The sequence below is a fragment of the Pristiophorus japonicus genome, chromosome 8, assembly GCF_044704955.1.
Source record: "Pristiophorus japonicus isolate sPriJap1 chromosome 8, sPriJap1.hap1, whole genome shotgun sequence".
NCBI classification, from domain to species: domain Eukaryota; kingdom Metazoa; phylum Chordata; class Chondrichthyes; family Pristiophoridae; genus Pristiophorus; species Pristiophorus japonicus.
This window is the reverse complement of record NC_091984.1, coordinates 208280846-208352934: the sequence shown is the minus strand read 5'-3', so window position 1 is coordinate 208352934 and position 72089 is coordinate 208280846. Positions and strand designations below refer to the sequence as shown.

Here is a 72089-nt window from a genome sequence, read left to right as displayed (position 1 = left end):
CTCACAATTTGCTTTCCCACCCATTTTTGTATCATCAGCAAACTTGGCTACATTACACTCGGTCCCTTCATCCAAGTCATGTAAATAATTGAGGCCCTAGCACCGATCCCTGTGGCACCCCACTAGTTACTGTTTGTCAACTGGAAAATGACCGTTTATCCCGACTCTCTGTTTTCTGTTAGTTAGCCAATCCTCTATCCATGCTAATATAGGAGCCCCAATCCCATGAACTTTTATCTTGTGCAGTAACCTTTTATGTGGCACCTTATCGAATGCCTTCTGGAAATCCAAGTACACCACATCCACTAGTTCCCCCTTATTCTTTAGTACGACTCCTGCACCTATTTTCTATGTTTCTATCAAGGGGTATGGCGAGAAAGCAGGAATGGGGTACTGAAGTTGCATGTTCAGCCATGAACTCATTGAATGGCGGTGCAGGCTAGAAGGGCCGAATGGCCTACTCCTGCACCTATTTTCTATGTTTCTATGTTTCTATTTACCAAAAGCAGGTAGGGGCAAAGCAAAATTCAATAATGAACTTTTTCTTTCTTGTGTTACTGCATTGCCAATGTTCCTAACCTTTTATGTGTAGTGTGCACAGAAAGTGCATGAGAAGGAACATGGAATGATACAGCACAGAAGGAGGCCATTCGACCCATCATGCCTGCCCCATAATGCTTCCTTTTACTTTTCTTTACTGTTCAAGTTTTGAACTTTTAATCAAAATTTACTTTAATCTGTTAACTGCTACTTTTGCTTTTAAAAATGTATCTGTTTCATAGTTTAACAAATAGTTTGAAAATGCACACATAACCTTCCTTGCAGAGAAACACTAATAAAAGGTACAGTTTACTTCATGTACAGTCCTATTAGAGTGAGGAATTGAGCAGGTGCCTTGATTCCCTACAGGTGTCAGGGAGAAAAAGATGGCAAGGCACCCACAGACAGTCAGTTAGCGAGCAGCTCTGGGAGCAGCATGCCTGATCAGTCAGAAGTAATGTGTAATTAAGAAGAAGGGAGATGATTGAGACTGGAACTTGTCAAGTGAAAGACCGCAGCATGTCGCAGCATGTTGGAGCACCGTTGTGTTGTGTTACTGCATTGTCAGCATTCCTAACTTTTAATTTACAGAATGTTCAGAAAGTACATGAGAAGGAACTTTCACACTTTATTAAAAGGATCATATAGACCGTGGGCCGAAGCCTGTTTTCTTGCCTAGATTTTTAGTTCCGTAGTCTCCGTGATGGAAGTACCTAGAACCATGCTAAATATGTTAAACATATGTATCAGAAGCAAAAAACAAATGTTCCCAAGTCTGAAAATTGAGTGTTACCGAGAAATGGCCAAAAACAAAGAAAGACATAAAAATGGTTGCTATGGACTTTCTTTTCCCTAGCAACAGTGACATATCAATGCTACTGCTAAATTTTAAGCATGGATAATGTAAGAATTGGTAAAAAGAAGTATCAGTGAGGAAATCTGAGGTCTGGACGCATCATATGGTGCAGTTATACATAAATCGAAGTTTTGTTTTCACATCTGTTGCTAAGAGAGAAATCTACCATAGCAACCATTTATTTCATACACACATTGACATTTCAGATGGACACCCGCACTCATTTGTCAACCATATAATTATAATAATAATTATTATAATAATAAAAGTATTAATATTGATTTTCTTTTAAAGATTGGAGCACTGAAAAAACAAAATAGGTCTGACAAACGTTAGAGGCCGAAAAGGAAATGCATATCTATGAATCATCATCAGAATCAAGGTATCTGTTTCCTCAGCCCAAGAAGTCTCTGGCAAAGATGCAACATTCTCACAACCTACACATGAGCAGATGTCAGTGCAAGTTAGCTTGTTGAGAAGACAACTTCTTCTGTTGCAAGATCTTCTACAAAAATATGATCACTCTCATTACTGTATGATGATCAGGAAAGGATAAGATTTCTGCATTCTATGTTTAAGATTATAACATTTTATAAGAAGAATCATCGATACGCTCTTTCTCAAAAATGCATTTCTTATACAAACTGTTCAGCTTTGTCATTCTAAGAACTTTAGGGTTCTTTACAATCTTGCCCTCTATCACCGTATCACAGAAGTGCCCATAATCCTGTCTGGTAGAGGTTGCCTTCTGGAGGGTCTTCCTGTTCCTTTCTGGTGAGAATCTGGTGTAGCTCTGGTGGCAGCTAAGATGATACCTTGCTTCAAGGGCAACAAGATCTTGTCTATGGATATGCAGCAAGGTTGCCTCATCTTTGCGGGTTTCTGCTGCAAGGAGCAGCTTACCTGCAGTTCTAGTCTCACATTGTACCAGCCTCTTTGTCTCTTTCAGCTGTGTCACGCCACAATGTTCTTGTCCTTCTTGCAGAGAAGGCACTGCACTGGAAGAAGATGGGAAGCTCTCACAGGTATAACCTCGGGGTCTGTCGTCTTTGAGCAAAGCAGTCGAACCTTGATAGCGGCTTCAATCCTCTCTTCTTCTTTCTGTACTGGTTCTGCAATGGCTGCGAAGGAATGATAAAATGGATATTCTAATCAGCCACTGACAAATGGCCTTTGGTCAAAAAAACAGTTTTTTGCTGTGATTGTGCGTGTTGTGACCAGAGTGAGAAGTTTAGGGGCCGATTTTCATCAAGGCCTCCACCCGCCCAAGTGCCGGCCAAAGTGCAGCCGATAGTCGCCAAGGTACCGGACGGTACTTTGGGCAGGATATTCATCGCCAAGGTCCCTCGAAGGTCGACAGGCAGCAAATGGACAGCGTACGCCGCCAATCTGGGCGACAGCGTGCGGGACGTCTCATTCTCGGCGGCAGAGGCTGGAGGGTCAAAGCCCTGAAAAAAAAATCAACACTAAAAAATAAAAAAAACTATCCAAAGACCTTCAGGGGACCCCATCCAGGTAAGTCGCTGTTGAAATTGACCTTTTTTTCAGGTTCTTCCTACTTACTGTCGGGGAAAGACCAGCTCCTCGCAGCGGTCCACCCCCCTCCTGGCACCGACTCCCGCTGACTCCCGCCGACTCCCACCTGCAGGAATCTCGGCAGGCGGGAGGTCAGTTGCGTTACTTGGCTGCCCGCTGACATCAGCGGGCAGCTCCCGGCGGCTCTCCCCTCCCGCCCGCACCAGGCCACTTCCAAAGTGGCACTGGGCGGATCTTCAGCAGGAATGTCGGCAGCAGTGGGCGGCAGTTGGCAGCAGCGGGCAGTGAGGTGATGAATTTCGGCCCCTTTAGAGTCAGTCAGTCTACACAGAAATGAGTATATGGGGCTGAAGCAGGCCCACGAAATGGAACGTGTCAAATGGCATAACCATTGAACTAAGGAACGAAAGTTGGATATAAACATTTGTAGGCTGACACAGTTTCATAGGAAATACTGTAAAATCTGTAAAATCACATGTACATAGTTCTGATTTTCCCTTTCTTGCTTCTACTTGGCTCTATCAATCTTGGATTTTTAGTGAAACGCATGTAGCACTGCCGATGATATCCAATCGAATGTCATTCTGGTGCAATAACCAGCTCCAGGTCTAAACTTTCGATGGCATTCTCTGCAATTGTAGCTTCTTTAGTTCCAGTAAATTTCCACTGATGAACACGCGTGAAAAATGTTATCCAGCTAGAATCCGAAAATGAAATTGCGTTGCTTTTAGTTCCCACATGTTTTGGTGCATGCAGTCACTGACTCTAATCGATCTAGTACCGAGATCGTGATTGGCTGATTTTACGGTACTGACAAATACAGCAGTTGTGATTGGTCATTTAAGTAACTCGCAATTACATCATCAATCTGAGTTTTGACGAGATTTCTGCCTATTTTCTAATGAAAATTTCTGAAAAATGCTCACCTTTTGAAGATGGGAACATTGATTTTTGTGATAAGTGGTCCCTAAACTAATATTGGTGTGAATATGAAGTACTTCCACAGAGGGGTCGACAGAAAAGCATTTTTAGAGACGCAGCCCACGGTCTAATAACAATGCAAAAATCATCGATCGTGCCCTGCACAAAATTGTTCTGTTACATCGAACCAGCTGGCGAAACATCTTTACAATTTATGAGAACACGGGGGCATGTTTGAAAAACAATATAGAATCATGCAGCACAGAAAGAGGCCATTCAGCCCAACGTGCTTATGTTGGATCTTTGAAAGAGATACCCAATTAGTCCCATTCCCGTGCTCTTCCCAAATAGCCCTACAATGTTTTCCTTTTCAAATACATATCCCATTCTCTTTTTAAAGTTACTATTGAGCCTGCTTCCACCATACTTTCGGGTAGTGCATTCCAGATCACAACTCACTGCCAAAAAATAATTCTCCTCCTCTCCTCTCTGATTATTTAGCAAATTATCTTAAATCTGTGAGCTCTGGTTACTGACCCTCCTGCCAGTGGAAATATCTATTTTGTTGTGTTCCTTAAGTTCTATTTCCAAGCAGTAATAAAATGACTTCCACATACACACACAGATACATACACACAAATATACATGCATGCACTGAGTAAAAAAATACAATTTTAAAATCAACAACACCACTTTAAATTGCAGCTAGTTATAATTGCAAACTATGCAAAATCTAATTAGTTTCATATGTTTATCTTTTTGTATAACAATATGGTTTGCTACCAGTAATGCAAGTGATACTGTGAAACGATAATTCCAGAGTTTTCTCTAAATGAAAAAAAGACTTACATTTATGTAACATCTTTCATGACTTCAGGAAATCCCAAAGCGCTTTACAGCCAATGAAGTAGTTTTTGAAGTGCAGTCACTGTTGTGATGTAGGATGATTGCCAGCTGAGTTAAATTAAAACAACTGGAAACTCTCTTGAGGTAGTACTATCTCTGTCTTCTGATGGATTGTCCCAGTTATAACTAAGATGTGCAAAGACTGAATGGAAGACCCCTCCCAACCAAAGGCCAAAGCATGAATATGCGGCATAACTAAAACCGCCTTTTTCCACCTCCGTAACATTGCCCGCCTCCGCTCCTGCCTCAGCTCATCTGCTGCTGAAACCCTCATTCATGCTTTTGTTACCTCTAGACTTGACTACTCCAACTCACTCCTGGCTGGCCTCCCATATTCTACACTACGTAAACTTGAGGTCATCCAAAACCCAGCAGTCCGTGTCCTAACTCGCACCAAGAATAGATCACCCATCGCCATGTGCTTTCTGACCTACATTGGCCTCAATTTCAAAATTCTCATCCTTGTTATGAAACTGCTTTGGGATAGAAACATAGAAACATAGAAAATAGGTGCAGGAGCAGGCCATTCGGCCCTTCGAGCCTGCACCACCATTCAATATGATCATGGCTGATCATTCAACATCAGTATCCCAACCCAGCCTTCTCTCCATACCCCCAATCCCTTTAGCCATAAGGGCCACATCTAACTCCCTTTTGAATATGTCCAACAAATTGGACTCAACAACTTTCTGTGGCAGAGAATTCCACAGGTTCACAACTCTCTGGGAGAAAAAGTTTCTCCTCATCTCGGTCCTATATAGCTTACCCCTTATCCTTAGACTGTATCCCCTAGTTCTGGACTTACCCAACATCAGGAACATTCTTCCTGCATCTAACCTGTCCAGTCCCGTCAGAATTTTATATGTTTCTATGAGATCCCCTCTCATTCTTCTAAATTCCAGTGAGTATAAGCCTAGCCGATCCAGTCTTTCCTCATCTGTCAGTTCTGCCATCCCAGGAATCAATCTGGTGAACCTTTGCTGCACTCCCTCAATAGCAAGCACAGCCTTCCTCAGATTAGGAGACCAAAACTGCACACAATACTCAAAGTGTGGTCTCACCAAGACCCTGAACAACTGCAGCAAGACCTCCCTGCTCCTATACTCAAATCCCCTCGCTATGAAGGCCAGCATGCCATTTGCTTTCTTTACTGCCTGCTGTACCTGCATGCCTACCTTCAATGACTGATGTACCATGACACCCAGGTCTCGTTGCACCTCCCCTTTTACTAATCTGTCACCATTCAGATAATAATCTGCCTTCCTGTTTTTGCCACCAAAGTGGATAACCTCACATTTATCCACATTATACTGCATCTGCCATGCATTTGTCCATTTAACTAACCTGTCCAAGTCCCCCTGCAGCCTCTTAGCATCCTCCTCGCAGCTCGCACTGCCACCCAACTTAGTGTCATCTGCAAACTTGGAGATATTACATTCAATTCCTTCATCTAAATCATTGATGTATATTGTAAATAGTTGGGGTCCCAGCACTGAACCCTGCAGCATCCCACTAGTCACTGCCTGCCATTCTGAGAAGGACCCGTTTATTCCCACTCTTTGCTTCCTGTCTGCCAACCATTTTTCTATCCACGTCAATACATTACCCCCAATATCATGTACCTTAATTTTGCACACTAATCTCTTGTGTGGGACCTTGTCAAAAGTTTTTTGAAAGTCCAAATACACCACATCTACTGGTTCTCCCTTACACACTCTACTAGTTACATCCTCAAAAAAACTCTAGAAGATTTGTCAAGCATGATTTCCCTTTAATAAATCCATGCTGACTTGGACCGATCCTGTCACTGCTTTCCAAATGCGCTGCTATTACACCTTTAATAATTGACTCCAGCATTTTCCCCACCACCGATGTCAGGCTAACTGGTCTATAATTCCCTGTTTTCTCTCTCGGATGTCAACGGTTGGTATGTAAGGTTGCAGTAACAGGTATACTAGGTTTGGTATTATTACAGTAGCCATACAGTTTTAGACTGTAATAGCCCAATTATGTTAAAAGCTTTCCACTGATGATTTGTAAATGAGCAGGATGGTAATAGCACTGGAGAAACTGTTCATTTTGTTAATTGTAACTCATTAAAGACTATGACAGGCACATGGATGAATGAAGAATATAGCTGTCTGCACAAGTTAGTGCCTGTTAATTGGACTGGTTTTATTCCGCAGGTGTGGATTTACCTTCCTCCTTCAAAACGTAGTACTACCTACACACCAGTAAAGAAACAATATTGGCCAATTAATGAACAGCGTTGTTTCTTCAGTGTTAACATTTCTGAGATTAAGAGAACAAAAAGTCAGTGTTTTTTCACTGAATATAACAAAAAAGGAGTGCTGCATTTAATGTTTAATCTCAATGAGTATACTGTGTTCAGATTAGAGAAAAAAATCACTTCAATTATAGTGTGCACTCTTGTAAATGATTTTGACTCTGTGGCTACACATGTAACTAATTTATGTTTTCAACTCCAGTGATCACCCTGATTTGAGCGGATGCAATCCTCCAGAGTTTTTAGGGAGGGATTCACAGCTGAGTTCAATCACCAAGAGGTTTTATATTGTCTCTGCAACACATTGACGGCTTTTGATATTCAGTCCAAATCTGCAGATATGCATCTTTTTTAAAAATTTGTTCCGGAATGTGGACGTTGCTGGAAAGGCCGGTATTTATTGCCCATCCCTAATTGTCCTTGAGAAGGTGGTGGTGAGCTGCCTTCTTGAACCGTTGCAGTTCTTGTGGTGAAGGAACTCCCACAATGCTGATAGGGAGTTCTAGGATTTTGACCCAGCAGCAATGAAGGAACAAGTGCTTACACTAGGCTAGATTGATATAAACTCCCACTTTTTTTTAAAGAGTTCCAGACAAAGCTAATGGAAGGAGATTTTCCCTCTGAAATTCAGTTAAAGTAACTTCTTGCCAATTATACAGAACTAGTTGCTCTGATTGTGTTGCTTATTTTCAGATTAGGAGTCTAGATGTTTCAGGGTCGTAGATATAAAAAGAAAGAAAGACTTACATTTATATAGTGCCTTTCATGACCACCGGATGTCCCAAAGTGCCTTACAGCCAATGAAGTACATTTTTGAAGTGTAGTCACTATTATAATGTAGGAAACGCGGCAGCCAATTTGCATAGCAAGCTCCCATAAACAGCAATGTGATAATGACGAGATAATCTGTTTTAGATGTTGATTGAGGGATAAATATTGGTCAGGACACTGTGAATAACTCCCCTGCTCTTCTTCAAAATAGTGACATGGGCTCTTTTCAAACCACTTGAGAGAGCAAACAGGGCTTCGATTTAATGTCTTATCCGAAAGACAGCACCTCCGACAGTGCAGCACTCCCTCAGCACTGACTGGAGTGACTGCCTAGAATGTAGCTTCATTTATTGAATAATGGGAGGATGCCTATTTTGCTCTGTAATTAACAACGTACCAGAAAAATTACATTTTCACAATTCACATGGTTCAAAGCTGCACTTTCGGTAATGTTATTACCGCCCATTAATGATGGAGAAAAACTGGCATTCTCCTGTTTTCATTTTCAAAAAAGAAATTTTGAATGCAATTGGGAAGTTTTCGAGCTTGAATTAGTTGTGACCATGCTTATAGCTATTTGCTTTGTTTGCCTTAAATTCTTCAAATATATGATTATACTTAGGATTCAATAAATGATTGTATATAAATGCTTCAGCATTCAGCAGAGGCAACTTAATGAAGTCAGATGTAACATGAATTTGCCCATGGTGATTACTGAAAAAGAAAGACTTGCATTTATGTAGTGCCTTTCACGACCATAGATCATCTTAAAGCACTTTACAGTTAAGTACTTTTGAAGAGTAGTCACTGTTGTAATATAGGAAACATGCAAGCCAATTTGCACACAACAATGAGCTAAATGACCAGATCATATGATTTTAGTAATGCTGGTTTGGGACGTTTTACTACATTAAAGGGGTTATATAAATTTGAGGAGTTGTTGTTGTTGTTGCTGTTGGTTGACAGATAAAAATTGGCCAGGGCGCCAGGGCGTTCTCTCCTGGTCTTCTTCAAATAGTGCCATGGTCCGTTATGATTGTTTACATCTACCTGAGAGAGTAGATGGACCTCGTTTTAACTATTCATCCGAAAGGCGGTACTTGAGGTTGTGAAAGACACTATATAAAGTGAAAATCTTTCTTTTTCTTTCTTATTAGCAATTAGCTGTAAGAGGGTAGTAATGCTAACAGCACTGTGGGAATACCTTCACCACATGGACTGCAGCGGTTCAAGAAGGCGGCTCATCACCATCTTCTCGAGGGCAATAAATGCTGGCCTTGCCAGCGACACCCACATCCCAACAACACATTTTATAAATGCTAATTCGCAGATCCTGTCTGCTAACATGATAGAGTAACTTCCATATCAAAGAGCCATTATTGCGATTGTATGTGAAAGAGGAACATTTGGAACAAGTAGCATTCTCGCCCAAAAGGAGAGATAAAAATTAAGAGGCTCCAGAGCTGCCAAGTTCCCGTGTGATGGTTGGTGTACAACGGCCACCCCAAAAAAATCCATGCACAGGCATCTTCCACCCTTCATTGAAACACCTGTGAACTCATCCCTTCTTGGTGTGGAAGTGGGTCATCCTCGATACGAGGGACTGCCTAAGAAGAAGCAGGATAGATGGCTGACCAGCTACACCAATGTATGAGCTGAGCGAGAAGGTGTTAGGACAAGAAGAACAAGGCTTGAGCTGTTATACTGCAGGAAGAAGAACATCTGATTTGACACTTTCTGTGAATCAAAGAATGTGGGAGCAGAAAGGGATACAATTGATGAGAAAGGCTGACAGTCACATACCCATGGGAACAGTGATAAGGAACAGTATAAAAATAGAGTTTCCACCTAGAAGGTGAACTGCGAGGATCTGCATGGAATGACCTCAGCTGGCACATTTCCCTGGACAGAGAGTATATCGTTGTGATTGCTGTGCACTGCGCTAGGTAAGGTTGCCTTATAGCGAAAAGTAGTGAGATAATCTACTTACTGATACGAAATGTTGCTGCTTTGTTGAATTTGAAGTCTGTTGTAAATAAAGCTTTGGATTTTAATGTGTGCAAATATCCGTAATTGTGTCTATTTTGACAGGCCTGAACCTAATTATTTTTAGAGAAAAAACAATAGCCTATTTGGCTAATGAAAGGGGGTAACATTGGCTGTATCCGCCCCAGCCTCAGCTCATCTGCTGCTGAAACTCTCATCCATGTCTTTGTTACCTCCAGACTTGACTACTCTAACGCACTGCTAGCTGGTCACCCACTTTTTACCCTACGTATCCAAAACTTGGCAGCCCATGATCTAAATCGCACCAAGTCCCACTCACCCGTCACATCTGTGCTCGCTGACCTACATTGGCTCCCGGTTAAACAACGCCTTGATTTCAAAATTCTCATCCTTGTTTACAAATCCCTCCATGGTCTCGCCCCTCCCTATCTCTGTAATCTCCTCCAGCCCCACAACCCCCTGAGATATCTGCGCTCCTCAAATTCTGCCCTCTTGGGAATCCCTGATTATAACTGCTCAATCATCGGTGGCCGTGCCTTCAGCTGTCTGGGCCCTAAGCTCTGAAACTCCCTCCCTAAACCTTGCTGCCTCTCTACCTCTCTTTCCTCCTTGAAGATGTTTCTTAAAACCTACCTCTTTGATCAAGGCATTGGGGGCAGTATAAAATGGGTGATATTGGATCAGCCACCCATTATACTTCTTTCTCAATTTTCACCGCAATCGACTATAATGGGAATGAAAATCAGGAGAGGTGATCCAATATTGCCCGTTTTACACTATCACCCAAATCAAAATTACACCCAGATAGTTTTCTTGACAATCTCATGGGTAATGATACTAGCTAAATAAAAGGGGCTCAAAAGCTCAAGGTGAAAAAAACAGCAAGGTCAGCATTCATTTATCCAAGGATACTGCAAGAAATAACAGCGGTCTTGTATGATGTTCTGGTGAATATTTTTAATAAGCTCACTGAGAACTAGGGTAATGCCAGGTTACTGGAGAAAATCTTGTGGTGTGGTGCCCTTATTTTAAATTCGAATTCAGAAAGCTGCAGACCAGTGAATCTAACCTCTGTGTTGGGAAGGTTAATGGAAAACATTATTAGAGATGCTATTGATGTGGAGTATTACAAAGATACTCGACACAAGTCTGTTTTGGAGAAAAGAATATTTTATTAAGTACTCAATCAAGGGAAAGACAGCTTCTACATGAGTTCAGTAACTCGGTGACCCAAACCAGCTGTTCTCTCCGAACAATCGTCGGGTTACTGTTTTTATACAGTCAAAATACATACAAAATCCTGAAGTTCCACGTGGAGGCTTTCCATTTGTTGTTTCCCTGCCGCGTCACAAAGTTTCGCCTACCTATTATGATTAATTGGTTAATACAATTATATTGACAGCAAGCTTCGTTACCTCCCCGTGCACCTTTTATCTGATCAGTTACATGCTACATCATTACTTTTCTACGGTTAAGCAACTCCTGTGAAAGTATGTTTCTCAGACCTATTTGTCCTTGACTAAATCTTCTGTTAATAGATAGACAAAGCTGGGGTGTTTATCGTTATCTTGTGTAATTCTGTCTATGCTAGGACATCTGCCAAATACTCCCTTCCCACACTCAACTTAAACTTAGCCATAAACTTTTTAGAAATAGTAATGATTTTTAACACCTTCACTATAAATGTTTACTTTGAAGTGCCGGTCTGAAAGGGAACCCAACATGGCTTCAGAAAAGTGTGATCATGTTTGTCAAATCTGACCCAGTGAATCAAGGAGACATGGTAGACATCACCTACTTGGATTTCCAAAATAGCTTTTGATAAAATGTCTCATGAAGGGTTATGTGCAAATAATTGGTCCCATGATGTGAAGGGTGGAATGACAAATTGGATAGCAAATTGGCCAAGGGACTGTAAACAAAGGATGGTTTTAAATGAGCTAGCTACCCAGTGGAATCCAATCAATAGTGGGATGCCCAAGTGTTTGGGGATAGGCAGTGGGGGTCAGGAGTGTCATGACCCCCCCCCCACCCCCCCCCCCCACCCCAATTATTTGAAGGTCGGCCAAAGTGCATTTGGAGGACTGTCTCCGTTTCAATTAGTTTTAGGCTCTAGGTAAAGTACAGTTCACAGTTAGGTCCATTTCCTGCCAAGTTGGCCAAATCATGAGTTTGACCCCACCTCCCAGACAGCCATGGTTCTGTCACTGGTGATAGGTTCCTTTCTGTTTATTATATTCATTTGTTATCTGGAGGAGCACATACTCAGTACAGTAATTAAATTCACAGATGACACCCATAATTGAGTGGTATAGTATTGTAGTTCTAGAAAAAGTGTAGAGAAGGGGAAAAATAATGATTTTCAGCCTGAGATCATTGAACTATGAAGACAGACTTGATGCCTTGGGCTTATATTCACTGGAAATTAAGACTTAGAGGGGATTATGATTCGGGTATTTAAAATTATTAAAGGAATAGACAACATAAAAGTAGATGGTATGTTTGAGGTGATGGGTTTGAATAGACTGGTTGGTGTCATACGTAGCACAAAGGAAGACAGTTGTGGTTGTTGGAGGTCAACCATCTCAGCCTCAGGACATCGCTGTAGGAGTTCCTCAGGGCAGTATCCTAGGCTCAATCATCTTCACCTGCTTCATCAATGACCCACCCTCCATCATAAGGTCAGAAGTGGGGATGTTCGCTGATGACAGAACAGTGTTCAGTGCCATTCACAACTCCTCAGATAATGAAGCAGTCCATGCCCACCTGTAGCAAGACCTGGATGACATTCAAGTTTGGACTGATAAGTGACAAGTAACAGTCGCACCACACAAGTGCCAGGCAATGACTACCTCCAACAAGTGAGAGTCTAACCACTGCACCTTGACATTCAATGGCATTACTATTGCCGAATCCCCCATCTTCACATCCTGGGGGTCACCATTGACCAGACACTTAACTGGACCAGCCACATAAATATTGTGGCTACAAGAGCTGGGTATTCTGTGGCAAGTGTCTCAGCTCCTGACTCCCCAAAGCCTTTCCAACATCTACAAGGCACAAATCAGGAGTGCGATGGAATACTCTCCACTTGCCTGGATGAGTGCAGCTCCAACAACACTGAAGAAGTTTAACACCACCCAGGACAAAGCTGCCCATCCACCACCTTAAACATTCACTTCCTCGACCACTGGCGCACCGTGGCTGCAATGTGCACCTCTTAAACCCATGACCTCTACCACCGAGAAGCACAAGGACAACAGGCGCATGGGAACACCACCACCTCCACATTCCCCTCCAAGTTACACACCATCCTGACTTGGAAATATATCGCCGTTCCTTCATCGTCGTTGGGTCAAAATCCTGGAACTCCCTCCCTAACAGCACTGTGGGAGTACCTTCACCACACGGACTGCAGCGGTTCAAGAAGGCAGCTCACCACACCTTCTCAAGGGCAATTAGGGATGGGCAATAAATGCCGGCCTTGCCAGCGACACCCACATCCCAGGAACTAATTTTTTTTTAAACACCTATAGAAACTAAGAAAGCAGAGTGTGGGATTCGAAGTCTGGAAGTTTTACTTTTTTCAGAAAGTGATGAACCTGTGAAACGTGGTTCCAGAGATAGTCCTGAAGATCGTTGCTTTACAGAAGGTATTAAATGGATCTTTTGGAAACTGAGGTGATCATGACATATGGAAGGTAGGACTAATTATTCTAAAGAATAACTAAAGGGTTTGGGGCCACCTTGCCTGTGAGGGGTTGGAAATAACTGTTTGACAGAGGACTCCTGAACTAGCTATAGGTCTCTGCTTTTTGCCTCCGCCCAAGAGGTGAAAGACAGAGAGGGCTGGTACATGGGGATAAGATCAGACAAGAAATGTGGCAATTGTATTGGCCTAATGTCCTTTTACCATCCTGATTACATAACGTTACGGCCTGGAGTTTCCTCCTTGGCCACAACCCAGAAGTTAGACCAGTAAATGTAGCAAATGTCATTTTGCCGATGTCAATTTACACCCACCCTTACCACCAGTGTCCAATCTCATTAACATATTCCCAAACTTAAAATGGGCATAAGTGGGCATAAATCAGCGTAAACAAACAGGCAATGTCGAACCCATACCAGTATATTTCTTCTTTGCATGTTAAAGTTTCAACTCATTTAACTATCATTCATCCACATTAGCTGCAGTATGTTTAAGAACCTGCACTTGAACCTGCAATTTTTAACGTAATTTACACCTTGCCATAAAAATACATTAAAAGAAACAGAAAATACAAAGCAGTTCTCAGTGAGGATTTGTTTTTTAATGCTCAATAAATTGCAATTAAAATACCAGAGAAAATCATTCTCTTTCCAGCTGCGCCTGACAATCTGGTCGCAATGTTGAGACACCCCGGACAAGCCCAATTGTAAGATACTCGTATTTGAGAGTCGGGGGCGTGGCCACTTTAGTGGCAGAGATTCGTTCCAATGGAGGATTCGGTGGATGGACATAAAAAACCGTGGAGACTTGTGAGTATTGTAGTCACACGCGTAACTCGCCTTACACCCACATTTCCGTGATCTTTTAAACCATGTAATTTGTTTGTGATGGGAACTCTAGATCCGCATAATTAGCTACAGTATGGGAATGGAGCCCGGATTGATATGCAGAAGTCATTTACTATGTGTTTTATAGTCTCTGAAACCTTTTACCTCCACCAGTACAGTGTTTTTTAACTGATGATAAGGGCACTGTTGACCAGGCTTATTGAGAAGGTGGCGAGGGGCCTTTTCCTTGAGCCCTTGCACTATAACTGTTTACGGTAAAGCAACAGCTAAAACCATTACATGTAATTATGACCATTGATCAATTATTAACACGCCGTCTGTATATTTTAATCCCTGTGTTTAGTATCTTTAGCCTACTGTCAATTGATTATTATGTTTCCTACATTACAACAGTGACTGCATTCCAAAAGTACTTCATTGACTTCTAGACGTCCTGAGGTCGTGAAAGGCGCTATATAAATGCAAGTCTTTCTTCCTACCTGTGCCAATATTTATCTAGGAAGTTCCTATCTATATTCCGACTGTCTACAAAAAGCATTCCAATGCCATTCCTTCCCTCAGTTCAAACAATTGTCGAATTTATAACTCCGAGCGAACGAGGCAACAGAAATGGGTCATTTTAATTCCTGGAGACTAACATCGGGGTGTCAAACCGGCGTCCGACTCGATTTCGCCAATTTCCCGCCTGACCGGTTAGGTTAAAATGACGGTGAATTTCGTGCAGAATATTAGTTCTCTCAATTGCAAAGTCACAGCTACCCAAAGTAAGTTGTCAAAACGACCAAATGTTCGGCACAGATAAAGTGGTTTATCAACAGCAAAAGAGACCGTTGGTAATTGTCGTAACTTTGGTTCTACTGTGCGGCTTGTCACCAACCACAAAGTGAGTGCAGCTTGGGAGGATGTCCTCTCTCTGCCCTCCTCTCAGCTAGAATCGAGACTGCACAATGTACAATGGGAGCGAATGAGATCACATTACATTAAATAGATCACTCCTTGAAAACGTTATTTTGAATTAATTCAAGCACTACTCAAGCCACGTTTTTAAAATCGGACAGACCTATAAGGACAGCAATGCTAGACATTAAGGGGTTGCGTGTCCTTTATTCTACAGCTCTACATTATTCAGTAACAGTGACGCTATGCAGCTAGGCTAACATCCTATTGCACGCGTATCTGTCTCTCTCTCCCGTTCCATCTATCTGTTCAGTCTTGTTGATTGAAGCTAATTTGATCTTGAGTGACCAACACCGACTAGACCTTGGGTCCGGACTAGGTGGGTCTATGATGTCTATTGCCTTCACTGTATTTCTAAAAGTGCTCATGGGTCGGAGCTGAGGCTACGTGGACCTGTCATGATCTGTAGAATTTCATGCAGTTTCCCAAATGGCAAGCAGTCGGAAATCATCCCAAGCAACGCGCGAAAGAACAATTCGTGTACCAAGGGGGGCGGGCTGCCAGTGGTGGAATTTTAGAGTTTAAAGAATGAATGCAGCGGAGTGCGCGTCGCCTCGCTGCGAATGCTGTCTGCAGACACAGGAAAGAAAGCCTCATTGATTGATGTTAGTTGTGCCTGTCAATGAGTTAGTAAGTGACACAGGGGGAGGTCCCACTCCGCTCCCGAGCCGCTGAACAGATCTGGTGACATGTGGTACCAGTTTACACTGAACTTTGGATCGAGTTCGGCAACTGAATGCTTCCTGCGTTGCTCGACCCGCTCCAGTTTCAGGAGCGCGGCCGCATTGACTATTCGGAGCTGCAGTCATGCTTCTGGTCCAGGTAGCGGCTGCTGAGGACGGGCCAGCTCGCCAGTAAGGTGCTATCCAGCTCTGCCGGCAACAATCCTTGGGATTCAGCGGGAACTGGGAGGACACAGAGCATTGAGCCGGTGAAAACATTGACTACCTGAGCCGCAGGAGCCCACTGATAACACAAGGTAAACAATAAGGCACTGCCCGCCTTGACCGCTGTCTGAAGATAATAATTCATTCAGGACATGGATACACTGAAGTTACACTTCAGTGTTGTCGATGCATTTCTGACGGTCACGATGCTTTAGAACCCCTTTATTGATTTTTTAAAAACTTAAAGAACATAGATATTATCACTTCAAATCATCGTCTAGAAAGAATTGCAATTTAAATGTATTACAACTTTGTATGTTTCCCACATTACAACAGTGACTACACTTCACACATTACTTCATTGCCTGTAAAGGGCTTCTAGACGTCCTGAGATCGTGAAAGGCGCTGTATAAATTCAAGTCTTTCTTTAATGTCTGGACGTTGCCGGGAAGCATTCTTTGAAAGGTCAATGGGATGCTGGGTTATGTAACCAGAAGAGCGAAGCCCCCATCTCCAGGGCTCCTGGTGAGCTCTGCAATGCTGGTCCAGACCCCAGTCTGTGAGATGTTCCAGTCTGGGCACTGCCTCACCGAAACAAATATTGCAGAAGGGGCAGGGCTGATTCCAAGTGCAAAGGGGGAAAACGCGTTAAAAATATTAGGAAGGATTAGGCTCCACGGTCTGGAGAGAAGACAGTTGGGAAGGGTGGGTCCTTCATAGAGGCATATAGAATAAGAAATCGAATAACAACGCGGAATATTACTTAGCATTAGGCCAGGAAAGTGGAACCAGGTGTGTCATTTTAAATGTGGAAAGTGCCTTCAAAACGGATGTTAGTAAGAAACTGCACTCAGAATGAGAAATGTTTGGAATGGTCTGCAAGAAGGGCTGACATAGGCTAGGGGCTGCTTCAACTCTGACTCTGACTGGGTGCCTCGGGGATAGACTGCGAGAGTCTGAAAGGGCTCTTCTCCGTTTTTCTTATGTCTTTAAGTCAGAAAGGCCCCAGCATGTCATTTTAAACCTTGCAAAGATATCTCCCGCTTGTCACACTTTGAATATTTACATTGAATCTGCGATTTTCTGAAGTTTTCCATTTGGGGGAAATGGATCATTTTCGGTTCTGGTTTAACCGGGGTGGTGTGGTGCAGTTTGGCGATGTCCCTCCGTGCCCTGGGCTCATTCTCTCGCCTTGGCGAAATCACCATTTATATAGCGCCTTTCACGACCTCCGGACGCGCTTTACAGCCAATGAAGTACTTTTGAAATGTTGTAATGTAGGAAAGTTCTGACATTGAGCGTCAGGAGAATGGGCCGAGCCAGTGAATGGGATCTCATCGCTTGATTGTTCATACTTACACGGAAACATTCCCTCGGCCCTCTGTCAACAATGCCTTTGTCCTTTTGTCTCTGGGATCCACAGACTGGACATATTTCAAGTATGAGTTGCAACTAATTCGTGAACTGAGTTGGGTCTAAACACACGTCAAAATCAACGTGCAACAAACTCCCCGCAGATGCTGGAAATCTGAAGCAAAAGGAGAAACTGCTCAATGGGTCAGTCAGCCTCCGTGGAGAGAATGGACGCGTCAATGTTTCAAAGTGTTGCTGAGTTTGTCAGAATAGGGTTTGAGGAAAGCTCCCCGCCGAAACCTTAACTTGCCTGTTCTCTGCACAGATGCTCAAATATTGAAATCTAAACTGTTAAATATGGTGATACAAAATACGCCTGGTTTTAATTTCAATTCTTAATTCTAGGAGTTCCAGCACTTTCTGCGTTTTGTTTCTACACCTACAATTTACCTATCTCCCACTAGTAGCCTTTTTTAAGTATTAAAGTATTTAAGTATTAAGTATTAAAGAATCCTCCTTTTCTCCGCACCCCGTCCCACTCAACAAACTGACTGATTTCGATGTTATTTGCAAGGCATTGAGTGAGGCGGGGGGCGGATAGGTGAGTTTTCAGCCAGACTTGCTGGGGAAGGAAGGGAGACTTCACTCACTCTGGTACAAGGGTGCTCTCCTCGCACTCTTTCCCAGAGGCAGCAGCACAGAGTACTGAGACGATATATTTTATAGCGCGTCTTTGCTGGAAAACGTCCACTGCTATTTAAAATCTATCAGGCCAAAGACAAAAGACTCACAGCCGTATAACTTCCACACAGCTTCAGAAATTCGGCCTTGCCACCATCACATCGAGCTTAATCTCAATGATTAATGAACTTTTCCCAGTATTCATTCTACCTCCAGAGTGAAATACTTGGAAATACTTTCACTGTGGACCAAAAGACAGCCGCCAATTATTAGAAATAAGAATTGAACTTAAAACCAGGCGAATTTTGTTTCGTTTCAACATATTTAATAGTTTACATTCCAATATTTTCCTCCGTAATCATTATGCGCCTGTTATGCACTGAGCGCCCGCCAGTTTATGGGGTTCGCCCAGAGATGTAGCTATCAGGGACCATTGCAGGAGGCAGACAGTAGATAAAGGGATTGTGGTTAGGTATGTAGTCATTTCTGGTCATATAAATTAGGAGTTACGCCTTTGTGACGTGTTGCAGCCTTGTTTACGAGTGTCCATGACTTCAGTTTCTCTCACACTTTGGGCTTGTGTGTAATCCAAAAGGTTTCCACTTACACCGCTGCATGTATAGAACCATAGAACCATGGCTCTTCAGGAACGGCATCGTTGCAAGGACCTGCCTGGGTCACAGATAACTCTCTTGTTTCTTTTCAGTGACCAGGGTGGAATTGAACATCAGACCCGTGGACTCTGTGTGAGGGACATGTCTCCAAGTGCTCGGATATTCACGCTGTGATCACTATTCATGGTAAGAAAATCATTTCACTTTACACAGCCTTCGTGATTTCATTGCTTGGATCATATTTCAATCATTGTTTTATTTCTTATTAATTTACGAATTTTGAATCCTCTAACCGACTTTTAAATTACGAAATCATTTGGGAGAACGAATATGAAGGCATGTTTTACATTAATATTAAAGATTATTAAGGGAAAAAAATCATTGAACTTCCCCGCAAATCAATGATTTGTCAATATTTAAAACTACCTTTACTCATTAAGAGAATGCGAAACGTGTCTGTCAGTGGGCTGAGAGGAGTAAAACACGATTGATTCAAGATAATTTTTAAACTGACTGGTTTGATTACAGGTGGTTGTTATGTCTGGCAATCTGCAGAAGGTGTCGCCCCGGGCAATATTACTGCTAATCCAGTACATTTGGGACTTCCCGTTGTAACCATGAAACTGATTGTCTATACATGTATCCACTGGGTGATCCTCAAATATCCCTTTCTTCGTCCGTCTATATGAATTAGATGGCTCGCCCCAATCTCCTGCCCTGGCATTAATGTTTTGCAGTGATAATTGTTCTTATTCTGCTGATCTTGGGAGTAACACTTTTCTCAATTTTTTACAAAGTTCTCCCCTCCTCCTCCTCTGCTGAAAGGGCTATTGTTCCACGGCTGCTCTTTGTCCTTTGGTACCTCCTCCAATTGGCCATTTTTCACGCGTGGGACCAATGAGTGTTGGCAGATTATTCAATAATATATGGGGGGAGGTAACAGCCTTACCGGACATAGTTGAGGTCAATAACAAGGGGGCATACATTTAAAGTAATTGGTGGAAGGATTGGAGGGGAGCTGAGGAGAACTTTTTTCACCCAGAGGGTGGTGGGGGTCTGGAACTCACTGCCTGAAAGGATGGTAGAGGCAGAAACCCTCATCACATTTAAAAAGTACTTAGATATGCACTTGTCACCTACAGGAGTATAGACCAAGAGCAGGAAAGTGGGATTAGGCTGGATAGCTTTTTGGGTCGGCACGGACACGATGGGTTGAACGGCGTCCGTGTCAATTGCTGTGTTTCGTTGACATGTGGGTACCTACACACACTGGCATATCTCCAGGAGTCCTCGCTGAATAGTGATTAGGTTCATAAGTACATAAGAAATAGGAACAGGAGTAGGCCATATGGCCCCTCGAGCCAACTCCGCCATTCAATAAGATCATGGCTGATCTGATCATGGACTCAGCTCCACTTCCCCGCCCGCTCCCCATATCCCCTTATCATTTAAGAAAGTGTTTATTTCTGTCTTAAATTTATTCAATGTCCCAGCTTTCACAGCTCTCTGACCAGTGAATTCCACAGATTTGCAACCCTCTGAGGGAAGCCATTTCTGCTCATCTGTTTTAAATGGCAGCCCCTTATTCTAAGATCATGCCCTCTAGTTCTAGTCTCCCCCATCAGTGGAAACATCCTCTCTGCATCCACCTTGTCAAGACCCCTCATAATCTTATACGTTTCGATAAGATCACCTCTTATTCTTCTGAATTCCAATGAGTAGAGGCCCAACCTACTCAACCTTTCCTCATAAGTCAATCCCCTCATCCCCGGAATCAACCTAGTGAACCTTCTCTGAACTGCCTTCAATGCAACTATATCCTTCCTTAAATACGGAGACCAATACTGCTTGCAGTACTCGAGGTGTGGCCTCACCAATACCCTGTACAGTTGTACCAGGACTTCTCTGCTTTTATACTCCATCCCCCTTGCAATAAAGGCCAACATTCCATTTGCCTTCCTGATCATTTGCTGTACCTGCATATTATCCTTTTGTGCTTCATGCACAAGTACCCCTCGGTCCTGCTGTACTGCGGCACTTTGCAATCTTTCTCCATTTAAATAATAACTTGCTCTTTGATTTTTTTTCTGCCAAAGTGCATGACCTCACACTTTCCGACATTATACTCCATCTGCCAAATTTTTGCCCACTCACTTAGCCTGTCTATGCCCTTTTGCAGATTTTTTTGTCCCCCTCACACATTGCTTTTCCTCCCACCTTTGTATCATCAGCAAACTTGGCTATGTTACAATCAGTCCCTTCTTCCAAGTCGTTAATATAGATTGTAAATAGTTGGGGTCCCAGCACTGATCCCTGCGGCACCCCACTAGTTACCGGTTGCCAACCAGAGAATGAACCATTTATCCTGACTCTCTGTTTTCTGTTAGTTAGCCAATCCTCTATCTATGCTAATATATTACTCCCAACCCCGTGAACTTTTATCTTGTGCAGTAACCTTTTATGTGGCACCTTGTCAAATGCCTTCTGGAAGTTCAAATACACCACATCCACTGGTTCCCCTTTATCCACCCTGTTTGTTACATCCTCAAAGAATTCCAGCCAATTTGTCAAACATAAATCCATGCTGACTCTGCCTGACCGAATTTTTCTTTTCCAAATGTCCTGCTACTGCTTCTTTAATAATGGACTCCAACATTTTCCCAACTGCAGATGTTAGGCTAACTGGTCTGTAGTTTCCTGCTTTTTGTCTGCCTTCTTTTTTAAATAGAGGCGTTACATTTGCAGTTTTCCAATCTGCTGGGACTTCACCAGAATCCAGGGAATTTTGGTAAATTACAACTAATGCATCCACAATCCCTGCCGCTACTTCTCTTAAGACCCTAGGATGCAAGCCATTAGGTCCAAGGGATTTACTTGCCTTTAGCCCCATTATCTTACTGAGTACCACCTCCTTAGTGATTGTGATTGGATTAAGTTCCTCCCCCTCCATAGCCCTTTGACTATCCACTGTCGGAATATTGTTAGTGTCCTCTACCGTAAAGACTGAATGAGTTTCTGCCATCTCCATGTTCCCCATTACTAATTCCCCAGTCTCAACCTCTAAGGGACCAACATTTACTTTAGCCACTCTTTTCCTTTTTATATACCTATAAAAACTCTTGCAATCTGTTTTTATATTTTGTGCTAGTTTACTTTCATAGTCTATCTTCCCTTTCTTAATCGTTTTTTTAGTCGTTCTTTGCTGGCTTTTAAAAACTTCCCAGTCTTCTGTCCTCCCAGTAATTTTGGCCACTTTGTATGCCCTTGTTTTTAATTGGATACCGTCCTTTATTTCTTCATTTAACCACGGAGGGCTATCTTTTCTCTTACACCCTTTCCTCCTTACTGGAATATATTTTTCTTGATAGTTGTGAAATGCCTCCTTAAATGTACACCACTGTTCATCAACTGTCCTACACTTTAATTTATTTTCCCAGTCCACTTTACCCAACTCTGCCCTCATACCTTCATAGTCTCCTTCAGCTCAAGGATGACACGTAAATTCCTAGGTTGGTCGAATATCCCCTCCCTGATTGGGCGGAGGGGGAGAATGGTGCTGAAGCAAACTGTAGCATTCCAACTGCTCCCCTGGCTGATATCAGCCAACTGAGCAGAAACCAGAGATGGGACTTGGCACTTCCAGGCGGCTCAAATGGACCGAGCCCTCAGCGCGGCCACAATGAGCCTGATCACCGGCTCCAGCATTTGGCCATTTCTGTGCCAGCCGCTTCTGAGGCAAAAGTAATCATTCCCATTTGCTGAACGGGAACCCAGTACTGCAGCTTAGAACATGGAAACAAGTTTCAATTAAAGCAAATAGGGCGCAATTGTGTACATATGTATGTGGCAAATTGACACCGTGTCTGTTTAAAACAAGCTGCAGAAAATCTGTAGTATCGCTTGTTTCATTTTTGTAATTTTTCAAAACCTTAAAAAGCATCTGGAAAGCTTACCGTTTTCAGCCTGGGTTTAATGTCTCCTTTCCAACCATGTCTTTCGGGTGTAATATAGCCGTCAGAGAGGAGACTGGGATTTGTTGGGATTTTTCAGGCTCGGGGCAGGTGCAGCTTTCGAGATGTTGGGTTGAGTCTCCGGCTCACGTTACACAACAAGCGCCAATATATCATCAATCCACAATGATATACAAAGTGTTCAAAAAACTTTGCGCTCGGTGCAGGGCTTCCAGAGCAAATAGTCCGGGGAGTGAGAGAGAGCGAGAGGGTTACCGCCTGTTGGCTTGGAAGCACAGCTTCAATTAAAGCCAATTGTATAAGGGATCAAAACTTCGGAGGGAATCTTACTGTGTCAGAACATATTAAAATAAAAACAGATTTGCATTTATGTAGCGCCTTTCACGATCACCAGACGTCCCACATTACAACAGTGACTACACTCCAAAAGTACTTCATCGGCTGTTTTGGAGTGTAGTCACTGTTGTAATGTGGGAAACGCGGCAGCCAATTTGCGCACAGCAAGCTCCCACAAACAGCAATGTGATAAAATGACCAGATAATCTGTTTTTTTAGTGATGTTGATTGAGGGATAATTGTTGGCCCCAGCACACAAGGGGAAACTCCCCTGCTCTTCTTCAACATAGTGCCATGGGATCTTTTACCTCCACCTGAGAGGGCAGACGGGCCTCGGTTTAATATCTAATCCGAAAGACGGCACCTCTGACAGTGCAGCACTGGAGTGTCCGCCTCGATTTTTGTGCTCAAGTCCCTGGAGTGGGACTGGAACCCACAACTTCTAAGTGCGGCACCACGCCTCACTCACGCAGTCCCTGTGCAGTGCCCCGGGGGCGGTGGGACATGTGCCGAACGTTTTCATTCTGCTCTGCTATTGGAAACCTGCGATTTGGAATCGCTGGAGCGGAAACTATCAGGCGCCCAGATGTGGTTTGTGGTCTCCAGCGACACTAGCTCGCTTGTGCTGACTAGGGCAGCTCACTGGGAACACAAGAAGTGGAGGCGGCCACCTTCAGTGGGAACCCGGGCTGGTGAGCTGGGCGCGCTGTCAGCCACCCCTCGGCTTTGTGACTCCAGGGATCACTTCTGCTCTCCGGCGGAGGCGATTTCTAAGCGGGTAGAGGTCGCGATGGGACGCAGGCGGCTCAAGAGGCGAAATGCAGACTCGTCCATCTCCCTGCTCCGCTTCAGCTGCCTCGCGTCCAAGAAACTGACCTTTGGGCTGTCTTCTTTCCGCCAGTCAGGTAAAGGACGACTGCAGATCATGTTGAAGCAAGTGAAGCAATGGAAGTCGATGTGCAAGGGGCTTGTCCTGGGCACTCTGCTGACAACCTGCATGATCCTGCTGTACTCGTATGCGGCGCCTCCTCACCAGTTCAGCTTGCAGGAGTAAGTCATTCTGTTCAAATTTGTCTTAACTCGATGCAGAATGGTTATGATTGTAATTTAAGTTTAAAGTGTGCCGTATTAACACGTCAGTAGAGCGTTCGGTTGTTAAATTAAAGGATCATAACTTTCTGGGTGATGTACAGCTCCGGATCATTCAATCCCTCTTTGAACAGGTGGTGCAAAATGAGTGTGACCTCATTTGCACAATATATATCTCACTGCAACTTTTTCCATACGAGATTACTCCCCACTAGCACCGGCTGTCTTCCAAGTTGGTTCTGTCTCTCCAGGGATGATGTTAGTGCTGTTGGGGAGGAGTTAAACTAATGTGGCAGGGGGATGGGAACCAGTGCAGGGAGACAGAGGGAAACAAAAAGGAGACAAAAGCAAAAGACAGAAAGGAGATGAGTAAAAGTAGAGGGCAGAGAAACCCAAGGCAAAAAACAAAAAGGGCCACTGAATATAAAGGGGCTGCAGGAGGGGTCAAAACTAAAAATCATGGTTTAAAAACTAGTATTAAAACACTCTACCTAAACGCACGCAGCATTCGAAATAAAGCAAATGGGTATGATTTGGTGGCCATTACAGAAACGTGGTTGCAGGGTGGCCAAGACTGGGAATTAAACATACAGGGGTATCTGACGATTCAGAAAGATAGACAAAAAGGGAAAGGAGGTGGGGTAGCTCTGTTAATTAAGGATGATATCAGGGCAGTTGTGAGAGACGACATTGGCTCTAACGAACAAAATGTTGAATCATTGTGGGTGGAGATTAGAGATAGTAAGGGGAAAAAGTCACTGGTGGGTGTAGTTTATAGGCCCTCAAATAATAACTTCATGGTGGGGCGGGCAATAATCAAGGGACTAATGGAGGCATGTGAAAAAGGAACGGCAGTAATCATGGGGGATTTTAACCTACATATCGATTGGTCAAATCAAATCGCACGGGGTAGCCTGGAGGAGGAATTCATAGAATGCATACGGGATTGTTTCTTAGAACAGTATGTTACAGAACCTACAAGGGAGCAAGTTATCTTAGATCTGGTCCTGTGTAATGAGACACGAATAATAAACGATCTCCTAGTAAAAGATCCTCTCGGAATGAGTGATCACAGTATGGTTGAATTTGTAATACAGATTCAGGGTGAGGAAGTAGTGTCTCAAACGAGCATACTATGCTTAAACAAAGGAGACTACAGCGGGATGAGGGCAGAGTTGGCTAAAGTAGACCGGAAACACAGACTAAACGGTGGCACAATTGAGGAACAGTGGAGGACTTTTAAGGAGCTCTTTCATAGTGCGCAACAAAAATATATTCCAGTGAAAAAGAAGGGCGGTAAGAGAAAGGATAACCAGCCATGGATAACCAAGGAAATAAAGGAGAGTATCAAACCAAAGACCAATGTGTATAAGGTGGCCAAGGTTAGTGGGAAACTAGAGGATTGGGAAAATTTTAAACAACAGCAAAGAATGATTAAGAAAGCAATAAAGAAAGGAAAGATAGATTACGAAGGTAAACTTGCGCAAAACATAAAAACAGATAGTAAAAGCTTTTACAGATATATAAAACGGAAAAGAGTGACGAAAGTAAATGTTGGTCTCTTAGAAGATGAGAAGGGGGAGTTAATAATGGGAAATGTGGAAATGGCTGAGACCTTAAACAATTATTTTGCTTCAGTCTTCACAGTGGAAGACACAAAAACCATGCCAAAAATTGCTGGTCACAGGAATGTGGGAAGGGAGTACCTTGAGATAGTCACTATCACTAGGGGGGTAGTGCTGGACAGGCTAATGGGACTCAAGGTAGACAAGTCCCCTGGTCCTGATGAAATGCATCCCAGGGTATTAGAAGAGATGGCGGAAGTTATAGCAGATGCATTCGTTATAATCTACCAAAATTCTCTGGACTCTGGGGAGGTACCAGCGGATTGGAAAGCAGCTAATGTAACACCTCTGTTTAAAAAAGGGGGCAGACAAAAGGCAGGTAACTATAGGCTGGTTAGTTTAACATCTGTAGTGGGGAAAATGCTTGAAACTATCATTAAGGAAGAAATAGCGGGACATCTAGATAGGAATAGTGCAATCAAGCAGACGCAGCATGGATTCATGAAGGGGAAATCATGTTTAACTAATTTACTGGAATTCTTTGAGGATATAACAAGCATGGTGGATAGAGGTGTACCGATGGATGTGATGTATTTAGATTTCCAAAAGGCATTCGATAAGGTGCCACACAAAAGGTTACTGCAGAAGAAAAAGGTACGCGGAGTCAGTGGAAATGTATTAGCATGGATAGAGAATTGGCTGGCTAACAGAAAGCAGAGAGTCGGGATAAATGGGTCCTTTTCGGGTTGGAAATCGGTGGTTACTGGTGTGTCACAAGGATCGGTGCTGGGACCACAACTGTTTACAATATACATAGATGACCTGGAAGAGGGGACAGAGTGTAGTGTAACAAAATTTGCAAATGACACAAAGATTAGTGGGAAAGCGGGTTGTGTAGAGGACACAGAGAGGCTGCAAAGAGATTTGGATAGGTTAAGCGAATGGGCTAAGGTTTGGCAGATGGAATACAATGTCGGAAAATGTGAGGTCATCCACCTTGGGAAAAAAAACAGTAAAAGGGAATATTATTTGAATGGGGAGAAATTACAACATGCTGCGGTGCAGAGGGACCTGGGGGTTCTTGTGCATGAATCCCAAAAAGTTAGTTTGCAGGTGCAACAGGTCATCAGGAAGGCGAATGGAATGTTGGCCTTCATTGCGAGAGGGATGGAGTACAAAAGCAGGGAGGTCCTTCTGCAACTGTATCGGGTATTGGTGAGGCCACACCTGGAGTACTGCGTGCAGTTTTGGTCACCTTACTTAAGGAAGGATATACTAGCTTTGGAGGGGGTACAGAGATGATTCACTAGGCTGATTCCGGAGATGAGGGGGTTACCTTATGATGATAGATTGAGTAGACTGGGTCTTTACTCGTTGGAGTTCAGAAGGATGAGGGGTGATCTTATAGAAACATTTAAAATAATGAAAGGGATAGACAAGATAGAGGCAGAGAGGTTGTTTCCACTGGTCGGGGAGACTAGAACTAGGGGGCACAGCCTCAAAATACGGGGGAGCCAATTTAAAACCGAGTTGAGAAGGAATTTCTTCTCCCAGAGGCTTGTGAATCTGTGGAATTCTCTGCCCAAGGAAGCAGTTGAGGCTAGCTCATTGAATGTATTCAAGTCACAGATAGATAGATTTTTAACCAATAAGGGAATTAAGGGTTATGGGGAGCGGGCGGCTAAGTGGAGCTGAGACCACGGCCAGATCAGCCATGATCTTGTTGAATGGCGGAGCAGGCTCGAGGGGCTAGATGGCCTACTCCTGTTCCTAATTCTTATGTTATGTTCTTATGTTCATTTCACATTGACTTTGAAGAACATGCTCATAGAGCGCCCTCTGCCGGCACATATATTTGAGTGTATTCTTCAGAGGAAATGTAGTTAAATATACAAGGAGCATACCTGCATTTAAAGCAGTTAACTTTGGGTAAAAATTCCAGCATAATTCTACTCCAATCATAAAATTAAAATTTGCAATTAAAATTAAAATACAATTCCTGGAGCAAGCATAACCCTCCGACAATTTAGTGGGAAATGGTGTGCTCAGAATAGGCATTCCCTCAGAATCGAGGAAGACATGCTTCCACTACTAAAGTGAGTTCTTTGATGGCTGAACAGTCCAACACGAGAGCCACAGACCCTGTCACAGGGACAGACATTCGTTGGGGGAAGGGGTGGTGGCACTGATTTACCACACACTCCTTCTGCTGCCTGCGCCTGACCTCTTCATGCTCGCAGCTTTGAGATACGAAGAGCTCAACGCCCTCCCGGATGCACTTTCTCCACTTAGGGCGGTCTCCCAGGTGTCAGTGGTGATATTGCACTTCATCAGGGAGGCTTTGAGGGTGTCCTTGTAACGTTTCCACTGCCCACCTTTGGCTCGTTTGCCATGAAGGAGCTCCGCGTAAGCAATTGCTCAGGGAGTTTCGTGTCTGGCATGTGAACTAAGTGGCCTGCCCAGTGAAGCTGATCGAGTGTGGTTAGTGCTTCAATGCTGGGGATGTTTGCCTGGGCGAGGATGCTAACGTTGGTGCGTCTGTCCTCCCAGGGGATTTGCAGGATCTTGCGGAGACATCGGTGGTGATATATAAAAATGACTGCAAAAGCTTCTATAGATATGTGAAGAGAAAAAGATTAGTGAAGACTAACGTAGGTCCCTTGCAGTCGGATTCAGGTGAATTTATAATGGGGAACAAAGAAATGGCAGACCAGTTGAACAAGTACTTTGGTTCTGTCTTCACAAAGGAAGACACAAATAACCTTCCGGATGTACTAGGGGTCCTAAGGTCTAGTGAGAAGGAGGAACTGAAGGATATCCTTATTCGGCGGGAAATTGTGTTAGGGAAATTGACGGGATTGAAGGCTGATAAATTCCCTGGGCCTGATAGTCTACATCCCAGAATACTTAAGGAAGTGGCCCTAGAAATAGTGGATGCATTGGTGATCATTTTCCAGCAGTCTATTGACTCTGGATCAGTTCCTATGGACTCGAGAGTTGCTAATGTAACACCACTTTTTAAAAAAGGAGGTAGAGAGAAAACAGATAATTATAGACCGGTTAGCCTGACATCAGTAGTGGGGAAAATGTTGAAATCAATCATTAAGGATGAAATAGCAGCACATTTGAAAAGCAGTGATAGGATTGGTCCAAGTCAGCATGGATTTATGAAGGGGAAATCATGCTTGACAAATCTTCTGGAATTTTTTGAGGATGTAACTGGTAGAGTGGACAGGGGAGAACCAGTGGATGTGATGTATTTGGACTTTCAAAAGGCTTTTGACAAGGTCCCACACAAGAGATTGGTGTGCAAAATCAAAGCACATAGTATTGGGGGTAATGTACTGACGTGGATAGAGAACTGGTTGGCAGACAGGAAGCAGGGAGTCGGGATTAACGGGTCCTTTTCAAAATGGCAGGCAGTGACTAGTGGAGTGCCGCAGGGCTCAGTGCTGGGACCCCAGCTCTTTACAATATATATTAATGATTTGGATGAAGGAATTGAGTGTAATATCTCCAAGTTTGCAGATGACACTAAACTGGATGGCGGTGTGAGCTGTGAGGAGGATGCTAAGAGGCTGCAGGGTGGTTTGGACAGGTTAGGCGAGTGGACAAATACATGGCAGATGCAGTATAATGTGGATAAATGTGAGGTTATCCACTTTGGGGGCAAAAACACGAAGGCAGAATATTATCTGAATGGCGGCAGATTAGGAAAAGGGGAGGTGCAGCGAGACCTGGGTGTCATGATTCATCAGTCATTGAAGGTTGGCATGCAGGTACAGCATGCGGTGAAGAAGGTAAATCGTATGTTGGCCTTCATAGAAAACATAGACATCGAAAATAGGTGCAGGAGTAGGCCATTCAGCCCTTCGAGCCTGCACCGCCATTCAATGAGTTCATGGTTGAACATGCAACTTCAGTACCCCATTCCTGCTTTCTCGCCATACCCCTTGATCCCCCTATTTGTAATGACTACATCTAACTCCTTTTTGAATATATTTAGTGAATTGGCCTCAACAATTTTCTGTGGTAGAGAATTCTACAGGTTCACCACTCTCTGGGTGAAGAAGTTTCTCCTCATCTCGGTCCTAAATGGCTTACCCCTTATCCTTAGACTGTGACCCCTGGTTCTGGACTTCCCCAACATTGGGAACATTCTTCCTGCATCTAACCTGTCCAAACCCATCAGAATTTTAAACGTTTCTATGAGATCCCCTCTCATTCTTCTGAACTCCAGTGAATACAAGCCCAGTTGATCCAGTGTTTCTTGATATGTCAGTCCCGCCATCCCGGGAATCAGTCTGGTGAACCTTCGCTGCACTCCCTCAATAGCAAGAATGTCCTTCCTCAAGTTAGGAGACCAAAACTGTACACAATACTGCAGGTGTGGTCTCACCAAGGCCCTGTACAACTGTAGTAACACATTCCTGCCCTGTACTCAAATCCCCTCGCTATGAAGGCCATTTGCCTTCTTAACTGCCTGCTGTACCTGCATGCCAACCTTCAATGACTGATGTACCATGACACCCAAGTCTCGTTGCACCTCCCCTTTTCCTAATCTGTCACCATTCAGATAATAGTCTGTCTCTCTGTTTTTACCACCAAAGTGGATAACCTCACATTTATCCACATTATACTTCATCTGCCATGCATTTGCCAACTCACCTAACCTATCCAAGTCACTCTGCAGCCTCATAACATCCTCTTCGCAGCTCACACTGCCACCCAACTTAGTGTCATCCGCAAATTTAGAGATACTACATTTAATCCCCTCGTCTAAAATCATTAATGTGCAATGTAAACAGCTGGGGCCCTAGCACAGAACCTTTTGGTACCCCACTAGTCACTGCCTGCCATTCTGAAAAGTACTTTACTCCTAATCTTTGCTTCCTTTCTGACAACCAGTTCTCAATCCATGTCAGCACACTACCCCCAATCCCATGTGCTTTAACTTTGCACATTAATCTCTTGTGTGGGACCTTGTCGAAAGCCTTCTGAAAGTCCAAATACACCACATCAACTGGTTCTCCTTTGTCCACTCTACTGGAAACATCCTCAAAAAATTCCAGAAGATTTGTCAAGCATGATTTCCCTTTCACAAATCCATGCTGACTTGGACCTATCATGTCACCTCTTTCCAAATGCGCTGCTATGACATCCTTAATAATTGATTCCATCATTTTACCTACTACCGATGTCAGGCTGACCGGTCTATAATTCCCTGTTTTCTCTCTCCCTCCTTTTTTAAAAAGTGGGGTTACATTGGCTACCCTCCACTCCATAGGAACTGATCCAGAGTCTATGGAATGTTGGAAAATGACTGTCAATGCATCCGCTATTTCCAAGGCCACCTCCTTAAGTACTCTGGGATGCAGACCATCAGGCCCTGGGGATTTATCGGCCTTCAATCCCATCAATTTCCCCAACACAATTTCCCGACTAATAAGGACTTCCCTCAGTTCCTCCTTCTTACTAGACCCTCTGACCCCTTTTATATCCGGAAGGTTGTTTGTGTCCTCCTCAGTGAATACCGAACCAAAGTACTTGTTCAATTGGTCTGCCATTTCTTTGTTCCCAGTGATGACTTCCCCTGATTCTGACTGCAGGGGACCTACGTTTGTCTTTACTAACCTTTTTCTCTTTACATATCTATAGAAGCTTTTGCAGTCCATTTTAATGTTCCCTGCAAACTTCCTCTCGTACTCTATTTTCCCTGCCCTAATCAAACCCTTTGTCCTCCTCTGCTGAGTTCTAAATTTCTCCCAGTCCCCGGGTTCGCTGCTATTTCTGGCCAATTTGTATGCCACTTCCTTGGCTTTAATACTATCCCTGATTTCCCTTGATAGCCACGGTTGACCCACCTTCCCCTTTTTATTTTTACTCCAGACAGGGATGTACAATTGTTGTAGTTCATCCATGCGGTCTCTAAATGTCTGCCATTGCCCATCCACTGTCAACCCCTTAAGTATCATTCGCCAATCTATCCTAGCCAATTCACGCCTCATACCTTGAAATTTACCCTTCTTTAAGTTCTGGACCATGGTCTCTGAATTAATTGTTTCCTTCTCCATCCTAATGTAGAATTCCATCATATTATGGTCACTGTTCCCCAAGGGGCCTCGCACAATGAGATTGCTAATTAATCCTCTCTCATTGCACAACAGCCAGTTCATAGCAAGGGGATTTGAGTATAGGAGCAGGGAAGTCTTACTGCAGTTGTACAGGGCCTTGGTGAGGTCCCACCTGGAATATTGTGTTCAGTTTTGGTCTCCTAATCTGAGGAAGGATGTTCTTGCTATTGAGGGAGTACAGCGAAGGTTCACCAGACTGATTCCTGGGATGACAGGGCTGACATATGAGGAGAGACTGGATTGACTGGGCCTGTATTCACTGGAGTTTAGAACGATGAGAGGGGATCTCATAGAAACATATAAAATTCTGACGGGACTGGACAGGTTAGATGCATGAAGAATGTTCCCGATGTTGGGGAAGTCCAGAACCAGGGGACATAGTCTTAGAATAAGGGGTAAGCCATTTAGGACTGAGATGAGGAGGAACTTCTTCACTCAGAGAGTTGTTAACCTATGGAATTCCCTACCGCAGAGAGTTGTTGATGCCAGTTCATTGGATGTATTCAAGAGGGAGTTAGATATGGCCCTTGCGGCTAAAGGGATCAAGGGGTATGGAGAGAAAGCAGGAACGGGGTACTGAAGGAATGATCAGCCATGATCTTATTGAATGGTGGTGCAGGCTCGAAGGGCCGGATGGCCTACTCCTGCACCTATTTTCTATGTTTCTATGTTTCTATCTCCAGCGACTTGATATGTCTTCTGTACATCGTCTATGCCTCTGATCCATACAGGAGGGCAGTATTATTACAGCCCTGTAGACCATGAACTTGGTGGTAGGTTTGAGGGCCTGGTCTTTGAACACTCTTTTCCTCAAGCGACCGAAGGCTGCACTGGCGCACTGGAGGCGATGTTGAATCTCCGCATCAATGTCTGCTTTTGTTGACAAGAGGCTCCCGAGGTATGGGAAATGGTATTCGTTTTAGAGGGCCGCGCCATGAATCTTGATGACTAGGGGGCAGTGCTGTGCGGCGAGGATAGGCTGGTGGAGGACCTTTGTCTTACGGATGTTAAGCGTAAGGCCCATGCTTTCATATGCCTCGGTGAATACATCGACTATGTCCTGGAGTTCAGCCTCAGAATGTGCACAGACGCAGGTATCGTCCGCATACTGCAGCTCAACGACAGACGTTGGGGTGATCTTGGACCTGGCCTGGAGGCGGCGTAGGTTAAACAGCTTCACACTGGTTCTGTAGATTAGTTCCACTCCAGCGGGGAACCTGTTGACTGTGAGGTGGAGCATGGCAGCGAGAAAGATTGCGAAGAGGGTTGGAGCGATGACGCAGCCTTGTTTGACCCCGGTCCGAGCGTGAAATGGGTCTGCGATGGATCCGCTGGTGAGGATCACAGCCTGCATGTCGTGGTGGAGCAGACGAAGGATGAGTCACACAACAACAACTTGCATTTATGTAAAGCCTTTAACGTAGTTACACATCCCAAGTCACTTCACAGAAATGTACGGAGCCACGATTAGGACAGATGACCAAAAATTTGGTAAAAGTGGTAGGTTTTAAGGAATGTCTTAAAGGAAGAGCGAGCTAGAGAGGTGTAAAGGCAGCGAGCTTTAGGGTGGGAATTCTAGAGCTTAAGGCCTAGGCAGCTGAAGGGACGGTCGGCAATGGTGGAGCGATTATAATCGGTGATGTACAAGAGGCCAAAATTGAAGGAGCACAGAGATCTCAGAGGGTTGTAGGGCTGGTGACGGTTACAGAGATAGGGAGGGATGAGGCCATGGAGGGATTTGAAAACAAGGATGCAAATTTTAAAATCGAGGCATTGCCAGTCCTTGAGCCAATGTAGGTCAGTGAGCACAGAGGTGATGGGTGAACCGAACTTGGTGCAAGTTAGTACATGGGCAGCAGAGTTTTGGAATGATCTTGTTTATGGAGGGTAGAAAATGGGAGGCCGGCCAGGAGAGCATTGGAATAGTCAAATCTAAAGATAACAAAGATATGGATGAGGATTGCAGCAGCAGATGAGCTGAGGCAGGGTCAGAGACAGGCGATGTTACAGAGGTGGAAGTAAGCAGTTTTAGTGATGGAGTGGATATGTGGTTAAAAGCTTATTTGGGGGCAAATAGGACACCAAGGTTGCAAACAGTCTGGTTCAGCCTCAGACAGAAGTTGGGAAGAGGGATGGTGTCGGTGGCATGGGTACGCAGTTTGTGGCGGGGATCAAAGACAATGGCTTCAGTCTTCCCGATATTTAGCTGAAGGAAATTTCTCCTCATCCAGTACTGGATGTCGGACAAGCAGCGTGACAAATCAGAGATAGTGGCGGTGTCGAGAGAGGTGGTGGTGAGGTAGAGCTGGATGTGGTCAGCGTACATGTGGAACCTGATATGTTTTCAGATGATATCGCCGAGGGGCAGCATGTCGATGATAAATAGGAGGGGACCAAGAATAGATCCTTGGGGGACACCAGAGATAACTATGCAGGAGTGGGGAGAGAAGCCATTGCAGGTGATTCTCTGGCTATGATTAGATAGATAAGAATGGAACCAGCCAGCTGGACTACAGAAGCGGGGCATTGGAGGAGGATAGAGTGGTCAACTGTGTCAAAGGCAGCAGACAGCTCGAGAAGGATGAGGAGGGATAGTTTAGACCAGAAAGATCCTAGGTTTAATCCCTGAGTTGTGCTGAGTTAACAATCTTAGCTGGGTGGCAGTGGGAGTATTACAAGTGCCTTCGATTAGGTTCATTCTATCTCAGGGCTCCAGGCAATAAAGAGGAGAAACAACATTAGGCAGAATTTCCAGATCTGTATCTAGTGATCGGAAGTCATGTGCCCGTTTAGCTTCAGACTGGATTGGGCTCAGCTGTGATGCTTTCTGTGTTCAATAGCCAACTCACTGTTGGGATTCTCATATGAAGAATGGCCACTTGCATGAGGTACTGGAAGACTGATGGTGTTTATTGCACTATATCCTGACTCTGGATTTATACTACAATTTTAGTATTGACGCAAAGCAGAAACCATTTCACAGCAGTGCTAAAGCTATAGTACAAATGCAGCCATACAAAATAGTTCAGCTGAATGCAAGCTTCTCTTTCCCAACACTGATTGTGATGTTGTCTACCAAGGTCATGTAGTTGGAGTTCCAGGCAACTATAATGAGCAATATTTGTTCAATCTTTAGTTTAGAGTCTTTGGTATGGACCATTGTTTTTCTTATAATGGATGCTGTCAGCACATAGAATCATTGACTGATACAGCACAGAATTAGGACATTCGTCCCATTGTGCCTGTGCAGGCTCTTTGAAAAAGCTGTCTAATTAGTCCCATTCCCCTACTCTTCACCATAGCCCTGCAAATTTTCCGCTTCAAATATTTATCCAATTCCCTTTTGAATCTGCTTCCACCACTCTTTCAGGCAGTGGCATTCCCACCAACACCAGGGAGTCCCTGGCCAAAGACTGCCCTAAGTGGAGGAAGAGCATCCGGGAGGGCGCTGAGCACCTCGAGTCTCATCGTCGAGAGCATGCAGTAATCAAGTGCAGGCAGCGGAAGGAGCATGCGGCAAACCAGTCCCACCCACCCTTTCCTTCAACCACTATCTGTCCCACCTGTGACAGAGACTATAATTCCCATATTGGACTGTACAGTCACCTAAGAACTCACTTTTAGAGTGGAAGCAAGTCTTCCTCGATTTCGAGGGACTGCCTATGATGATGATGATGCATTCCAGATCATAACAACTCGCTGCGTAAAAAAATTCTCATCTCACCTCTGCTTCTTCTGCACCTTAAATTTGTGTCCTCTGGTTACTGACCCTTCTGCCTCTAGAAACAGTTTCTTCTTATTTACTCTATTGAAACCTTTCATAATTTTGAACACCTCTATTACTCCATAATGGTCTGTGCTCTAAGGCGAACAACCCCAGCTTCTCTAGTCTCTCCATGTATCTAAAGTCCCTCATCCCTGGTACCATTCCAGTAAATCTGCTCTGCACCCATAGGCCTTGACATCCTTCCTAACGTCTGGTGCCCAGAATTAGACACAATACTAAGAAATGCTGCACATTTAATAAACAATTGCTTAGAAGCGTAGGGAGAGGTCACAAGGAATAGTGAGATCAATGTTTAAATCTGTATGGTGTGCATTAAAATTACTAGTAGTGTCCCAAGAAGCCCATGTTATTATATAGTATATAGATTATAGTAAATCCTTTCACTGAAACGAATGGGGGCTTTACCGCACTTATCAGATAAGCAGAATATTGAAAAATTTTGTATACTACTAAAATTGATAATATCAGCACTGTGTTTCTAATGATATATTTTTCCTCTCTTATTAGGAATCCTGTTCCTTATTCCTGCTCTCATAAACCTGCACATGCCAGGAATGTCCCCTGGAGGAATGGCTCCCATTTCGAGACAAGCAAAACTTGCACTCCTAAGCAAGATATCATGTTCATGAAGACACACAAGACTGCCAGTAGCACTATCCTCAACATCCTCTTCCGTTTTGGCCAGAAACACCGCCTGAAATTTGCTTTTCCCAATGGCAGGAATGATTTCTACTACCCGTCCTACTTCGACAGGAGCCAGGTGAAGGATTACAGGCCGGGCATATGTTTCAATATCATCTGTAATCATATGAGGTTTAACAATGAAGAGGTCCACAAGCTGCTCCCTGAAGACACTGTTTATTTCACTATCCTCAGGAACCCTGCTTATTTATTTGAGTCCTCATTTCATTATTTTGGTCGAGTGATCCCTTTCACTTGGAAAATAAGTGGCGAGGACAAACTGGCTGAATTCCTCAGGGAACCCAACCGATATTATGATCCAAGTGGCTTTAACTCCCATTACTTGAAAAATTTGCTATTTTTTGACTTTGGCTACGATAATAACTTGGATCTTGATGACCCCAAAGTAGAGAAGCACATTAAAACTATAGATGAAAGATTCCAGCTGGTGATGCTTCTAGAACATTTTGATGAATCCCTCATTCTTTTGAAGGATGTAATGTGCTGGGACCTGGATGATATTTTGTATTTTAAGTTAAATGTAAGGAAAGATTCCACTGTATCAAGAATGACTGGAGAACTATATGAAGAGGCAACAAAGTGGAACCAAATTGACTCCATGCTGTACCAATACTTCAACGCTACTTTCTGGAGAAAAGTGGAACGATATGGGTTTGAACGCATGGAGCGTGATGTGGAGGAATTGCGCAGGCGCAATGATAAAATGCAGTCAATTTGCATAGATGGCGGGCGCCCAGTGGATGCAAACGCAATTCAAGAGGCATCCTTGCAGCCATGGCAACCACTAGGTGAACGCTCCATCATGGGCTACAACCTCAAGAAGAATATCAGCAGAAAACACAGGAAGCTCTGCAGGAAAATGCTCACCCCTGAGATACAATACTTGACTGAATTAGGAGTTAATCTATGGATAACAAAATTATGGTCCTATATCAGGGATCTGTTAAAATGGTAGCTGGTCGACTTTGACACTTGATGGGCTACCTTCACATGCTGTTGTTATGACAGCCACCTGTTACCCTGTAATGTCACAAAGCATTGCCATTGATATGACATTGCACAGTAACAATGTAAAGTCTCCAAAAACATGGCTGTGCTGTTAATAATAGCAGAACTTGATTATTGCCACAGACTACTGGATCTATAGGCATTACATTGCTGCCATTCCAGATTGCCATGCAACCACAGGCAATCAATCAAAAAATGTAATATCTAGCACACCTGGGCTACAGATCAAAGCTTTGCTTTTTTTCTTTAAATTTCTATTCGTAAAATTGTCATTAACTTGGAGCTATAGGTTTTACCATATTATGTTCTGTAAAATATCTTATCCCTATTTCCAGTTGCAACTATGACTTGTGAGGGATCACAAATGAAATAACTGAATTATAAGTATGATCAGAGAAATCAGAGCATCAAACAAGTGCTTAGAGATCTATGCCCAATGCCACCATGTAGTCATGTGGACTATTCCTGAAAGGCAGCAAGTAATCGCCCACTTGATCCTTGTTAATTAACATATCATTTACATAATACATTACTACATATTTATAAGGAACTTTCTACTCACCCTTAGTATCCAGAATGCACTTAAAAAGTCCCACATAGTCTTGAATGACTTTAAGGAATTCACAATTCATATATTATTAAAAGCTCAGCCATGTTTTTGGAGACTTTATATTGTTACTGTGCACTGCCATATCAGTGTCAATGCTTTGTGACATTACAGGGTAACAATCCTGTGCTATATTACAACAGTAACAGAATTTTCAGTCACGATGATATTCTCACAATGTGGCTGAGCAAAGCAAGCTGGTGAATGTATAGGCCTCTAAATAAATAAAATTGTTTTTTATATATATCCCGTTCAATTCTAAAGCTCTCAGTTATAATACTATGTGCTGAATGTTTTTATATATGCGATTTGGCTTAATGGAAATGTTCAGGACACGATGCATCTCATTACAATACAAAATGCTTGCTTCTTAAGTACCATATTATACGTAAAACAGAGCGTACTTATTATCTACACTGTACATATATATATATCAAATCTTTCAGAGTTGGTTGATTATCTAAGTGGCTAGCGATTGATGAATTGGCTTAATACCTGCGGTAAATCATCACTTGATCCTGTAGATAGTAACGCTCATTAATATGTTAGAGGTTAGACCTTTATCACTAATTACTTCCAGCCTGGTCATACACAAATGTTTAGCAAGAGCACAGGATTTCTTTTTATTCATGCTTTCTCCTTATGATAAGCTGTCAATCTACAACAACAACTTCCATTTATATAATTCCTTTAACATAGTAGAATATCCCAAGGTACTTCGCTTCACAGGAGCGTGATCAGACAAAAAGTTAAACATTGTTTTCAGAGGTCAGCACTAAGTAGAAGTGAATTTTCTAGGCAGCAGGTCAGAAATCAGCAGGGCATTCGCCTTGAGACAATTTAACCACACCTTTACAGCAGCAAATAGTGTGTGGTTTTGCTTTTATTTCAGATTCCCAGCATCCGCAGTACAGGTATTTTGCTTTTGTGAATGTGAGAGACATGGAGTTGTGCATGTACCCTATCAGCTGGAGACCAGGATGTATAACCCACAAGAAGAAAGTTAATTTTAAAAGCATTAATTTGCCTGTGCTTTTATTGAATGCGTCTGTATGACCAATCAAGCAGCTATGAAGTTCTCAAGTAACTAGAGCTCTCTGTGAGTGCTGTTAAAATACACAACCAGTTTTTGCAACACTGTTAACTATTTCTGTATCAACCACTCAGTATTTTGTCTTTTCTCCAAAGGCAGAGGCACTGATTATTTGTATATAATTGTGGTGGAAAAGAGAACACAATTGTGAAATGAGCATCATTAGTAATATGATAGTTGATTTGACGTCTGTTAAAAGGTTATCACACAATCAGTGGACTTGACGAAAGCTTTGACCTCACCCTGACTTAATTCTTCTTCTTTATAAATGCAGACAGCGTACAAAAAATCTCAGGTTCAGATGTGGTTCCTGGGCTGTGGGGTTCGCTATTGCCTGTCATAGGTGGATGATGGATAGAACGTACATTCAGTTATTTGTGGTTTGAGCTGCCATTTGTTGGTTTGTAGTCAGAATTTGGTAATCCTACTACATAGTAGATTTTACTCATTTGATTTGAGTGAGCTGCCTTTGAAACAGCACGGCATTTAACTGTTAAGAGAATTGGAACATAGCAGGACAAGACAGTATGATATTCTTTGTGATGCAAATCTTCAAATTTCACAATAGCAGAGCCAGTCATATGATCTTTATTGTTTTTAAGTTTGATACTGCAAAATTACATAAGCTGTGTATCTACAATAATATATTTAATCTTATTGAATAATAAAAGTGTAAAAATATAAAATTATGGTGCTAATGAATGAAAATTACAAACTGTTCAAAAGTTAGATGATGTAAATATGTAGTACACTGGGATTTTGTTTGTTTAATATACTGAGAAGATGATATACTGTTGCAGCTATGGTTAAAACATAGTCTTAAAATGTAATGGCTGTACTGTATGGATGGCGACCAATTACTTAAAAATGTGTGACAGGGGAAAATGATCCCTTTATATGATCACAATAAAATGGCATTAAAATGGCTTCCTTCAAATACATTACACGTCCATAGTATGTGCGTACACTATGGCTACCGTTGAATTGCAAAACATTTATAAGCATTAAGGAGTTCAATTTTTTTTAATTAAGAAAACTTAATTAAAGAGTTCAGGTTGAGATGGATGGAAAACCGTGCAGGCCCTGAATTTGGGCTGACCTCCCATGCCCAAATTCCTATTATGTGCTCCCATTGTGTGAGGCACTGCACAGGGAATGCTAAATTTTAACAATTAGCCCCTTCAATAAAACCCTTACACTTTCCTAGCTGCTTTGACATCATTGCCCTTTTTATTCCAAGGAGCAGAGTGATAAGCAGCAACATCTGGTAAATGTTCCTACTCATAGAATCATAGAATGACACAGCAGCGAAGGAAGCCATACGGTACATTGTGCCTGTGCCGGCTACTTTGAAAGGTGTTCTCTTTAAGCCGTTAAACCAGTGCTCTCTAAACTGTGGACCATATGCAGCCATGAGCAGCACGGCCCATGAATCCCAGACAATTCAGTTCTATTTGCGCTTACACTTCTTACTTGCTAGCTTGTCCTGTTTCAATTGTGTGGACCCTGAAGAGGGCTGTTCGTTACGCTGTTGCCTTGTTGCTGGATAAAATCTAAAGCTGAACACCAAGATCAGTTAGTGAGAAATATTCAAATGACTGGGATCATTGATTGAATCCATTGAACCACGAGGCTCTATAGTACACATCCAAGTGGCCCATGAAAACAAAAAACTTGGATATTTCTATATTAAGCCATTACTGTGACAAATGCATATCATTGATAAAATATTTTGATGCAAATATAGTGTTTTGTGTCCCGTCATTCATAAAAGGTGACTAAAGAGTAAGATAGATGGTCATTGATTGCACTGTATATGTATGTTGCATTTTTGATACAAAATATTTTTTTCATGAAGGGCTAACTTTTGTCCCACCTGACTTGAAATTGGTTCAGCTGAAAACTGCATGAGGTTTTAACAGAGGATAGTTAAGTCTGATTGAATAATAAGTAATGCTGTTGAGAAGCTGTCCTGGATATAATCAGAAGCTGTTTGACAGGATTATTTAAACAGTGAGCAAAAATTACAGCCACAAATGTAGACCTGATTTGTGAAAATAATAGGGTCGCATGTGATTGAGTACCAATAACAGTCGACATTTGTATTGTGTTGGGTTGCTTGTGTTTGTAAGTGATTCCATTTTCACTCCTCCTACAATTCTCCCCACCCCCTCAGTCTATGCTCAGTTCATTGAGTCACTGGCTTCTCTTTAAAAGTAATACTGTGAGACTGAATATTTTCACATCACATTTTACGTTTTATACTTCTGTGTTTACTTTTCATGGAAGTGTGATCATAAATTTCAGACAAGGACAAGTCCACTTTCTGTCTGGATTTGCCCCTATTATCAGTTGTTTTACAGAGGAAAGGAGTTGATGGATCACTCATTCTGCCAACCAACCCTGAAACAAACCCAATCTGAAGAACTCTACTGGTGATATAAAGGGTAGGGGATGGGGTATTTATCATGGCCATAGCTAGTCTTTCTTGCACCAGCACCCAACACTGGCAACTACACAACTTGGCAAAGCACTATCGACAACCCTACAAAAAAATTGGAGCAATTGGCTTTTCAAGCAGCACATAGTCAGTTTAGTGATGTTTCCAGCCCAATTTGAATATTTTGAATATTGTGATCTGTTGTAAACACTGGTAATAAACAATACAATACACTAAAATAGTACATTTCAAGGCAACAATAATTTATCAAAATGCATACTAGATGTTTAGTAGTTTTACTTTTCTGCACTGGATGTATCTATTGTTTAACTTTAATGTAAATATTAAGAGGATCTAGTTTCCTGTAACTATAGCTATGGTTGAAATGCTAAGTCTTGTGCATCTGCTACAAAATAGTACTGTAATATAATTGTACTGTATGTAATATTTGTTTGATTTGCAATGAGAAACTATGCCTGAAGTTTGGTCTGCCCCTTCAGATTACCCAAACAAACTGTAATTGTCTTCTAGGGTAAGGTCCAATTATTATTGTAATTTAAATAAAAAGATAAATAACATACAAGACCAAAAATAGTAACCGCACTAGATGTATAAGTCACAGCTATGCACACGTCACTGATCTATTTTATGTTTGCCATTTCATTGAAACCCTACAAGTTGTGTCAGTTTAGAAACTTCTCCCTTATATTTAGAGGACACAAAATATGACGAAGGTATGACTTATACACCAGATTTTACAATAATAAGGAAGGTAATCACACATCATGATCCTGTGTTCAGTTTTGGTATTTTCATAAAATGGAATCATCAAAGTTTAGAGCACAGAAGGAGGCCATTCGGTCCATCGTGTATGTTAATGGTGTTAAATGCACGTGTAAAATTAAAATATAGAAACTGTAATAGGGAGTAAATGTATAATTATAAATTTCAATTCCATTGTACATTTCATGGTTAGTGTCTGACATATGCAAGGATATATTGTACATAATTATTTCTTGCACTGAAATGAAAATGATAGTTGCATTACATTGCAATGGGGAGGAGGATGATTTGTTTTAGAGTTTTTACATGCACTCAATGATTTCACTAAACTTGCACAGATTAGTTCCAAACCAACATGGGACAACAGACTCATTCACTGGAGCATTCATTATTATAACCTATCAACTCGATTTGTCTTAAACATTTTCATGAATGTAAATATCACTTTATACATGTGATGGTAAAACCAACTAGTTAATGAACATTAGACATGGTGACATAATTCTAACATAAGGCAGCAATCTTACTCTATTATCTACAGTTTATAATTATATTGTGTTTTTATTGATTGTGTCACATTTTCTTTGCTTTAAGATCATTCCATTTAACTGTTGCAGTCCTGCTAACTAATGGACAAACAAAAGAAAGCTCTTTGATTGTGTCTAGTCAATGCCCAGCATGTTCATGAACTGCTATATGATAATAATCCTAGTTTTCATTACATGACATGTAAACAGTTTTAATGTTTGTGAGTGGCTGCTGTTTAAGCACTTTTTTTTGCATGTATATAGACATTGTAATTTATTCAATAAAAATGTTATTTTGCAATTACAAGAACTTTGTTAGAGAATTATTTTTATGGCGAGAGTGTACATTTCTATTAAGTAATATTATACAGGCATTCTAATTCCTTGTTAAGTAGCTCTTTTCATTTTTCTGACCACAATGCAATGACCATGTAAAGAAACAAAGAGGTGCTCTCCTGATGGCTCGTCTGGTGAATGTGCTGGATATTGCATAACACAGTGAGAGGAAGATCTCAGCATCAAAACCCTGTGTAGACCTACACCAAGTTAACTGAAGTTAGCTGAGGCAAGTTGTTTTAATTAAGAAATAAAACGGCCCATAGGACACCACCAAGGATAAAAAGAGGATATGGTAAACCAGAAAGCAATGATACAGGGTGCTGCAAACTGCTTTCCACTGCAAACTGTTAAATATGGAAGAACTCCACAAGACTGAGTACTGTGAACTAAAACTAATACATAGAAACATAGAAACATAGAAAATAGGTGCAGGAGTAGGCCATTCGGCCCTTCTAGCCTGCACCGCCATTCAATGAGTTCATGGCTGAACATACAACTTCAGTACCCCATTCCTGCTTTCTCACCATACCCCTTGATTCCCCTAGTAGTAAGGACTCCATCTAACTCCTTTTTGAATATATTTAGTGAATTGGCCTCAACAACTTTCTGTGGTAGAGAATTCCACAGGTTCACCACTCTCTGGGTGAAGAAATTCCTCCTCATCTCGGTCCTAAATGGCTTACCCCTTATCCTTAGACTGTGTCCCCTGGTTCTGGACTTCCCCAACATTGGGAACATTCTTCCTGCATCTAACCTGTCTAACCCCGTCAGAATTTTAAACGTTTCTATGAGGTCCCCTCTCATTCTTCTGAACTCCAGTGAATACAAACCCAGTTGATCCAGTCTTTCTTGATAGGTCAGTCCCGCCATCCCGGGAATCAGTCTGGTGAACCTTCGCTGCACTCCCTCAATAGCAAGAATGTCCTTCCTCAGGTTAGGAGACCAAAACTGTACACAATACTCCAGGTGTGGCCTCACCAAGGCCCTGTACAACTGTAGCAACACCTCCCTACCCCTGTACTCAAATCCCCTCGCTATGAAGGCCAACATGCCATTTGCTTTCTTAACCGCCTGCTGTACCTGCATGCCAACCTTCAATGACTGATGTACCATGACACCCAGGTCTCGTTGCACCTCCCCTTTTCCTAATCTGTCACCATTCAGATAATAGTCTGTCTCTCTGTTTTTACCACCAAAGTGGATAACCTCACATTTATCCACATTATACTTCATCTGCCATGCATTTGCCCACTCACCTAACCTATCCAAGTCGCTCTGCAGCCTCATAGCATCCTCCTCGCAGCTCACACTGTCACCCAACTTAGTGTCATCCGCAAATTTGGAGATACTACATTTAATCCCCTCGTCTAAATCATTAATATACAGTGTAAACAGCTGGGGCCCCAGCACAGAACCTTGCGGTACCTCACTAGTCACTGCCTGCCATTCTGAAAAGTCCCGATTTACTCCTACTCTTTGCTTCCTGTCTGACAACCAGTTCTCAATCCATGTCAGCACACTACCCCCAATCCCATGTGCTTTAACTTTGCACATTAATCTCTTGTGTGGGACCTTGTCGAAAGCCTTCTGAAAGTCCAAATATACCACATCAACTGGTTCTCCCTTGTCCACTCTACTGAAAACATCCTCAAAAAATTCCAGAAGATTTGTCAAGCATGATTTCCCTTTCACAAATCCATGCTGACTTGGACCTATCATATCACCTCTTTCCAAATGCACTGCTATGACATCCTTAATAATTGATTCCATCATTTTACCCACTACCGATGTCAGGCTGACCGGTCTATAATTCCCTGTTATCTCTCTCCCTACTTTTTTAAAAAGTGGGGTTACATTGGCTACCCTCCACTCCATAGGAACTGATCCAGAGTCAATGGAATGTTGGAAAATGACTGTCAATGCATCCACTATTTCCAAGGCCACCTCCTTAAGTACTCTGGGATGCAGACCGTCAGGCCCTGGGGATTTATCGGCCTTCAATCCCATCAATTTCCCCAACACAATTTCCCGACTAATAAGGACTTCCCTCAGTTCCTCCTTCTTACTAGACCCTCTGACCCCTTTTATATCCGGAAGGTTGTTTGTGTCCTCCTTAGTGAATACCGAACCAAAGTACTTGTTCAATTGGTCTGCCATTTCTTTGTTCCCAGTGATGACTTCCCCTGATTCTGACTGCAGGGGACTTACGTTTGTCTTTACAAACCTTTTTCTCTTTACATATCTATAGAAGCTTTTGCAGTCCATTTTAATGTTCCCTGCAAGCTTCCTCTCATACTCTATTTTCCCTGCCCTAATCAAACCCTTTGTCCTCCTCTGCTGAGTTCTAAATTTCTCCCAGTCCCCGGGTTCGCTGCTATTTCTGGCCAATTTGTATGCCACTTCCTTGGCTTTAATACTATCCCTGATTTCCCTTGATAGCCACGGTTGAGCCACCTTCCCTTTTTTATTTTTACGCCAGACAGGAATGTACAATTGCTGTAGTTCATCCATGCGGTCTCTAAATGTCTGCCATTGCCCATCCACAGTCAACCCCTTCAGTATCATTCGCCAATCTATCCTAGCCAATTCACGCCTCATACCTTGAAAGTTACCCTTCTTTAAGTTCTGGACCATGGTCTCTGAATTAACTGTTTCATTCTCCATCCTAATGCAGAATTCCACCATATTATGGTCACAACGAGATTGCTAATTAATCCTCTCTTATTACACAACACCCAGTCTAAGATGGCCTCCCCAAAGTTGGTTCCTCGACAAATTGGTCTAAAAAACCATCCCTTATGCACTCCAGGAAATCCTCCCCCACCGTATTGCTTCCAGTTTGGTTAACCCAATCTATGTGCATATTAAAGTCACCCATTATAACTGCTGCACCTTTATTGCACGCACCCCTAATTTCATGTTTGATGCCCTCCCCAACATCACTACTACTGTTTGGAGGTCTGTACACAACTCCCACTTACGTTTTTTGCCCTTTGGTATTCTGCAGCTCTACCCATATAGATTCCACATCATCCAAGCTAATGTCCTTCCGAACTATTGCCTTAATTTCCTCCTTAACCAGCAATGCTACCCCACCTCCTTATCCTTTTATTCTATCTTTCCTGAATGTTGAATACCCCTGGATGTTGAGTTCCCAGCCCTGATCATCCTGGAGCCACGTCTCCGTAATCCCAATCACATCATATTTGTTAACATCTATTTGCACAGTTAATTCATCCACCTTATTGCGGATACTCCTTGCATTAAGACACAAAGCCTTCAGGCTTGTTTTTTTAACACCCTTTGTCCTTTTAGAATTTTGCTGTACAGTGGCCCTTTTTGTTCTTTGCCTTGGGTTTCTCTGCCCTCCACTTTTCCTCATCTCCTTTCTGTCTTTTGCTTTTGCCTCCTTTTTGTTTCCCTCTGTCTCCCTGCAATGTGACCTTAGTCTCTTTAATACAACTCCAGAGTACCTAAGCAGCATGGCAGACAACCTTTTATACTCCTTATTAGGAACTGAAGGAAATCCTTATTAGTCAGGAAATTGTGTTAGGGAAATTGATGGGATTGAGGGCCAATAAATCCCCAGGGCCTGATAGGCTGCATCGCAGAGTACTTAAGGAAGTGGCCCTAGAAATAGTGGATGCATTGGTGATAATTTTCCAACATTCTATTGACTCTGGATCAGTTTCTATGGACTGGGGGGTAGCTAATGTAACACCACTTTTTTAAAAAGGAGGAAGAGAGAAAACAGGGAATTATAGACCAGTTAGCCTGACATCGGTGGTGGGGAAAATGTTGGAATCAATTATTAAAGATGAAATAGCAGCACATTTGGAAAGCAGTGACAGGATCAGTCCAAGTCAGCATGGATTTATGAAAGGGAAATCATGCTTGACAACTCTTCTAGAATTTTTTGAGGATGTAACTAGTAGAGTGGACAAGGGTGAACCAGTGGATGTGGTGTATCTGGACTTTCAAGAGGCTTTTGACAAGGTCCCACACAAAAGATTAGTGTGCAAAATTAAAGCATATGGTTTTAGGGGTAATGTATTGATGTGGCTAGAGAACTGGTTGGTAGACAGGAAGCAGAGAGTCAGAATAAACGGGTCCTTTTCAGAATGGCAGGCAGTGACCAGTGGGGTGCCGCAGGGCTCAGTGCTGGGATCCCAGCTATTTACAATATACATCAATGATTTAGATGAAGGAATTGAATGTAACATCTCCAAGTTTGCAGATGACACTAAACTGGGTGGCGGTGTGAGCTGTGAGGAGGATGCTAAGAGGCTTGGACAGGTTAGGTGAGTCGGCAAATGCATGGCAGATGCAGTATAATGTGGATAAATGTGAGGTTATCCACTTTGGTGGCAAAAACAGGAAGACAGAGTATTATCTGAATGGTGACAGATTAGGAAAAGGGGAGGTGCAATGAGACCTGGGTGTCATGGTACATCAGTCATTGAAGGTTGGCATGCAGGTACAGCAGGCGGTGAAGAAGGCAAATGGCATGTTGGCCTTCATAGCTAGAGGATATGAGTATAGGGGTAGGGAGATCTTACTGCAGTTGTACAGAGCCTTGGTGAGGCCACACCTGGAATATTGTGTTCAGTTTTGGTCTTCTAATCTGAGGAAAGACGTTCTTGCTATTGAGGGAGTGCAGCGAAGGTTCACCAGACTGATTCCTGGGATGGCAGGACTGACATATGAGGAGAGACTGTATCAACTGGGCTTGTATCCACTGGAGTTTAGAAGAATGAGAGGGGATCTCATAGAAACATATAAAATTCTGGCAGGATTGGACAGGTTAGAGGCAAGAAGAATGTTCCTGTTGCTGGGGAGTTCCAGAACCAGGGGACACAGTCTAAGAATAAGGAGTAAGCCTTTTAGGACCGAGATGAGGAAAAACTTCTTCACTCAGAGAGTGGTTAACCTGTGGAATTCCCTACCGTAGTGGGTTGTTGAGGCCAGTTCGTTAGATATATTCAAAAGAGAGTTAGATATGGCCCTTACGGCCAAAGGGATCAAGGGGTATGGAGAGAAATCAGGAAAGGGGTACTGAGGTTGAATGATCAGCCATGATCTTATTGAATGGCGGTGCAGGCTTGAAGGGACGAATGGCCTGCTCCTGCACCTAATTTCTATGTTTCTATGTTGCACGGGGTGTGCAGGTGACCCTTGGGCCTCCAACAGTTGCGCCCTCTGGTGGCAAGTCTTACACAGTTACAATGTTTACCTACATAACATCACTCCCCCCACAAAGTCTTTGATACAAATTATTTACAAGTTGCGACGATCCGGGGCCCTACGCTCTCTGGTTGATCGTCTGAATTCAAACTCTGGCATGGGTGAGTTGGTCGGACCATTGCTGCACTGTGGCGTGGCTGGTCTGACAGGACTGTTGGGAATGATGGGTTCATCCTCTTGATTGACAGTGAGGTCGATTGCTGGTTGGGTGTGTGTTGGTGGATCGATGATGGGGATGTCCTCTTCAGGTTGTTCCTATTGTCGGTGAACCGCAGTTTGGTCTGATCCAAATGCTTTCTGCATGTTTGTCCATTCAATAGTTTGACTATAAACACTCTATTCCCTTCCTTGGCCAAGACAGTGCCAGCGACCCATTTAGGACCATGACCGTAATTAAGGACAAACACAGGGTTGTTAACATCAATGTCACGCGATACAGATGCGCGATTGTGGTACATGTTTTGCCGGTGACGCCGGGTTTCCACATGATCATTTCGATCCGGGTGGACTAGGGAGAGATAACTTTTGAGTGCTCTCTTCATTAATAATTCTGCAGGGGGAACCCCAGTGAGCGAGTGGGGTCGCATCTGGTAGCTAAGCAGAACCCGAGATAAGCGGGTCTGCAAGGAGCCTTCCATCACGTGTTTCAAGCTCTGCTTGATAGTTTGGACTGTCCGTTCCGCTTGACCGTTGATGGAGGCTTAAACGGGGCAGACTTGACATGTTTGATGCCATTGCGGGTCATAAACTCGTTGAATTCTGAGCTGGTGAAACACGGTCAATTGTCACTGACAAGCATGTCGGACAAGCCATGGGTGGCGAACATAGCCCGGAGGCTTTCAATGGTGGCAGTGGATGTGCTGGATGACATGATTACGCATTCAATCCATTTAGAGTAAGCATCCACTATAACTAAAAACATCTTTCTGAGAAAGGGGCCAGCAAAATCTATGTGGATCCTGGACCACGGTTTGGAGGGCCATGACCACAGACTCAATGGAGCCTCCCTTGGCACATTGCTCAATTGTGAGCACGTGTAGCACTGGTGTACGCAAGTCCGAGTCCATGCTGGGCCACCAAAAATGCGACCTGGCTATAGCCTTCATCATGACTATGTCTGGGTGGATATTGTGTAGGTCGCGTATAAATGTTTCCCTGGCATTTTTTGGAAAAACCACGCGATTATCCCATAAGACACAATCCGACTGGATGGACATTTCATTTTTGCGAAGGTGAAATGGCTTAACTTCATCTTGCATTTCCCCGGGAACGGTCGACCAGCTCCCATTGAGGACGCAACTTTTTACAAGTGACAGCACAGGGTGAAATAGCAGCGCATTTGGAAAGCAGTGACATGATCGGTCCAAGTCAGCATGGATTTATGAAGGGGAAATCATGCTTGACAAATCTTCTGGAATTTTTTGAGGATGTAACTAGTAGAGTGGACAAGGGAGAACCAGTGGATATGGTGTATTTGGACTTTCAAAAGGCTTTTGACAAGGTCCCACACAAGAGATTAGTGTGCAAAATCAAAGCACATGGTATTGGGGGTAATATACTGACGTGGATAGAGAACTGGTTGGCAGACAAGAAGCAGAGAGTCGGGATAAACGGGTCCTTTTCAGAATGGCAGGCAGTGACTAGTGGAGTGCCGCAGGGCTCAGTGCTGGGACCCAGCTCTTTACAATATACATCAATGACTTGGATGAAGGAATTGCGTGTAATATCTCCAAGTTTGCAGATGACACTAAACTGGGTGGCGGTGTGAGCTGTGAGGAGGACGCTCAGAGGCTGCAGGGTGACTTGGATAGGTTAGACGAGTGGGCAAATGCATGGCGGATTCAGTATAATGTGGATAAATGTGAGGTTATCCACTTTGGGGGCAAAAACGCAAAATCAGAATATTATCTGAATGGTGGCAGATTAGTAAAAGGGGAGGTGCAATGAGACCTGGGTGTCATGGTTCATCAGTCATTGAAAGTTGGCATGCAGGTACAGCAGGCGGTGAAGAAGGCAAATGGTATGTTGGCCTTCATAGCTAGGGGATTTGAATATAGGAGCAGGGAGTTGTACACGGCCTTGGTGAGGCCTCATCTGGAATATTGTGTTCAATTTTGGTCTCCTAATCTGAGGAAGGATGTTCTTGCTATTGAGGGAGTACAGCGAAGGTTCACCAGATTGATTCCCGGGATGGCCAGACTGACATACGAGGAGAGACTGGATCAACTTGGCCTTTATACATTGGAGTTTAGAAGGCTGCGAGGGGATCTCATAGAAACATACAAGATTCTGAAGGAACGGGATAGGTTAGATGCGGGTAGATTGTTCCCGATGTTGGGGAAGTCCAGAACCAGGGAACACAGTCTTAGGATAAGGGGTAGGCCATCTAGGACTGAGATGAGGAGAAACTTCTTCACTCAGAGAGTTGTTAATCTGTGGAATTCCCTGCCGCAGAGAGTTGTTGATGCCAGTTCATTGGATATATTCAAGAGGGAGTTAGATATGGCCTTACGGCTAAAGGGATCAAGGGGTATGGAGAAAAAGCAGGAAAGGGATACTGAGGGAATGATCAGCCATGATCTTATCGAATGGTGGTGCAGGCTCGAAAGGCCGAATGGCCTACTCCTGCACATATTTTCTATGTTTCTCGGCTGATCCAGGTCCTGATCTGGCGAGCAGTGACGGGTGACCTCTCGCTCTCAAAAGCATCCATGAACAGAAGCAAGTCTGCGGCTGCTCCATTTCTACCCCGGTAGTGGGCAATGCTAGCCGACTGAGAGCATCAGCACAGTTCTCCGTGCCTGGTCTGTGGCGGATTACATAGTCATAGGTGGATAACGTTAGTGCCCATCTTTGGATGCGGGACGAAGCATTGGTGTTTATACCTTTGCTTTCTGAAAACAGCGAAATGAGCGGTTTGTGGTCGGTTCAAGCTCATACCGAAGTTCAAATAGGTATTGGTGCATTTTCTTAACCCCATATACACATGTTAACGCTTCTTTCTCGATCTTAGACAGACTTCTAGATGCATATGCAAGTTTGCCCGATACATTGGTTTGCTGTAACACACAGCCGACCCTGTACGAAGATACATCACAAACTAGCACTAATAGTTTACACGGGTCATACAGTACAAGTAACTTATTCGAACAAAGTAGGTTTCTGGCCTTCTCAAAGGCTGTCTCTTGAGATTTTATCCCAAACCCAGTCGTCACCCTTATGTAGCAACATGTGCAATGGTTCCAGCAAAATGCTTAACCCGGGTAGAAAGTTACCAAAATAGTTGAGGAGTCCCAGGAACGAGCGCAGCTCCGTCACATTCTGTGCTCTGGGTGCATTCTTGATGGCCTCTGTCTTTGAGTCCGTGGGTCTGATGCCATCTGCCGCAACCTTTCTCCATAAAAATTCGACCTCTGGTGTCAGGAAAACACACTGGGAGCGTTTCAGCCTGAGTCCCACTCTGTCTAGAACCTCTTCCAGGTTGTACAGATATTCAGTGGTGTCACAACCGGTGATCAGGATGTCATCTTGAAACACAACGGTGCGTGGAACCGATTTCAGCAGACTCTCCATGTTCCTCTGGAAGATGGCAGCAGCCGAGCGAATCCCAAAAGGGCACCTGTGGTATATAAACAGTCCTTTGTGCATGTTGATGCACGTCAATCTTTTCGAAGATTCAGCCAGTTCCTGTGTCATGTAGGCGGAGGTTAGGTCCAACTTGGTGAATGACTTCCCCCTCACTAATGTTGCGAACAGGTCATCCGCCTTGGGTAGCGGGTACTGGTCTTGTAACGAGACTCGGTTGATCGTTACCTTATAGTCTCCGCAGATTCTGACCGTGCCATCGCTTTTCAACACCGGAACAATTGGACTGGCCCATTCGTTGAACTCGACTGCCGATATGATTCCCTTTCATTGAAGTCTGTCCAGTTCGATCTCGACTTTCTCCCTCTTCATATATGGAACCGCTTGAGCCTTGTGATGAACGGGCCTTGCATCAGGGACTAGATGGATCTACACCTTGGCGCCTGTGAAGTTGGCGATGCATGGTTCAAATAGCGACGGAAACTTGCTCAGCACTTGGGCGCACGAAGATAGTGCTTTGATGTCGTCCAAGTTCCATCGAATCTTTCCCAGCCAGCTTCTGTCGAATAGCGTTGGGCCATCGCCTGGAGCAATCCATAGTGATGAATCATGCACAACTCCGTCGTACGATACCTTAACTGCCGCACTGCCAATGGCTGGTATGAGCTCTTTGGAGTAGGTGCGCAGCTTTGTCTGAATCGGGCTCAGTTTGGGCCTTTTTGCCTTGTTGCCCCACAGTTTCTCAAAAGCCTTCTGGCTCAAAATTGACTGACTCACTCCAGTGTCCAACTCCATTGATACCGGAATACCGTTCAATTTGACTTTCAGCATGATAGGAGGGCTCTTAGTGGTGAAGGTGTGTACTCCATACACTTCTTCCTCGGGTTGAGTTGCCTCTCGTGTTTCTTCTGCGTGATCCGCGCCGGCTCGATCATCCTCTGCCGACTCTGCCACGTGGTGAGTTGCAGCACTCTTGCACATTCGCTGGAAGTGCCCCATTGTTTCGCAGCCTTTGCACACGTAGTGTTTGAATCGACATTGATGGGCTCGATGATTACCCCCGCAGCGTCAACATGGTGCTAATGGATTTGCATTCATGCCTGATGGCGGACTCTGAGTCATCCTAGGTCTTGCATCTGCAGACGTGTAGGCGCTGCCATATGCAGTTCTGCCTGCTAGCGACATTATTTTATGCACAGTACTTGCCAGTGAGCTTCGATGCTGGGAAGATATCTGTCTGGTTTTATCGCTCGTGGATATGAATGCCTGAGCTATTATGATGGCCTTGCTCAGATCTAGGGATTGTTTCTTAGAACAGTATGTAACAGACCTTACAAGGGAGAAAGCTATCTTAGATCTGGTCCTGTGTAATGAGACAGGAAAAATAAACAATCTCCTAGTAAAAGATCCTCTCGGAATGAGTGATCACAGTATGGTTGAATTTGTAATACAGATTGAGGGTGAGGAAGTTGTGTCAGAAATGAGCGTACTATGCTTAAACAAAGGGGACGACTACAGTGGGATGAGGGCAGAGTTGGCTAAAGTAGACTGGAAACACAGACTAAATGGTGGCACAATTGAGGAACAGTGGAGGACTTTTAAGGAGCTCTTTCATAGTGCGCAACAAAAATATATTCCAGTGAAAAAGAAGGGCGGTAAGAGAAGGGATAACCAGCCGTGGATAACCAAGGAAATAAAGGAGAGTATCAAATCAAAGACCAATGTGTATAAGGTGGCCAAGGTTAGTGGGAAACTAGAGGATTGGGAAGATTTTAAACAACAGCAAAGAATGACTAAGAAAGCAATAAAGAAAGGAAAGACAGATTACGAAGGTAACCTTGCGCAAAACATAAAAACAGATAGTAAAAGCTTTTACAGATATATAAAACGGAAAAGAGTGACGAAAGTAAATGTTGGTCTCTTAGAAGATGAGAAGGGGGAGTTAATAATGGGAAATGTGGAAATGGCTGAGACCTTAAACAGTTATTTTGCTTCGGTCTTCACAGTGGAAGACACAAAAACCATGCCAAAAATTGCTGGTCACAGGAATGTGGGAGGGGAGGACCTTGAGACAATCACTATCACTAGGGGGGTAGTGCTGGACAGGCTAATGGGACTCAAGGTAGACAAGTCCCCTGGTCCTGATGAAATGCATCCCAGGGTATTAAAAGAGATGGCGGAAATTATAGCAGATGCATTCGTTATAATCTACCAAAATTCTCTGGACTCTGGGGAGGTACCAGCGGATTGGAAAGCAGCTAATGTAATGCCTCTGTTTAAAAAAGGGGGCAGACAAAAGGCAGGTAACTATAGGCTGGTTAGTTTAACATCTGTAGTGGGGAAAATGCTTGAAACTATCATTAAGGAAGAAATAGCGGGACATCTAGATAGGAATAATGCAATCAAGCAGACGCAACATGGATTCATGAAGGGGAAATCATGTTTAACTAATTTACTGGAATTCTTTGAGGATATAACGAGCATGGTGGATAGAGGTGTACCGATGGATGTGGTGTATTTAGATTTCCAAAAGGCATTCGATAAGGTGCCACACAAAAGGTTACTGCAGAAGATAGAAGTACGCGGATTCAGAGGAAATGTATTAACATGGATAGAGAATTGGCTGGCGAACAGAAAGCAGAGAGTCGGGATAAATGGGTCCTTTTCGGGTTGGAAATCGGTGGTTAGTGGTGTGCCACAAGGATCGGTGCTGGGATCACAACTGTTTACAATATACATAGATGACCTGGAAGAGGGGACAGAGTGTAGTGTAACAAAATTTGCAGATGACACTAAGATTAGTGGGAAAGCGGGTTGAGTAGAGGACACAGAGAGGCTGCAAAGAGATTTGGATAGGTTAAGCGAATGGGCGAAGGTTTGGCAGATGGAATACAATGTCGGAAAGTGTGAGGTCATCCACCTTGGGAACAAAAACAGTAAAAGGGAATATTATTTGAATGGGGAGAAATTACAACATGCTGAGGTGCAGAGGGACCTGGGGGTCCTTGTGCATGAATCCCAAAAAGTTAGTTTGCAGGTGCAGCAGGTAATCAGGAAGGCGAATGGAATGTTAGCCTTCATTGCGAGAGGGATGGAGTACAAAAGCAGGGAGGTCCTGCTGCAACTGTATAGGGTATTGGTAAGGCCGCACCTGGAGTACTGCGTGCAGTTTTGGTCACCTTACTTAAGGAAGGATATACTGGCTTTGGAGGGGGTACAGAGACGATTCACTAGGCTGATTCCGGAGATGAGGGGGTTACCTTATGATGATAGATTGAGTAGACTGGGTCTTTACTCGTTGGAGTTCAGAAGGATGAGGGGTGATCTTATAGAAACATTTAAAATCATGAAAGGGATAGACAAGATAGAGGCAGAGAGGTTGTTTCCACTGGTCGGGGAGATTAGAACTAGGGGGCACAGCCTCAAAATACGGGGGAGCCAATTTAAAACCTCCCAGAGGCTTGTGAATCTGTGGAATTCTCTGCCCAAGGAAGCAGTTGAGGAAAGCTCATTGAATGTATTCAAGTCACAGATAGATAGATTTTTAACCAATAAGGGAATTAAGGGTTACGGGGAGAGGGCGGGTAAGTGGAGCTGAGTCCACGACCAGATCAGCCATGATCTTATTGAATGGCGGAGCAGGCTCGAGGGGCTAGATGGCCTACTCCTGTTCCTAATTCTTATGTTCTTATGTTCTTATTCAGCGGACAGCAGCTTGTGAAGAATGACCTCGTGGTTGATGCCAAGCACAAAAAATTCCTGCAGCATTTCCCCCCAAAATCCAGCAAATTTTCAAGTTCCCGCAAGGCGTCTCAGGTCGGTGACATAACTCGCCTTCGGAGCGCTGGTGCATGTAGAAGTGATACGTGGCCATTAAGACGCTCTCCCTCGGATTGAGGAGGTTCCGAACCAGCGTGCACAACTCTGTATATTGCTTCTTCGCTGGTTTCTCCAGTGCTAGCAGATTCTTGATGAGGCCGTATGTTATATATGTAAACTTGTATTTACTCTGTACAGCCACCAGAGGGCTCATCCGATAGAGTCCCAAGGGATCCCATAATCCCTTGGGAGCACAGGTATTTAAGGAGGCCTCACAGGTTGGAGAGGTACTCTGGACACCTGCAATAAAAGACTAAGGTCACACTTTACTTTGAGCTCACAGTGTTTAGTCTGACTCTTTCTCCATACATAACAACTGGCGACGAGATACAGATAGCGAACCTAAAGATGCAGAGAACAGTGGGCATCCTGGAGAAATTCTCGGAGGGAGTTGATTGGGAAACTTTTGTGGAGTGACTCGAACAATATTTCGTGGCCAATGAGCTAGATGGGGAAGAGAATGCTGCCAAACGAAGGGCGATCCTCCTCACCGTCTGTATGGCCTCATGAAGAATCTGCTCACTCCAGCGAAACCCACGGAGAAATCATACGATGATTTGTGCACACTGGTCCAAGAGCATTTGAACCTGAAGGAAAGCGTTCTGATGGCGAAGTACCGGTTCTACACCTACAAAAGGTCTGAAGACCAGGAAGTGGCAAGTTATGTCGCTGAGCTAAGACGCCTTGCAGGACATTGTGAATTTGAAGGACATTTGGAGCACATGCTCAGAGATTTTTTCATACTTGGCATTGGCCACAAAACCATACTTCGCAAACTTTTGACTGTAGAGACCCCAATCTTAAGCAAGGCCATATCAATAGCCCAGGCATTCATTGCCACCAGTGAGAATACCAAGCAAATCTCCCAGCACACAAGTGCTGCTACAAGTACTGCGAACAAAGTGATGTTGTTTTCGAATTGCAACGTACAAGGCAGGTCACACAGACCTGCAGCTGCATGTCCACAGATGTCTCAGAGTCCACCAGGGTGATGAATGCAAGTCCATTAACACCTTGTTGGTGCTGCAGGGGTGATCATCGTTTCCATTCATGCTGATTCAAAGGGTATGTTTGCAAGGGCTGTGGAACAAGGGGACACCTCCAACATATGTACAGGCGAGCTGCTAATCCTGTTAAACCTGCAAACCACCATGTTGCAGAGGAGGACAGATCCATGGAGGATCACGATGAACCAGAGCCTCAGACCGAAGAGGCAGAGGTACATGGGGTGCACACATTCACCACGAATTGTCCCCCGATAATGCTGAATGTTGAACTAAATGGACTCCTGGTGTCAATGGAACTGGACATGGGCGCAAGCCAGTCCATCATGGGCAAAAAGGCTTTCGAAAGTGTGGTGCAACAAGGCCTCAAGGCCAGTATTAACTTCAATTCGTACGAAACTAAGAACTTACACGAAAGAACTGATTCCTGTAATTGGCAGTGCTACTGTAAAGGTCTCTTACGATGGAGCGGTGCACAAGCTACCACTCTGGGTGGTACCGACCGATGGTCCCAGGCTGCTCGGCAGGAGCTGGCTGGGAAAGATATGCTGGAACTGGGATGACGTCTGAGTGCTATCACCCACTGACGACACTTCGTGTGTCCAGGTCTTAAACAAGTTCCCTTCGCTGTTCAAACCAGGCATTGGGAAATTCCAAGGAGCAAAAGTGAAGATCCACCTAATTCCGGGGGCGCAACCCATCCATCACAAGGCGAGAGCAGTGCCGTACATGATGAGAGAAAGGATAAAGATCGAGATAGACCGGCTGCAACAAGAGGGCATCATTTCACCAATCGAGTTCAACGAGTGGGGCTAGCCCGATCGTTACTGTCCTCAAGGGAGACGGCACCATCAGAATCTGTGGCGATTACAAAGTAACTATCAATCGTTTCTCCCTGCAGGACCAATACCCACTACCAAAGGCTGCCGACCTCTTTGCAAAGCTGGCAGGAAGAAAGATGTTCACGAAGCTGGATCTGACTTCAGCCTTCATGATGCAGGAACCGGAGGAATCATCGAAGGGCCTCACCTGCATCAACACGCACAAAGGTTTTTTTATTTATAATAGGTGCCCGTTTGGAATTCGATCAGCGGCGGCGATATTCCAGAGAAACATGGAAAACTTACTGAAGTCAGTCCCACACACCGTGGTCTTCCAGGACAACATCTTGGTCACAGGTCGGAACACAGCCAAGCATCTGCAGAACCTGGAGGAGGTTCTTAGTCGATTCAACCACGTGGGGCTCAGGTTAAAACGCTCGAATTACGTTTTCCTGGCGCCTGAAGTGGAGTTCTTGGGAAGGAAGATTGTGGCGGACGGCATCAGGCCCACCTTTCGAGAATGCAATCGAGAATGCACCGAGGCCACAGAATGTGACGGAGCTGCGGTCGTTTCTGGGACTCCTGAACTACTTTAGTAACTTCTTACCAGGTCTCAGCACACTGTTAGAACCACTGCATGTTTTGCTACGAAAAGGAGATGAATGGGTTTGGGGCAAAAGCCAAGAAAATGCCTTTGTTAAAGTGAGAAAATTGTTATGCTCAAACAAATTGCTTGTGTTGTATGATCGATGTAAGCGTTTGGTACGAGCATGTGCTGTGTTGTCATATGGCATCGGGTGTCTATTGCAAAACGCTAATGATTTCGGGAAACTGCAACCGGTTGCTTGTGATTCCAGGAGTCTGTCCAAGGCTGAGAGAGCCTATAGCATGATTGAGAAAGAAGCGTTAGCGTGTGTCTATGAGGTAAATGCATCAATACCTGTTTGGGCTAAAATTTGAATTGGAAACTGACCATAAGCCACTCATATCCCTGTTTTCCGAGAGTAAATACCAAAGCATCAGCCCGCATCCAGAGATAGGCGCTCACGTTGTCTGCATACAACTACGCCATCCGCCACAGGCCTGGCACAGAAAACTGCGCCGATGCTCTCAGTAGATTGCCATTGCCCACCACGGGCGTGGAAATGGCACAGCACGCAGATCTAGCCATGTTTATGGAAGCATTTGAGAGTGAGCAATCACCCGTCACTGCCCGGCAGATCAAAACCTGGATGAGCCAGGACCCCTTATTATCCCTAGTCAAAAGCTGTGTGCTTCATGGGAGCTGGTCCAGTGTCCCAGTGGAAATACAGGAAGAGATAAAGCCGTTCCAGCGGCGCTAAGATGAAATGTCTATACAGGCAGACTGTGGGGCAATCGTGTAGTGGTTCCCAAGAAGGGCACAGACACCTTCATCAATGACCTCCACAGTATCCACCCAGGCATCGTAATGATGAAAGCAATAGCCAGATCCCACGTGTGGTGGCCCGGTATCGATGCAGATTTAGAGTCCTGCGTTCACAGATGTAATACATGCTCGCAGTTAAGCAATGTACCCAGGGAGGTGCCGCTAAGTTTATGGTCTTGGCCCTCCAAACCGTGGTCTAGGGTACACGTCGACTATGCAAGCCCGTTCTTGGGTAAAATGTTCCTTGTGGTTGTAGATGCGTACTCCAAGTGGATTGAATGTGAGATAATGTCGGCTTGCACGTCTGCTGCCACTACTGAAAACCTGCGGGCCATGTTTGCCAGTGCTGAGTTCAAAGAATTCGTGACCCGGAATGGGATCAAACATGTCACATCTGCCCCGTTTAAATCAGCGTCCAATGGTCAGGAAGAGAGAGCAGTGCAAATCATCAAGCAAGGCTTGAAGAGAGTAACTGAAGGCTTGCTGCAGACTCGCCTATCCCGAGTCCTGCTTAGCTACCGCACGAGACCCCACTCACTCACTGGGATCCCACCTGCTGAACTGCTCATGAAAAGAGCACTTAAGACAAGGCTCTCGTTAGTTCACCCTGATCTACATGAACAGGTAGAGAGCAGGCGGCTTCAACAAAGTACATACCATGATAGCGCAAATCCGTCACGCGAGATTGAAATCAATGATTCTGTATTTGTATTGAATTATGGACAAGGTCCCAAGTGGCTTCCTGGCACTGTTGTGGCCAAAGAGGGGAACAGGGTGTTTCGGGTCAAACTTTCAAATGGACTCATTCACCAGAAACACTTGGACCAAATCAAACTCAGATTCACGGACTATCCTGAGCAACCCACCTTGGACCCTATCTTTTTTGATCCTCAACATACACACCAGTAGCAACCAGCACCATGGTTGACCACGAAGCAGAACCCATCATCCACAGCAGACCAGCAGGGCCCAACACACCAGGCAGCCCAGCAAGGCCAGCTGTCCAGCAACCCAGTGAGGACCCAACAAATGATTCAACAACACCAGCTTTCACACCAAGACGATCAACCAGGGCAAGAAGGGCCCCAGATTGACTCACATTGTAAATAGTTACACTATTGACTTTTGGGGGGGGGAGAGTGTTGTTATATATATAAGCTTGTATTTACTCTGTACAGCCACCAGAGGGCTCATCCCCTGGAGTCCCAAGGGATCCCTTAATCCTTGGGAGCACAGGTATTTAAGGAGGCCTCACCAGTTGGAGGGACACTCTGGAGATCTGCAATAGAAGACTAAGGTCACACTTTACTTTGAGCTCACAGTGTTCAGTCTGACTCTTTCTCCATACATCACACCGTATATTGTGGACCCACACACGGTGAGGAGACTTGCCCTGCGCTTGATTGCTTTATCGTCCCCATCCAGCTCGTTGGCCACAACGTATTGGTCGAGTCGCTCAATGAAGGCTTCCCAATCATCACCCTCTACAAATCTCTCTAAAATACCAATGGCAGCCATGACCACGTGAAAGTTCGTAATCTGTTACTCGTCACCAATTGTTAAGTATGGAAGAACTCCACAAGACTGAGTACTGTGAGCTAAAACTAATGTGACCTTAGTCTCTTTAATATAACTCCAGAGTGCCTAAGCAGCATGGCAGACAACCTTTTTTACTCCCTTGCACGAGGTGCGCAGGTGACCCGTGGGCCTCCAACAGTTGCGCCCTCTGGTGGCAAGTCTTACACAGTTACGATGTTTATATACATAACACAAACTAGCACCATAGCTCTAATACAAAGCCAGAGATGGGGCCTGAAATGTATGCACCTGTGAGTATGCTCACCGGTTTGTAGAGCTGTTGAGACTTGGCCTGGAGGGTGGGTGCATGGAGCAGTCCCGTGCAACAAATTTTTAAGCCGGTTCACGGGCTCCCAGGCCACCTGCAATTTCTGCGGTCTGGAAGAGTCCATGTTCCACGTTGTTAGTGAATGTACGAGGTTGCAGCCCATGTTCCATTATTTAAAAGGGCTGCTCCTCAATTTCTGGCTGCATTTCAGTCCCACACTCCTGATCTTTGGGCACCCTGTGCGGAGGGGAGCGGGTAGGTCCGAAGGCCTCCTTGTAGGACTGCTCCTGGGCACGGCCAAGGGTGCCATCAGCCGGTCCAGGCAGCGGGTGGTCGAGGGGGTCATTCAGCCTGACTGCCTGCCTCTCTTCCGCGCCTACATCCGGGCCAGGGTGTCCTTAGAGATGGAGCACGCGGTGTCCACCGGTACGCTCGCGGCCTTCCGCGAGAGGTGGGCGCCGGAGGGACTGGAGTGCATCATCACCCCCGGCAAACAAATTTTAATTTGATTTTATGTTTTAAAGTTTAATTTGTTTTAATTGCTGGGTTTTAGTGTCCCCCTTCCCTTTTATAGGGGGCACTTGTAAATTATATGATGTTAATGCCCCCCAAAAAAATCACAAAAAAACCCCACAAAAAAAATCCCCAAAAAAACAAAAAAATAAAAAAAAAGAGGGCAGTTAAAAGCGCCTGGAGTGTCCCCCAGATCGGGGGGCACTCGATCTAATGCTTATTTTGTCCCCCCCCCCCCAAAAGAGTTGTAGAGCTGTTGAGACTTGGCCTGGAGGGTGGTGCACGGAGCAGTCCCATGTAACAAATTTTTAAGTCGGTTCACGGGCTCCCAGGCCGCCTGCAATTTCTGCGGTCTGGAAGAGTCCGTGTTCCATGTTTTTATGGAGTGTGCGAGGTTGCAGCCCTTGTTTCATTATTTAAAGGGGCTACCCCTCAATTTCTGGTTGCACTTCAATCCCACATTCCTGATCTTTGGGCACTCTGTGCGGAGGGGAACGGGTTGGTCCGAGGGCCTTCTCGTAGGACTGCCCCTGGGCACGGCCAAGGGTGCCATCAGCCGGTCCAGGCGGCGGGTGGTCGTTCAGCCTGACTGCCTGCCTCTCTTCCGCGTGTACATCCGCGCCAGGGTGTCCCTGGAGATGGAGCACGCGGTGTCCACCGGTACGCTCGCGGCCTTCCGCGAGAGGTGGGCGCCGGAGGGACTGGAGTGCATCGTCACGCCCGGCAACCAAATTTTAATTTGATTTTATATATTTTAAAGTTTAATTTGTTTTAATTACTGGGTTTTAGTGTCCCCCTTCCCTTTTATTGGGGGCACTTGTAAATTATGGTTTTAGTGCCCAAAAAAAAAAGAAAAAAAAACTACAAAAAAAAATACAAAAAACCCCCCAAAAAGAGCAAAAATGGGCAGTTGAAAAGTGTTTGGAGTGTGGGGGACACTTGATTTAATGTTCATTTTGTTTCCAACCAGAAAGAGTTGTAGAGCTGTTGAGACTTGGCCTGGAGGGTGTTGCATGGAGCAGTCCTGTGCAACAAATTTTTAAGTCGGTTCACGGGCTCCCAGGCCGCCTGTAATTTCTGCGGTCTGGAAGAGTCCATGTTCCATGTTTTTATGGAATGTGCGAGGTTGCAACCCCTGTTTCATTATTTAAAGGGACTGCTGTTCAATTTCTGGTTGCACTTCAGTCCCACACTCCTGATTTTTGGGCACCCTGTGCGGAGGGGAACGGGTAGGTCCAAGGGCCTCCTCGTAGGACTGCTCCTGGGCATGGCCAAGGGTGCCATCAGCCGGTCCAGGCGGCGGGCGGTCGAGGGGGTCGTTCAGCCTGACTGCCTGCCTCTCTTCCATGCGTACATTTGTGCCAGGGTGTCCTTAGAGATGGAGCACGTGGTGTCCACCGGTACGCTCGCGGCCTTCCGCGAGAGGTGGGCACCGGAGGGACTGGAATGCATCGTCACCCCGGCAACCAAATTTTAATTTGATTTTATATGTTTTAAAGTTTAATTTGTTTTACTGCCGGTTTTAGTGTCCCCCCCACCCCCGTCTTTTATAGGGGGCACTTGTAAAATTTATGATTTTAAAGCCCCAAAAAAACACAAAAAAACCCCACAAAAAAAAAACAAAAAAAAAGGGCAGTTGAAAAGTGTCTGGAGTGTCCCCCAGATCGGGGGGCACTTGATTTAATGGTTATTTTTGTCCCCCAAAAAGAGTTGTAGAGCTGTTGAGACTTGGCCTGGAGGGTGATGCTCGGAGCAGTCCAGTGCAACAAATCTTTAAGTCGGTTCATGGGCTCCCAGGCCGCCTGTAATTTCTGCGGTCTGGAAGAGTCCGTGTTCCATGGTTTTATTGAATGTGTCAGGTTGCAGCCCTTATTCCATTATTTGAATGGGCTGCTCCTCAAATTCTGGTTGCACTTCAGTCCCACACTCCTGATCTTTGGGCACCCTGTGCGGAGGGGAGCGGGCAGGTCGGAAGGCCTCCTCGTAGGACTGCTCCTGGACATGGCCAAGGGGGCCATCATCCGGTCCAGGCAGCGGGCGGTCGAGGGGGTCGTTCAGACCAACTGCCTGCCTCTCTTCCACGATTACATCCGAGCCAGGGTGTCCCTGGAGATGGAGCACGCGGTGTCCACCGGTACGCTCACGGCCTTCCGCGAGAGGTGGTCACCGGAGGGACTGGAGCGCATCATCACCCCCGGCAACCAAATTTTAATTTGATTTTATATGTTTAAAGATTAATTTGTTTACTGTGCCAGTTTTTAGTGCCCCCCCTTTTAGCCAGGGGGCACTTGTATTATTTGTGTTTTAGTGCGCTCAAAACCCCCCCCAAAAAAAACAAGGGGGCACTTGGTTGAAAGTGTTTGAGGTGTGCCCCCCCCCTTTAATCAGGGGGCACTTGATTTACTTGTTTAATTGTTTCCTACAAAATAGTTGTAGAGCTGTTGAGACTTGGCCTGGAGGGTGTTGCACGAGCAGTTCTGTGCAATTTATTTTTAAGTCAGTTCACGGACTCCCAGGCCGCCTACAATTTCTGCGGCCTGGAGGAGTCCGTGTTCCATGTGTATATTGAGTGTGCGAGGTTGCAGCCCCTCTTCCAATATCTGAAGGGGCTGCTCCTCAAATTCTGGTTGCACTTCAGTCCCACGCTCTTGATTTTTGGGCATCCTGTGCAGAGGGGAGCAGGCAGGTCGGAAGGCCTCCTCGTAGGACTGCTCCTGGACACGGCCAAGGTGGCCATTAACCGGTCCAGGCAGCGGGTCGAGGGGGTTGGTCAGCCCGACTGCCTGCCTCTCTTCCGCAGGTACATTCGAGTCAGGGTGTCCTTGAAGATGGAGCACGCGGTGTCCACCCGTACGCTCGCGGCCTTCCACGAGAGGTCGGCGATGGAGGGACTGGGGTGCATCATCATCCCCGGGAACCAAACTTTAATTTGATTTAAGTTGATGGTCAAAAGTTAATTTATTTATTTATCAGTTTTAGTGCCTCCCGTTAATAAGGGGGCATTTGATTTATGGTTTTACAAAAATAGTTGTCGAGCTGTTGATTTGTGAGTGGCTTAGCCAGTCACGTGATGTTCATAAGACTCAATAAAACCCCAGCCAGTTGGGTTCAGGGGATCCACGATGAGGTAGATGGTTGTGAGCCTGGTGAATAAATTGGTAATATGTAGTGTGATTGTTAAACCTTTACTAATAAGCCAACTAGTTCTTAATAGCAATATGTTGCTATGAATTCTTAAGCAAATAACTTGTGAAGCAAATACATTACAGGGCCCAGCTTGATTTCTGGAGGTGGTATGGGGAGAAATTCAACCCACGACCACCTGTTTTACAGCTGAAAAAAGGACGGCCAGCAGTCGAAAATTGCGGGCAGTTCGGTTAGTTGTATCAGGTATTGGGAGGGATCTAACCAGGGGTCACTCCAAAAAAATGCCCCAGGAAGTACAGAGTTACTGCCTGGTTGGAAGCAACGCTGCAGCTACTGATCTGAGACCGTTGTAAGTGCGTAAGTGACAGCAAGTTTGGATTTCAAAAAGCCTGATGATCGTAGAAGAAGAGACTGAAAATGGAGCTCCACATTGTTGAGGGCCTGGGAAGGAATAACTGAGTTGGAGACTTTGCAATGAATCTTGATTTCAGTACAGTTGAGGAACAGCAATTGGTTTCAGAACCTCCGGTTTCATAAGCGCTCTGCCTCTTGATTGCTATCCATTGATCCCTACTGGAAAGTGCACCTGTGGACAGATTCAGGCTCACCAGTGAGGACCCTCATGGATTAGAAGTATAGTGGCTCTGTCAGGGCTGACACATGTCAATGGTTATTTGGAACTGGAGCTTAGTCTTGAACCAATGCCTTGAAGAGAGGAATGAGAAGAAAAACATTAGAAGCACAAAGAAAGATGAAGTTATAAAGAAAGGTCACTTCTGAAATGCTAATCTTTTTTTATCTGATTGACCTAAGATGCGTTCCCAGCATGTTCTATTTTCACCCGAACAATCTATCATAATATAAGAATTTATATCATGAATAATCTTCCTTTATAAACAAAACTAGCAAAAATATGTGTAGCAGAAAACTGTTTCAATATTAATATATTTCACAGCGAATTCCTGACAAATGAATGTTAAGATTTCATTGTTTCCATCAGATTCTGCAACACTTGAACCCACATTTAAAATGTTCTGAGACTCTTGGCGCAGTTATCATACATGTATACAGTAATTTTAACGCACAAAGAAACTTTAAAATGTTCAGGCAGATCTTTAGAGATTGCTTTTGGGAGTCACCAGTGCCAGCTTCGTGTACCTGTATGCTAATTTCAGAATGCTCGTGGCCGAGGGTTTTGTATCGAGTAAACAGCCGGCTTCTGTTTTCACTCGTTCATTGTTCCACAAATCTTCTCGGTGTTGTATTTCTGTAACATTAAATTCAGTATTTTCGAAACAATAATCCTGAAACCAGACTGTTTACTATTGTAATAAAAACAGATAATGCTGGAAATCTCAGCAGGTCACGCAGCACCAGTGGAGAGAAAGAGAGTTAACATTTCGGGTCTATGACCCTTCATAGACTGAAACATTAATGCTGTTTCTCTCCACTGGACAGTAAAAGGTGCACACTTGTTCATAGGGGATGCATATACCACTTATGGAAGTGACAGGTGAGGCTTATCCAGACAGAATATATACAACAACAGCAACTTGTATTTATATAGCGCCTTTAATGTAGTGAAATGCCCAAGGTGCTTCACAGGAGTATTATGAGATAAAAAATGTACAACAACACATAAATGATGCCAGAGTTCCTATCTGGTATTGAAGACTGGAGGGTTTTCTGTCTTAATGGAATTCCTGATATGCACTCCCATTGGGCCGGGTATCTCTGTATTGAGAACATGAATTAGTAAAATTGACCCTCAAATCTCTAGTCTCATTAAGTCTTACCAACTAGCTGCTTGAGACATTTTGTTCTGCGATCACAGTTCAAGAAAAATAAGCTAACTACACCTCCATTAAATTTGCCTGACTTACATCTCTATTATCACTGCCTGATAGTATTTTGAAGACTTGACATTTTGCCCAGATGACATTAGAATGGGATTACGCGGAATCTACCGGTATGCTTGAAGTCTTGCGCTGGTGGGCACCACTGGCTAGGGGCGTTCTAATAGATGGGTATAATAATATTGTCATTTAATATATTTTATTTTTGCATTGTATTAGTAGTGCCCTTCTTTTGTTTGGGCATTTGTAGAATGTATTTTATATTGAGTGGCACTGGGTCAACCCCCGATACCACCTTATTGACCTATTAGTGGAGTCCAAATTCAGATGTTTTAGTAATTTGTGTTCAAAAATAGAAAAAAAAACTACCTGTCATTATTAAAGATCCATCCACTTGCAGCTTTTTTGCTCCAATGAAAACATATTTAATTTAATGTGGATCGCATCGGCATATCCTAAAGTTCTAAGTGCTGAAATGATCATTTTTGGTCTTCTCTATACCCCCTCCAATGAATCAATTACTCAGTGAACACAAGTCCTCAAGAAGAGCAGTCCCTAAACTAGCCCTAATTGGAACTAAACCAACAGCCCCACTCAGAGGCCACGATTTGGCCAATCGTGGCGTTTCCAGTGCGGCCATGGTAGGTGGGGGGCTGCGACCCTATTCCTGGCTGCAGCCCGCACTGTGTAAAGATTCTTTCTCTGATTGGGGTTGTTAAGCCTGCCCAGCGAGGTTCCCGGCCAATTAGAAACATAGACAATCGGTGCAGGAGTAGGCCATTCGGCCCTTCGAGCCTGCACCGCCATTCGATAAGATCATGGCTGATCACTCCCTCAGTACCCCTTTCCTGCTTTCTCTCCATACCCTTTGATCCCCTTAGCCGTAAGGGTTATATCTAACTCCCTCTTGAATATATCCAATGAACTGGCATCAACAATTCTCTGCGGCAGGGAATTCCATAGGTTAACAACTCTCTGAGTGAAGAAGTTTCTCCTCATCTCAGTCCTAAGTGGTCTACCCCTTATCCTAAGACTATATCCCCTGGTTCTGGACTTCCCCAACATCGGGAACATTCTTCCCGCATCTAACCTGTCCAGTCCTGTCAGAATCTTATAGGTTTCTATGAGATCCCCTCTCATTCTGCTAAACTCCAGTGAATAAAGGTCCAGTAATCCAGTCTCTCCTCACATGACAGTCCAGCCATCCCTGGAATCAGTCTGGTGAACCTTCGCTGCACTCCCTCAATAGCAAGAATGTCCTTCCTCAGATTAGGAGACCAAAACTGAACACAATATTCCAGGTGAGGCCTCACTAAGACCCTGTACAACTGCAGTAAGACCTCCCTGCTCCTGTATTCAAATCCCCTAGCTATGAAGGCCAACATACCATTTGCCTTCTTCACCGCCTGCTGTACCTGCATGCCCACTTTCAGTGACTGATGAACCATAACACCCAGGTCTCATTGCACCTCCCCTTTTCCTAATCTGCCGCCATTCCGGTAATATTCTGCCTTCTTGTTTTTGCCCCCAAAGTGGATAACCTCACATTTATCCACATTATACTGCATCTGCCATGTATTTGCCCACTCGCCTAACCTGCCCAAGTCACCCTGCAGCCTCTTAGCTTCCTCCTCACAGCTCACACCGCCACCCAGTTTAGTGTCATCAGCAAACTTGGAGATATTACACTCAATTCCATCATCTAAATCATTAATATATATTGTAAATAGCTGGAGTCCCAGCACTGAACCCTGCGGCACTCCACTAGTCACTACCTACCATTCTGAAAAGGACCCATTTATCCCGACTCTCTGCTTCCTATCTGCCAACCAGTTCTCTATCCACATCAGTACATTACCCCCAATACTATGTGCTTTGATTTTGCACACTAATCTCTTGTGTGGGACTTTGTCAAAAGCCTTTTGAAAGTCCAAATACACCACATCCACTGGTTCTCCCTTGTCCACTCTACTGGTTACATTCTCAAAAAATTCCAGAAGATTTGTCAAGCATGATTTCCCTTTCATAAATCCATGCTGACTTGGACCGATCCCTGTCACTGCTTTCCAAATGTGCTGCTATTTCATCCTTAATGATTGATTCCAACATTTTCCCCACTACTGATGTCAGGCTAACCGGTCTATAATTACCTGTTTTCTCTCTCTCTTCCTTTTTAAAAAGTGGTGTTACATTAGCAATCCTCCAGTCCATAGGAACTGATCCAGAGTCGATAGACTGCTGGAAAATTATCACCAATGCATCCACTATTTCCAGGGCCACTTCCTTAAGTACTCTGGGATGTAGACTATCAGGCCCTGGGGATTTATCGGCCTTCAATTCCATCAATTTCCCTAACACAATTTCCCGCCTAATAAGGATATCCTTCACTTCCTCCTTCTCACTGGACCCTCGGTCCCCTACTACATCCGGAAGGTTATTTGTATCTTCCTTTGTGAAGACAGAACCGAAGTACTTGTTCAATTGGTCTGCCATTTCTTTGTTCCCCATTATAAATTCACCCGAATCCGACTGCAAGGGGCCTGCGTTTGTCTTCACTCATCCTTTTCTCTTCACATATCTGTACAAGCTTTAGCAATCAGTTTTTACGTTTCCGGCAAGCTTCCTCTCGTACTCTATTTTCCCCTTCTTAATTAAACCTTTTGTCCTCCTCTGCTGAATTCTAAATTTCTCCCAGTCCTCCGGTTTGCTGCTTTTTCTGGCTAATTTGTATGCCTCTTCCTTGGATTTAACACTATCCTTAATTTCCCTTGTTAGCCACGGTTAAGCCACCTTCCCCGTTTTATTTTTACTCCAGACAGGGATGTACAATTGTTGAAGTTCATCCATATGATCTTTAAATGTTTGCCATTGCCTACCCACCGTCAACCCTTTAAGTGTCATTTGCCAGTCTATTCTAGCCAATTCGCACCTCATATCGTCAAAGTTACCTTTCCTTAAGTTCAGGACCCTAGTTTCTGAATTAACTTTGTCACTCTCCATCTTAATAAAGAATTCTACTATATTATGGTCACTCTTCCCCAAGGGGCCTTGCACAACAAGATTGCTAATTAGTCCCTTCTCATTACACATCACCCAGTCTGGGATGGTCAGCTCTCTGGTTGGTTCCTTGACATATTGGTCTAGAAAACTATCCCTAATACACTCCAGGAAATCTTCCTCCACCGCATTGCTACCAGTTAGGTTAGCCCAATCAATATGTAGATTAAAGTCGCCCATGATTACTGCTGTACCTTTATTGCACACATCCCTTATTTCTTGTTTGATGCTGTCCCCAACCTCATACTATTCGGTGGCCTGTACACAACTCCCACTAGCATTTTCTTCCCTTTGGTATTCCGTAGCTCCACCCATACCGATTCCACATCATCCAAGCTGATGTCCTTCCTTACAATTGCATTCATTTCCTCTTTAACCAGCAACGCCACCCCGCCTCCTTTTCCTTTCTGTCTATCCTTCCTAAATGCTGAATACCCTTGGATGTCGAGTTCCCAGCCTTGGTCACCCTGGAGCCATGTTTCTGTGATGCCAGTCACATCGTATCCGTTAACTGCTATCTGCACAGTTAATTCGTCCACCTTATTACGAATACTCCTCGCATTGAGGCACAGAGCCTTCAGGCTTGTCTTTTTAACACACTTTGACCTTTTAGAATTTTGCTGTAAAGTGGCCCATTTTGTTTTTTACCTTGGGTTTCTCTGCCCTCCACTTTTACTATTCTCTTTTCTCTCTTTTGCTTCTGTCTCCATTTTATTTCCCTCTGTCTCCCTGCATAGGTTCCCATCCCCCTGCCATATTAGTTTAACTCCTCCCAAACAGCACCAGCAAACACTTCCCCTAGAACATTGGTTCCGGTCCTGCCCAGGTGCAGACCGTCCGGTTTGTACTGGTCCCACCTCCCCCAGAACCAGTTCCAATGCCCCAGGAATTTGAATCCCTCTCTTTTGCACCACTCCTCAAACCATGTATTTATCTGAGCTATCCTGCGATTCCTACTCTGACTAGCACATGGCACTGGTAGCAATCCTGAGATTACTACTTTTGAGGTCCTACTTTTTAATTTAACTCCTAGCTCCCTAAATTCGTCTCGTAGGACCTCATCCCGTTTTTTTACCTATATCGTTGGTACCTATATGTACCACGACAACTGGTTGTTCACCCTCCCTTTTTAGAATGTTCTGCACCTGCTCCGAGATATCCTTGACCCTTGCACCAGGGAGGCAACGTACCATCCTGGAGTCCCGGTTGCGGCCGCAGAAACATCCATCTATTCCCCTTACAATTGAATCCCCGATCACTATCGCTCTCCCACTCTTTTTCCTGCCCTCCTGTGCAGCAGAGCCACCCACGGTGCCATGAACATGGCTGCTGCTGCTCCCCCCTGATGAGTCATTCCCCTCAACAGTACCCAAAGCGGTGTATCTGTTTTGCAGGGGGATGATCGCAGGGGACCCCTGCACTACCTTCCTTGCACTGCTCTTCCTGCTGGTCTTCCATTCCATATCTGACTTTGTACCCCTTTTCCTGCGGTAAGACCAACTCGCTGAACGTGCTATTCACGTCATTCTCAGCATCGTGGATGCTCCAGAGTTCATCCACCCACAGCTCCAGTGCCGCAATGCGGTCCGTCAGGAGCTGCAGGCAGAGACACTTCCCACACACGTAGTCGTCAGGAAGCAGGTCTGATGATGTCATTTGCTGATGTGTTATCGGTTTCCTCAAAGGGACTATGTCCACATAAATTTTGTCAGTTCTTCTGTCAGTGTTTTGCAGCATTGTGGTGCTAAAAACACTGACAAAGGTGTACAGCTGCACCCAGGCTCTCCCATGATTCCCTCCAGATGCTTATGGGTCCAGTGCAGCATCAGGTGATCATAATGGGACTCTGAGGACCAAGTTGAGATTTTTTCAAGGGCACTGATGCTGATGGACTAGATGGCAGCTGAAGTTGAGATGACAGAAGCGATCTGTCAATGGTGAGAGAGTTTGCTCAAAGGAGGTGACATGGATGGAGCGTTCACTGCAAACACTTCCAAACTGCATACAGCTCAAAAATGTCTTCGAAATCCTGATGGTTTCAGCTTCTGAGCTTGAAAAGTGAACAGCTGTGAAATGGTAGCTTTTATACCACTTCTGCAGTTATCAAGATGATCGCAGGGGACCCCTGCACTACCTTCCTTGCACTGCTCTTCCTGCTGGTAGAGTTGTTGAGAGGCCGACACACTTACCCGAGGGACGTGAACCTCATAAAAAAACTTGGAAAAATATTAAGTGGTATGTACCTAGTAAAATTCTTTTTAAATACCTTTAAAGTACCACGTAATGATGTTAATTGGCTGGCCTGCTAATTGATGTCGGGTCTGTGAACCGCAGCCTGACCCGACACTTCAGAAACTTACCAGGAGGCGGGTTTAGAGCGGACTTCCGCCCTGCTGTCAATCGCGGCCATTTTGACAGCGGGCCCACCTCCAAACTCGCACTCGTAGGGCTGGTAAGATTCCGGCCAGAGAGTGT

At 44.2% G+C, this 72089-nt stretch overlaps 1 protein-coding gene across 2 annotated transcripts; it reads left to right on the top strand.

Moving 5' to 3' along the window:
- Positions 1-15993: 15993 nt before the first annotated feature.
- Positions 15994-43216, top strand: gal3st1a (galactose-3-O-sulfotransferase 1a). 2 transcript variants are annotated; one of them, XM_070887886.1, is made up of 4 exons: positions 15994-16317; positions 18966-19059; positions 24082-24230; positions 36263-43216. In XM_070887886.1, the coding sequence occupies exons 2-4, from the start codon at positions 19057-19059 to the stop codon at positions 37410-37412; spliced, it is 1302 nt and encodes a 433-aa protein (XP_070743987.1). In that variant the 5' UTR covers positions 15994-16317; positions 18966-19056; the 3' UTR covers positions 37413-43216. The 2 variants fall into 2 exon arrangements, with proteins under 2 accessions (XP_070743987.1, XP_070743986.1); XM_070887885.1 differs by lacking the exon at positions 15994-16317 and having other exon boundaries at positions 18688-19059.
- Positions 43217-72089: the final 28873 nt, after the last annotated feature.

Coding starts and splice junctions, on each gene's coding strand:
- gal3st1a (XM_070887886.1), top strand. Junction 24,231..36,262: donor CACCAGTTCAGCTTGCAGGA/GTAAGTCATTCT, acceptor CTCTCTTATTAG/GAATCCTGTTCCTTATTCCT.